At 40.9% G+C, this 72,089-nt stretch overlaps 3 protein-coding genes across 3 annotated transcripts; all 3 read right to left on the reverse strand.

Moving 5' to 3' along the window:
• Positions 1–355: 355 nt before the first annotated feature.
• Positions 356–7,351, reverse strand: hhatlb (hedgehog acyltransferase like, b; the record flags this gene model as incomplete). The annotated part of the gene is made up of 11 exons (XM_080549274.1): positions 356–912; positions 1,070–1,211; positions 1,647–1,848; positions 2,271–2,306; positions 2,431–2,575; positions 2,754–2,925; positions 3,797–4,006; positions 4,720–4,914; positions 5,680–5,793; positions 5,904–5,971; positions 7,246–7,351. The coding sequence occupies 11 exons, from the start codon at positions 7,349–7,351 to the stop codon at positions 677–679; spliced, it is 1,626 nt and encodes a 541-aa protein (XP_080405400.1). The 3' UTR covers positions 356–676.
• A 3,772-nt stretch (positions 7,352–11,123) lies between these two features.
• On the reverse strand, positions 11,124–20,755 carry LOC308173738 (glycine--tRNA ligase-like; the record flags this gene model as incomplete). Its single annotated transcript, XM_080548781.1, has 17 exons — positions 11,124–11,237; positions 11,651–11,841; positions 13,105–13,198; positions 13,578–13,687; positions 13,778–13,863; positions 13,989–14,134; positions 14,761–14,868; positions 15,485–15,649; positions 15,747–15,909; positions 16,080–16,229; positions 16,396–16,541; positions 16,733–16,809; positions 17,425–17,513; positions 18,462–18,603; positions 19,089–19,191; positions 19,635–19,736; positions 20,711–20,755. The coding sequence occupies 17 exons, from the start codon at positions 20,753–20,755 to the stop codon at positions 11,124–11,126; spliced, it is 2,031 nt and encodes a 676-aa protein (XP_080404907.1).
• A 9,707-nt stretch (positions 20,756–30,462) lies between these two features.
• On the reverse strand, positions 30,463–41,867 carry LOC308174086 (glycine--tRNA ligase). Its single transcript, XM_080549140.1, has 17 exons — positions 41,685–41,867; positions 40,756–40,857; positions 40,364–40,466; positions 40,133–40,274; positions 39,109–39,197; positions 37,274–37,350; positions 35,243–35,388; positions 34,503–34,652; positions 34,250–34,412; positions 33,980–34,144; positions 33,097–33,205; positions 32,473–32,617; positions 32,289–32,374; positions 32,070–32,179; positions 31,546–31,639; positions 31,182–31,372; positions 30,463–31,071 (listed from the first exon to the last, which is right to left on the reverse strand). The coding sequence occupies exons 1-17, from the start codon at positions 41,742–41,744 to the stop codon at positions 30,946–30,948; spliced, it is 2,058 nt and encodes a 685-aa protein (XP_080405266.1). The 5' UTR covers positions 41,745–41,867; the 3' UTR covers positions 30,463–30,945.
• Between the last annotated feature and the right edge of the window lie 30,222 nt (positions 41,868–72,089).

Consider the following 72,089-nt stretch of genomic DNA (forward strand, 5'->3'; position numbering starts at 1 on the left):
CAGTAGCCAAATCTGTCAGCTAACAATGCTATATTACTGTCATCCTTTAAAAAAAATACAATATATTTAGAATCTAATATCTAAATACTATGAAAGTGAAATAAAATGACACATTTTGGTATTAGGACAATCCATGAGTAATGACTAAAAAACTCTGATTCACTTATCTATCAATCAATATATTTTAATATTCATATTCATATTTTGGTACAGTACAGTACAGTACATTTTACATTGGGACAGGAGTGCATGTGCTCCATTTTCTCATCTCAACAATTAAAACCATGTCTTCACCCAGCAGCAGTGTGTACAGTATCTCAAGACACCAGAAGAGTTTATTTACAATAAAGGCACTTTTACATGATCAGCACAGAAACAGACCCTGCATTGAAAACATGATATAAAATCTAATATCGATGACAACACTGTTGATCTGTACAGTAAATGTTCTATGCAGTTCTCTGAATACAATTCTTACAATTCTCTCTTGCCTATACACCTTAGTTTACAGTACACATTTCTGATACCTTTCATTGCTATGAAGTACAGTTAAGTTAAGATAAACTGAACCTGTCCATGAATTGTTGCTTTGTCAACCACTTGGTTAACCACATAGCAGAAACAAGGACTCATAAAGACAGTTTCGGACTTGACAAACATGGGGAGCGTCAAATCTCTACTCAGCTTTCTCCTTGCTGGGGTCGACCACAGGCTGGGCAGGCATGGTTGGAGGTGTGGCCGTGGCAGCAGTGGTTGTGGCGGGGGCGACAGCAGGGGCGGGGGGAGGGACGGGAGCAGGAGGGGGAATGGGGTCAGGGTCATCGATCAGTGCCTGTCTCCTCTCTCTCTCTTTTATCACTTGAACCAAGCAGTAGGTCACAAACATCACGGTGATGGTGGTTATAGGGAAGCCTGGAGTAGAGGAGTGGGCACAGGTGAGGCTCCATGGTCAATATGGTTGAAAGTAACAGTTACATTCTTTACAATGGATATATATATATGCCAGAGTTGCACCTATTACAGTGACTTAGATGTTACTGCAGCAGCAATACCAGTCTCAAGTTGTTACCTTTCAGATACAGTCTCTTGGCAACCAGCTTAGCGAAGTCCAGACTGTTCAGGGCCAAGATGTTGTAAAGCACAATTGTCCAGAAGTTGAAAGTGTTAAAGATAGCTCTAATTCGGCGAGACTTGGAATCCGACATAGCCATCTGTGGGGGTAAACATTTACACATAAACCATAAAAAAAAACATTTCGGCGGGCTAAATGTATGTACCGCTATGTAACTGTAACCTACAAAACATTTGATTTCATAAATCCCATAAGGCATCTCTTCTAAATCTGACCGATTTACAACTTTCATCAATCATAATTATTGCGTTTTACATTTGATTGCCTCAAGGCCTTATGGTATCCTCCACACTAGGCATTTGAACATGTCAAATTGCTGATCACCACGTTCATTGAATCTTTAGTGGTTTAAATGAATGGGTGACCGTAGATTATGTTCACCCACCAGATGGAAAACATCCCCATACACACCCACACATCCACAACCAGTCCATTTTCAGTGTCTATTCTTTGTTAATGTAAAAAGCCTTAATGTAAAAGCAGTTAAGACAAACCGGTCAAATTTGACACTCACCTCTAAGGAAGCGAATGGTTCCATGGCGAAGAGCTTGGCGGTCCACAGCTCAAAGTTCAGGCCGAAGCAGTTAAAGAAGGCCCAGATCAGGACCACCTCGCAGGGCCCCAGCCACAGAATGGTGACGCCAAAGGTACACAGTGTTGCAACCAGCTCGTTCACAACGTTGTCATGCCTCCCTCCCAGGTAGTCATATACATATCTGTAGATATATCATATACATATACATATCTGTAGAGTGAGGGTGAAACAGCTCTGAAGTCTAGGATGCTTCATGTGACATGCTGAATTACAAGCATTAGTAAAAGTACTGCACTAGTGTTACATCTGAAGCTCTTGCCCAACAGAATGGGCATACTATTGAATACTTTCAAGATACAAGTTGAGGATTTAGAATGTCTATATGTGGACATGTAGAAGTTTACCACCTGGCAAAAGTCAACCTGGGAGGCCCAAAAACCACCTGACTCAGAGCTGTGACAAAAGAGCTGAAACAGATGAACCTGGGACATGCGTAGCATGCTGCTAAGGACCGAATGCAATGGAGAAGGCTCGTTGAAGCCTTATGTCCCATAAGGAGATGAAGAGGAGGAAGTCAGTAAGAAGTTACTCTGACACACTCACTTGCAGAGCCAGTCGTTGATTCCTCTGTCAAAGTGTCTGTAAAGAAAAACAAGGAATACATTTGCATATGATACCAGTACTGTATATATCCTTACAAAAAAACAGACATCCAGAAAAAGTTCACTTTTCAACTAGCAAAAGGGGGGTTTTGTATACTGACGTTTCAGCAAACACATAGAGCATGGTGATGCATTTTGGGGGTTGGGGCGGGTCTAGATGGTCCAGTCTGGATACTGTGTTTATGACTCCAAACATCACAGCTGCTTTGACCCAGTCATAGACCAGGTTGGAGTACGCCAGTCCGACTGTGAGACACACATATGTACATATTTACATACACGGTGACGGTTACATGAATCATTGAAATCAACCTATTTAGCAAAGACGATTAAAACACAATTAATTATTAAACGCTATCAGCGATGGAAATCTGAAATCGATAACCCCTTTCGAAGACCGATCTTGCAAAGACGCTCCACAGACCTACGGCCCAGTCTGAGAGGTGCCTGAGCAGTTTCAGATCGGTGGGGATGGTGAGGATGTACATGAAGTGGAACATGATGTCCACCACTAAGACGGCCCCCAGGTGCACCAGACCCTGCACACGGATGTTCCACATCTCCCTCTCCTTCCTAGTCAGGTCTGGGTTGTTGACCTGTGGGGGGCGGGCAGATAGATAGAACAAAATAAATAAAAATAAATAAATAGACAACAGACAATCGTGGTAGTCCTGATGGCTATGGGGGAAAAGCTGTTAGTGAAGTGTTTAGTCTTTGTGGACAATGACTTGTAGCGCCTCCGTGAGGGGAGGAGCTCGAAGAGGTGATGAGCAGGAGGTGAGGGGTCAGGGGTGATCTTCAGGAGACACACAAAGGAGAGAAATGTTGACCGTAGCCTTTTCTCAATAGTTACTGTAGGGACACGACTCCTCATGTCCTCTCCTCTGTCCTCCACTCACTTTGTCCTCAAAAGACATAGGAGGAGAACATGTAAGGTGAGGAACCCAGATATTTTCCTCCAATGCATTTGCAGTATTTGTTAGAAACTCCATTCCTCGTATCCTCTCCTCCGGTCTCCTCAAAACACATCGGAGGAGAAGTTCTAGATTCTGTCCCGTGAGATATTCTCCACCAATGTTGTTTAATAAGGAAGCAATTGGAGGACTGAGGAGAGGGTGTGAGGAACAGGGTTTCTAACCAATGAGAAAGGGCTATTGATGATGCAGGCTTCTCAACAGCTCTGTCATTGCTTTCTGTATATTCTATTTTGCCTGTAGGGGGCAGGAGACACACATGGAAGATGTTTGGTTGAGGCAAACTCCTCTCAGTCATTCAATGTATGTTTTCTGTGTTTGTATCTACCATTCATTAGTATGTGTTTGCATCTACCATTCATTAGTATGTGTTTGCATCTACCATTCATTAGCATGTGTTTGTTTCATGAAATATATCAGAGGTTAAAATAAAAATAAAATAAAGAATATTAATAATTGACATGTGTAAGCACCATGTGTAAAAGATATTTACCTGAATATAGAATTTGTCAAAGGTCATGATAGGTCCGAAGTAGAAGAAGGGGAGGTAGAAGTTGTATTTGAGCAGCTCCAGGATGCTGTAGTTGCCTTCTTTCTTCTCACAGTTCTCCAGGGCGAAGCTCACACAGCGCAGGATGGTGAACCCACAGCCTCCGTAGAACAGGACGTGGCGAAGGTCAAACGACCCGGTCACAAAACCACTCTGAGAGGGGGAGTTTAAAATGGAGGTTATGGTTGATGGCTAATCACAAAACAGAAATGTCGTGGGACATGGTAAATGACACATTATTAGATGACGCAAACTGACATTGAATAACATTATGATGTCATTATAATGATACGATACATATTATAACATGTCATTATGATGATACGATACAGAATGGTGTTATACAACCTGCTAAATTGAAGAAAAAAATACATTCCATACACAGTACAAATACCCCAATATTTATGTGGTTATATTTCAAGAACCCAGAGCAGTTACTCCTTACGTTCCAACGACTGTTATCTGCTAAATGTCCCCAAAGTTCGCACTGAATTCGGCAAGCACTCATGCACTTTGCACCCGGAATTCACTACAGAGCTTCTGAACCTGAAGGAACACATTTCTCTTGGAACATTTAAAAACCTTGCGAGTACCGTAACTTGGAATCAGCCTCGTATCGTTCTTGCTCTTGCTTTATATGAAAGTCCCATTATTTCCCTCTATTGCTCTGACCAGATTGTATTTTTTGTTGTTGTTGATCTGGTGTTGTTTTATTGTGTAATTCTGCATTGCCCTGTTTTAACTGTTGAAACGTGATGTTTTAAGCTGCTGTCTTGGCCAGGCTTCCCTCGGAAAAGAGATCATTGTGTCTCGATGGGACCGACCTGGTTAAATAAAGCCAGTGACTGTGTGTTGCTGTGACCCACCTGCCAGGTGACAAAGGGCTCCATCTTAAAGGTGGCCAGGGTGGCGAGGCCGGCCACGTAACAGAGCCACCTGATCTTCACCAGGGAGATGCTGTAGAGCAGCACGCAGTGGGACAGGATGAGGGTGACGTAAGTCCAGCCCATACTGGTCAGCACCGCCACCATCCCATAGCCCATGTACACCAGGGACCTGTACTGTGGGAGAGAAACACAGTGTCCTTACTGGAGAGCCCAGATAGAGATCATGGAGAAAGAATGACCTGGACAGGTGTTACCGCATGGCTGAATACGTCAACAATACCTCTGGAGCTATTGAAGTTTTGGTCTAATTTGAATTGGAATATTTAGGCATATTACATTTTTACATTTTACATTTTGGGCATTTAGCAGACGCCTTATTCCAAAGCGACTTACAATCAATACATCTGACTGAGCAAGTGAATCATCAATCCACCAGTCGTAGCAGGAAGAGTAATCTAGCTCAGGCCAGGGGCCATTGGCAGTCTCAGTGATGGAAGGAAAACGTTATTTTATTTTTTTGGGCATATACTACGTTAGCATGGCATTCTCTCTTGGAGAGGCTCCGCTGACATGGCAGTTGGGAGAAGGATGCTAGCCAAGCCAGACTGTTAGAATCCAGCTATGTCTAAGTATAGCTTTCTCTAACATGCTCTCTTCTCTCAATGTCAACACCTGGACCCTCTCATCACTTACACCAAATGCCATTCAACAGCTACTACATGGGTGTACTATACAACATAGCATGTCTCCAAACAGTGACAGCAATGCCTTCAAATAAGAATACAGTCCATGTTTTTAACACATCATCACATAATGTTTTGCAGAGAAAGCAAGTTGTGATGGTATCTATAGTCTATGAATCCACACGGTGTCCATAACCCATGTGCTCAGTTCCAGAACCTTCTCGTTAGACGTCTGACAGACGTGTGATAAACGCACCTGGGGAGCCAACAAGGAGCAGATCTTGGCGAAGAGCACATGACCAGACAAGGCGAAGAGGATGTGCTCTCGGAACGTGGAGAACCACATCACCCACTCGAAATCAGCCGTATCCTGCAGGGGAGATCATCCAAAGAATTAGATCCAAGAATCATCACATATCAACAAAGTCATTTCGAACAAACGTAGGGAAAAGACCATTAGTCCGTTCTGCTAAATCTCACCATTCTCCGGCCAGAGTAGTACCATCCTGGTGTCACACTGGACTTGAAGGACTTCCTGTTTGAATTAGCTGAAATAAGAGACAGAAATGCATCATCAGACATTTTGGATAAAAGTCATTCTTTTCATAGTATCATCCTGTAACTGCAGCATCTCATTGAGATGAGAACATGAATGCATCTTGTGCTCCACATTTGGCCTGGGTGCAGTGAGTCCAGTGGTGTAGTCTACGTGATACTGGGTTACTTTTGTCACTGGTGACAGGCCCACAGTAATAAATGCAGGGCCACACAACAATCCTATTTCTTCCCTGTCCCTGTGGTATTAATACAGAAACCTGACCTCAACGGCGTGGTCGGCATAGCTCCAACTCCTCTCCTGGCTCTCACCCAGACAAACGCCCCCCTGCCCTTTCCCTGAGACAATACCGTATGGAGGACGTTCCCCTGTGCACTGCCATACAGGACAGAGCTATGGAGACAAACACCGCCGCCTGGATGGATGCATGCTGGTCAACAGACCGTGGCGTTAGAATTATAAGGTTCTATCTCCATTTTTGTCAAAACATTTTTACATAATCTGATCCATTAGGTGTTTATGCCTGTGTGGTGTTATTTTTAAAATGTTGAAATTTTTTAGTTAGTAATTCATAAAATACAAAGGTTCCATCTCACAAAACATAATGGAATGTAAAGACTTTGATGCTCAATATCTCTGAACTACCCTAAATGGAGATAGAACCTTATCATTCTAAACGGAGATAGAACCTTATCATTCTAAACGGAGATAGAACCTTATCATTCTAAACAGAGATAGAACCTTATCATTCTAAGCTCACGAGACGACACTGTATACAGTATGTACACTATATATGTACAGTAAGGCCTACGTGACTCAACTACTGTACTTACTGGCAGACTTCATTCTGTGGTGCATGCGTTTTAACATCACATGAATGAGCACATGCAGGTTTTACTGTCTACTCCACAGCTCGATGTTCCAGAGGAAAGCAAAGTGTGTCCTGGTCTGAACTCTGGTTACTTCCAAAACAAACCAGCGTTGTAGCAGAGGCCCCAGCTGTGAATGGCCGGGGGGAAGTTGGGTTCATATTTGTTTAATTCCTCCCCGTCCTGTGTGTGTGTGTGTGTGTGTGTGTGTGTGTGTGTGTGTCTGTGTGTGTGTGTGTGTGTGTGTGCATGCATGTGTGTGTCACTACCTGTGTGCATGCGTCATTGTGTGTGTGTGTGTGTGTGTGTGTGTGTGTGCGTGTGTGTGCATGCATGTGTGTGTCACTACCTGTGTGCATGCGTCATTGTGTGTGTGTGTGTATGCCTGCATACTCACAGCTAGACACCTCAAAGATCCAGCTGGCGGCCCAGAACATGGACAGGTAGAGGACGGAGTTGTAGAAGTAGAGCTCATACCTGGGCAGGGCAGCCTTGACCCCCATGGTGGAACAGAACAGACACCCACAGCTAAGGACGGACCGGGAGAGATGCAACAAGGATCAGTTAACAGCCCATACACTTAGTGTTGTCAATTCACTGCACCACTTAGTAAAGAAGGAGAGACAATCAAAATGTACAGTAATGCATCAAACATCTCTGGTTGTTACTAGTCCTTCTACAACAAGATGTAGACCTACCACACACAAACCTCTGCGCTCCTGTGATTCCTAAACAAATCCCTCCTCTTCACTGCTTCAGAGATTGAATACACATGCCATAGATACGCATAGACGTTACTCTCACCTTATCTAATCCTTTACTCTGACTTTATTGGTCCCACCCAAACTGCAGAGCTGGCACATGATGGCTATCTTTAAAGCTTGTTCCAGTTTCAAAGTAGGTTAGTGTAACGTGTGTACACTACTGTATTCACAGTAACACAGATAAGAGCCATTAAGATATTAAAATATTGTTATCAGCCGCTTTGTACCAGGATGCAGACACCTACAGCTCTTTTCATATCGACTTCGAAGTTTGGTCCAAGTTATTAGGCATGTCTATGTGTCAATTCAAAGCAAAGATCTAATTGAAACGTTAGGTGGGTTAAGCCAGCTATCATATTACTTCTGTATGCAGTTTTTCTACAGTATAAACACAAGAGATATGTATCTCCATAACATGTAGAGGATATCGACTACTTGACTACTTGTCAGTGGGTGTTGAAACCTAATAGGTAAAGTGACTGACAACTTTATCTGGCTAGACCGCCAATGATGTCCTTAAAATGTTTATCTGTGAGATAAGATATCTCTGAGGAGGAGGGAAGGTTTCCACTGATCAGGATTTGAGTTGAAGCTGCTTGCTATTTTTAACTTTCTATTGACTTTCTAACTTCTCTACTGAATTGATCTATTCAATAGGCGACATCAAATCATCCCATCAGATAGGCTATAACATTATGCAAATTCACAGTGTAAATCTCACTCTCACTGCACAATTGACTGTAAAAGCGCTATTTCATTCAAAATTCATATTTGCATAACCATATCATTCTAATAACGTGTATATTGTTTTCTTTGCTTTCTGGAAAAATAACTTTGGTCAATGTTTATCAAGTAAACATGGAAATGTAATGTACCACAATAGTGTTAATCTATTCCTACATCCAAAAAGCTTCTCTGAGATGGAAGCTGTTCAAATGCCATACGGTCACGTTCTGTCATGCAGCACCTGTTGAGGGACAGTACTGACCTTGAGCGCAGCAATGCAGCTGGAAACCAAAGTCAACAAACAAGTATTCAGTCCCTCTGAGACAAAAAAAAAAAGAAAAGAAAGAAAGAAAGAAAGAAATAGCTAGAAAATAAAAAGAATAGAAAGAGAGCGGGCTAATGCATCTGTTCTGTTTGGATCTACAAAGCCGATGGGTGGGCGGTGGGAACCACTGACCCCCGTGTGGGGAGCTGGGACAGTGGAAGGTGAGCATGGATATACAGTATGCATGGGTGTTATTATAGACCAGTGGCACAGAGGGGGGCGGACCCGTGCGCGCCTGTCCCAACAATGCAACGAGATGCCGTTATGTATGCCTGCCTGTGCCATCTCCTATCTGACCCACGCATCTCAAGCACAAGTTGGATTTACCTGGTTTGTCTTCTGAGTTTCCAGCGAGGAGGACAGGTCCAGGTCACAGAACGAGAGAGAGCTGTGTTAGTTGTGGAACTCCAAGCGACAACTATTGAAACAAAACGCACAAAGGTGTTTTGGCGCATGAACAAGGGTATCCAGTTTGGAATTTATTTAGGAGCTGTCCTCTGAGGTTTCTTTAGTCTTTTCCAGATCAAATATTGACTCATGTTAAATTCTCTCTCTCTCTCTCTCTCTCTCTCTCTCTCTCTCTCTCTCTCTCTCTCTCTCTCTCTCTCTCTCTCTCTCTCTCTCTCTCTCTCTCTCTCTCTCTCAAAAAAAAAGTACATTTGCATAATTGTGCCTGATAAAAATGACTGATAGAATAGATGAAGGTGGCTAAGTTAAGTAGCTGCTGAATTCGCTGATCTTAACCATCTCTGAAAGTCATTGTGTTTGTTTTGACATGCCTTTGTTTGAATTGATCACTGATTGGCTCTTGATGGGACAATGGTGCCCTGGCCTGCATTCAATTGAAAAGTGATTAACTCAATTAACTAATTCATTAACTTGATTAAGTAAGTCACTTTTTTTTACCCTCTCTCATCTTTGTTATTTTCCATATTCATGCCTGCCAGGTCTGTTCTGGGATGGTCTAAGCCTGAAGTCATTTTGCGATGTGACCAATTCCATGCCACACATTATACATGGCCTACTCAGACAGTGTTACAATACTTAAGTATCCTTGTCAATACAATATAGCCATATCATCACTAAAGCATTATCAATAAGAACAATTAGCATGAGCTAGATTCTGTGCAAAGTGTATTGTACAACAACAATCACCTCTTCAACAAGAGTGAGGCTATTCCAAGACATTTGAAGCGTTGTCTATGTGAAACTACTTGAATAGCAAGGCCAACTGAGGCCTAACAACAGCTGCCTGCCGGTGAGGACATGATAGATGTTCAGCATCAAAACTGAAATGTTGTTACGGATTCATTATGTTTAATGTCAAACTGATTATGTCGAAAGAGAGTAGGACACTTCAGAGTTTACTCATCTTATTGCATTTACCACCTCATTGTATCTTTGGAGTTTTCCAGCCATATTCTGGAATATGTTCATATATATGAAATTGTCTTTTTATTATTACTACTCGATCTTCGATCTTTTCAGTTTGTAAAGCGTCTTTGAGTATCTAGAAAAGCGCTATATACTGTAAGTCTAATGTATTATTATTATTATTATTATTATTATTATTATTATTATTATTATTATTATTATTATTATTATTATTATATTGCTTCAGGCCTCAGCATTCAGCATCCAATAATGATCCCTTGCAGATGTAGACCTTCTCAATAAAGCTCTGAGAAACACAAAGGCGAACCTCAGTATATCAATGTTCTCATGGGTTCTGCTTATACCATTATACCCAGTGTAAATCCATGGGGAGTTCTTGAGAAAGGCCGTTGCTCAGGAGATGTTATTAACCCGTCTGGGACAATTGAAACGGGGCATGAGGGAGTTTCTACCCACCAGTGTTTGTCACCAGTTTAGCTGTTTGTCCATCTTGCTTCACTTGCTCTACTGCTCTGAGACAATTCAAATGTAGTACTGTATAATGTCAACTTCCTACTCAAGATTTGGTGCTTTTGTAATGTATTAATGTTTTCATGTAACATTCATGTAACATGTATTCTAGTTTGATGTATCATCAGATTAGCAAGAGATATCCAGCAAGAGAGAGATATCACAATGTTAAGCGTTTACTGTTTTCAAATTAGGCTACTATTAAATCATGTGGAGAAAACACCAATCTGATACTGAGACAATGAATTTACACAGTAATCATAGTAAGAAGGCACAATTACATGTTTATTATTACTATAAGTTGGCACATTATAATTACAATATAGGTATACTGTATAATATATGAACAGAATTTATGTGAGGATCAATGAGAATGTTGTTATTGTTGCTTTTGTTTGACAGTACTTTATAGGATATGTATTGTTAACGTTACCTTACTTATAATCTTATTGATTGTTGAGCTGATTATGTTATTGTTGACCATGTGTATAAAAAAGTAGATCTGTAATAAACTGTAGAAAATAGCAGTGGGTAGAGCTAGAACTAATAAGAGTTCTACTCCTTCTTGCTAGTCTCCTGTCCATCAAAGATGGGGTACTTGCTCTCCACCTCAGCCCAGGACATGGTGCCGTTGGCCAGGTCACAGATGATCCCTGGCAACTCTCTGACCTGGAGGAGCAACACAGACAATTACAATAATTCACTGTTGACCTCTGTGTGATGAAATTCCATTAACACTACAACAACTGTGCCTATTTTACCTACTAGTAGAGCCGCCTTGGGGGTCAAATAGACCCCCTTTTTAGAATGTAAATCTGCTATTTACACACAGAGATCACTAGAGGGCGCTTCTTTTTTTAGCCTGCCTCCTACACAGAAAAACTGCAAAACAGCTGTCTATATACTGTCTTATCCTGAAGTGATTTTGAAAATGTAAGGATACTGGGTGGTAGAACGCACATATCTAGGAAAAGTCATGAAAGGAGGGTCCTGAAATTTGATCGAATGCAAAGATAGAATTTCTTTTTTACTCACAGGGGTCACCGTGACCCCTCATGGCTCTTCTAGTGTCATTCTCCTACCTCGGCCCTGATCTGTCTCATGGAGTCTCGGTCCCTCAGAGTGGCTGTGTGAGGGGTCTTGTTCACTGTGTCAAAGTCGATGGTGATGCCGAAGGCCACTCCGATCTCGTCTGTCCTGGCGTAGCGTCTCCCGATGGATCCTGAGGAGTCGTCCACCTTGTGGGAGACGCCGTTCTTGGTCATGGCTTCAGCTGCAAGGACAAATAGTGATTTGGCATAAGAATCATATATGTTTCGTAAACCTATTTTTAAACCTATTTTCAAAATATATTTTATATATATGTTTTATAAATATATATATAAAAAAAAAACTAACCAAACTTTGTATTGAAATAATTGTTTAAAAAAAATGATGAATAGACTACAAATGGTTCAAAATGCTGCTGCTCGTGTCCTTACTAGGACCAAACGAAGAGCGCACATCACACCTGTCTTGAGATCACTACACTGGCTCCCTGTCAGTCATAGAATAGACTTTAAGATCCTTTTACTAGTTTATAAATCACTTCACTGTGATGCACCCAATTACATGGTGGACATGCTCATAAGATACACACCAGCTAGACCCCTACGGTCTAGTGGCACGGAACTTTTAATAGTGCCAGAGGCTAGGACAAAGAGATTTGGAGGATCAGCTTTTAGCATATATGCTCCTAGATTGTGGAACACCCTACCTGAGGGCCTGAGGTTGTCTAAAACTCAGGACATTTTTAAGCGTGACCTCAAAACCTACCTATTCAATGTCGCCTTTTGATACTAAGGGAGACATTGGACATTATAGAACTAGGATCACTAGGCCTTTACACCATACTCGTGTTTTGAGATTTGTGTTGACAGGAAAATGGACCCGGGTGCTGATGAGGCACTGTCAGCTCCAAATAGCACCTAGAGCAGTACTGGAACCGGTACAAGGGTGTACCAGGACCACCATCAGGTTGTATTGCTGTCATCTTTATTGTCTTTATTGTGTTGTTGCATCATAACTGTGCTTAAGATTCTCTTTTGGCAGGACCTGTGACCATGCTGGATGCAGAACGATGCAAATATAACACTAAATGTATGGACAGTGTGTACGCCGATAATATGCAAGGAATTTTTCCTGGATACATGGTGTACAGGTTTTTGCCCTTGCTTGCTTGCTTTGTGCCGGTGGTCCTTGGCCTCCCCTTGGGGACCGCTGGGTACTGGTAGGCAAACTGGCTAGTAGTCGCTCTATTGGTAGAGGGCTGCAAGGGAATTTTTCCTGGCTACATAGTATACAGGTTTTTACTTTTGCCTGCTCGGGACATACTCTGTCAGTATTGATTGATTGATTGACTGATTGACTGAACATTTTCATTGTGTGAAGCGCATTGAGTTGCATCTTGTAAGAAATGCGCTATACAAATAAAATTTGATTTGATTTGATTTGATTTGATTTTAAAAGCTATGACATGGTTGAGATGAGTGCTCACATAGTTCCCGAACAAAAGGCGTGAACTCCTGGTTGTGGCTCAAAGGAAGGACGGAGCATTTGTATGGAGCCACAGTAGCAGGGAAGCTGAAATACTGGAGGAGAGAAAAAGAGGGAGAGAAGTATTGAACAGGAAGACTATATATTTAACCGTTATTACATTGTAACAACTGGTGTAACAATAATTTCAATGGTCTAGACCAGTGGTTTTCAACCCTCTCCTCTGGGACCACCAGTCGTTCCACATATTTGATCTGTTCCACCACCAGCACACCTGATTCAACTAATCAAGTGCAAAGCAATTATGATTTGTACTTGATTAGTTGAATCAGGTGTGCTGGTGGTGGAACAGATCAAATGTGGAACGGCTGGTGGTCCCCGAGGAGAGGGTTGAAAACCACTGTTCTACAATAATAGTGTGTGGGTGATTCAGGGGTATTATTGAGATTTGTTACCTCTTCAAAGTGGTCTTACCGTTCTTTGTTCATCGCCCATCCTCACATGGAATGAGTGCTCGAAGATAGAGTACATGATTCTGCCAATGCCAAAGGAGGGCTCGATTACATTCGGGACAATCTCCTCCACTGTGGGAAAACAGAGAGAAACGTTTTCCCACCAAAACAAATACAAATGATTTTTTTGTCTTCAACAAGGAGTGTAGAACCTTCCCTCACCGTGCAAAGTCTTCTGGAACCTCTTGACACTGACCATGTCCTTGGTGATTTGGAAAGATTTGCCATCCATCTCAATGGTGAACAGCCTGAAAAAAGATTAGGGGTGCACAGTATTATTAACAAGCTTGAAACATGAACATTGCTGGCTGCCGGTTAGCATACATCAAATATGGATATGCTAGACTGTATTCACTTTGCTTACAACACTCACCCATCCTGACTGAGTAGCTGCTCCTGGTCTGTGATGTAGCACTCGTCACAGATAGACAGGTACTCCAGGACCAGCTTGGCATCTTTTTTATACGCCTGACCAATGGCTCCCTTGTTGGGCTCAAACTGGACAACATTGACCACCTTGTAGGGCGTAGTTAAGGAGAGAGACCACCGGAAAGGACTTGTGAACAAGGAAAAACAGGTACCAGGGTTCCCACACCTTCTGAAACATCCAATTCAAGCACCTTTCAAGGACTTTCAAGACTCAGTTCCCTCAAATTCAAGGACCCAACATGGCATAGTTTGAGACAGACCTAGATGAGAATGTATATAATAGAAACTATCCGCTCACAGACAACAATTAAAAAGAGAGGCTTGAATGTGTGAACACTAGATGGTCTCTTGCCTTCTCTACCACAGCGCAGCAAAACAATATATTGTGAAATATGTGTAAAGTTAAGCAATACAGAGACTTATTTACTAGTTGAGCTAAGTACAACTTTTTTGAACATATCATTTTTTTAGAGAGAGAGAGAGGGGAATTCAAGCACTTTCAATGACCCATGTCTATTTTCAAAAACGTTTAAGACCTTGATTTTTTTTTTCTCAAATTCACAAACTTTCAAGGATTTCAAGGACCCGTGGGAACACTGAGGTACTTTTATTTTTTCATTTTCAGGCTACTGAAATGACCAACCAGACAATCAGAGCAGAGATATGCAGTAAGACATGGCCTAATGCTCAGCTCTCTAATGGGTAAAGCAGGATATGGGTTCTTTCAGGGGCTTCTCGGCCACTAGAGGGACCTTGGTGGCTCTTGAATGGCATGACAGGTCGTAGCAGGAACGGTCAGCACAGCCCACGATCTCAATCCAGCCCTGTAGGGAATAAACAGTGTTCAGCACAGACAGAGCTGAGGTACAGTGGTTTGGGTCAGTGGTGTAGTCTACATGATACGCAGGACTACGCCGTATACCCACTAGGAAAGGCCAAGGATTTCCATATACCCACTTAAACATGTGTGAGGATACGTAACAGCGTTTTGTGACAGAACATTCACTTTCATTCATAAAACTCACCCCGTCTGTGTTATGAAGCACTTGAATTTTGGACCATTGGGACTAACTATAGCGTCATATACCATCAACGGGGGGAAATGCGACATGAAATATGTCAAAATGCAGCAATATCATGCACAGATCAGCCTTATAACATGTAATGTTAGATATATATATAATGTTAGACAGGGAGCGCAGATGTATTTATATGCTGTTTCGAAATGAACGATATGAGGCTGGGAGGGGAAAATCACAGTATACCCACTAGAAAAAGCTAGACTATACCACTGGTTTGGGTGGACTTACGAAGGAGGTTTAGGAGGTGGACTTACGAAGGAGGTTTAGGAGGTGGACTTACGTAGCAGGTTTAGGAGGTGGACTTACGTAGCAGGTTTAGGAGGTGGACTTACGTAGCAGGTTTAGGAGGTGGACTTACGTAGGAGGTTTTGGTCTCTGCGTCCCAGCAGTCGCAGGCATAGTGGGCCATCTCGTTGTCCATGTGCTGGCGGAAACGCACTTTCTCTTTGGACAGGCCCACTTTGATCAAGTAGAGGTAGATTCTTCCAATGAAATAACCCAGCACAGAGTTATTGATCACTCCCTGCAATAGAGACAAAGACATCAGGCAAAAAACATCAAATATGACTTTTGCTCCGGGGTTGGTTCTACTAATGCTGATAAGAATTGTTCTCTCTCACCTGCTCTACTGCATCCCCCAGCCTCATGAGGTGAGCAGACTGGCCGCTGGTCTGGGCCTTGGAGGAGTACAGCAGGATCTCCAGGTCAGCCACGTTGGGGAACTTGGGGTGGATCTTCTCTGTCGGATCCACAAAGTGCTCAATCTCAGCCATGGTGAACTCTCTAAAAGGAAGAAGGTAAAGGATCATATTTTAAACATATTCTCCTGGCCAGACATGCTAGTTTACATGGATGTTATGGAAAACAAAGCTCAAAAGGAGAGAGTCAATTCCCATAAAATGTCAGTCAATTCAGGGAAATTGACCCCAACTCAGAACACGGGGAGTTCTTACCGAACACGGATGAGGCCAGAACGAGGCGAGATTTCGTTCCTGAAGGAGTTTCCAATCTGGGCAGCAGCGAAGGGAAGCTTTCCCTGGTTGAACTCCAACAAGCGTTTGAAATTGAGGAACATTCCCTGAGCAGTTTCAGGCCTCAAATAGCTGTGTTGGAAAAAAGGATCCAATGATCATAATTCTCTTTTTTTTTTTTTTACATTTTTCAACTTTAATGCAAACAAGTAATACACCATCGACTATATTTACTGTATTTATATTTGGGAACATCAGAGCTCAATACAGATGCTCCACAAGAGCAGTTGGTCTGTACCCTGGCATGTTCCCCCCGGGCCCGATGGATGTCTTGAACATCAGGTTGAAGGAAATGGGGGCTGTGAGGTCATTTCCTGTGGGGGGAGATTTGACGTTGTATTTCACAAAGAGGTCACCTAACTGCTGCTGAGAGTAGTTGTCCATCTGAAAAGGTAAGGTGCACAGACCGTCTGTCAGAAGTCAAGGCAGTTGGATTTGTGTCACTACAGCTTAGTGTGTAGAAAACATCACATTCATTGATGAAAGACCACTTCGTTGAAACTAGACCTGCATTTATTCCAGTAAATAGGTGTTTTAATCATTCCTCATGCTTTGATGTCTCCACATGCTCACACCTGAGTAATGACGTCCTCCATCTCAGCTGCCTTCTCCACTGAACATTTGTTATCAGACATCAGTTTCTTTAGGTGAGCTGAGTTGTTAAGGAGAAAAGAGTCAAAATGAAGTAATACCCTTTAGTTTAAACATAGAATCAGTAGATGTATTGAAGGGTAAACACATGTACAGATAAATGCCATTTACAGACCTTGTTTTTTGTGAATAGCGTTTACCCACTTTTAATGGAAAATCAGTGGGTTTTAACATTAATGTTTACATTAGTCATTTTCTCCGGTGTCCAGCATTTACCCACCTTTTTTTAAAATTACGGCTACATCCCTGAATAGTTTTACTGCATTGTATAACTTACCACGACTCTCTTTGTTTACACATTGACTCACCAGTATATTTAATAGGTGTTACTTTCATTCTACCTAAAAACTAAAGTTTCACTTTCTTTCTAGTATGATAGAAAAAGGGGACTACAAGTTTTCTTCTTATATAACATACTTTGTACACCAGAGGGTCCAGAACAGGTTCTCAACCAAACATTCCAAAGCCCACATCTCCTCAGGGTAGAAAGCTGACACCCAGCATTTTAAAAGCTTACAGGAATGGGGTGGGGAAGGCAGGGTAGTGGTCGCACCTCGACTCTAATGAAATAATTCTATGTTTCTGGATGACCTCATATATGGAGTAGTAGACTCACCTTTGAGGAGGTGGTCGGCCCGGAAGCACTCCCCTGTCTTGACATCTTTCACCATGTAGTCAGCAAACTTATCCACATGCCCAGATGTCCTATAAAATAAATCCACACTGAATGCTCTTCATCAAATGTCCACTTAGTACTCTCAATCTGTGTACATGTACTTTACAATCAGAAGGTATAAGACTAAAAACCCAGCGGCCTCATTTATAAAAATGTACTCGAACGTCATCTTTAACTTGCACGTAAGCACATTTTTCTAAATGGACGTAAGCATTATTTATAAAACGGGCTCAATTATAGCGGCTGAATTAAGCCAAGTGCTATAATATAGGGTAGGCGTTCGTCTGGAAGCGGGAGAGGGCAGAGAAGGATGGCTTCTCTGTAAGTTGCATTTGTGACGTATGATCATGACAACTAACCAGGCAAATGCTTATACTGTAATAATATAATATGGTCTTATTCTTATCAGGTGATATTGAAAACATGGCTGCTCACTCCCTTGGCGAACCCACAGACGGAGGAAATCCAGTATAATTTAGTGCATGGCCGGGCAAGGTCCGTTGTGGAGCGCACTATAGGCATGTTGAAGGGGAGATGGCGTTGCCTTGACAGCTCCGGGGGGATATAAAGGAAGACTGAAATACAATCATAAACATCAGTTCCCCTTTCTCGGCTGATAACAACATTGTTAATTTTATTACGAGCCACTTTCACTTCGCATGAATTACAGTAGGCATTAACGTGTTCGAGTGCGGCTCACATGCCTGTAATAACTTCGCATAACAAGTAGGTATTGTGCGTACGTCAAGTCAAGACCTGACGTAGAGCTACGATCGTTTCCACGGTCAAATTGACTCACGTTGAAATTGTATAAATCACTACTTTGACGTGGTTTTCTACGTACGCCACGGGTAAGATCAAATTTGATCCAAAGTACTTTCTATAAATGAGGCCCCAGCTCTCCATGCCATATCACCATACAGTAGCAGTATATAGATGAAGCGAAATGATGGGGCCTCAAGGCCTGTGCCACCCACTTGAGGACCGTCTCCGGGGTCAGCATGGTGCAGTCGATCTCCAGGATCTGCTCCTCCTGGATGAAGTGCTGCCTCCAGGCCTGCAGGATGTTGTTCTTCAGTGCACAGCCCACAGGGCCAAAGTCATACAGGCCACTCACACCTGAGACACAGGCCACAGGGAGGCAGTCACAGCAGAACATGGAGTTTGACAGGGAGTTGTGGAACACATACATATGTCATAAGAAATAAGAGACATGCCCTGATGTGTGCACATATGGGATATGAGTATTGTACCGTGCCGTGCCCCAGAGCAACTAAACCTTTTATTAGACAGTATCTGTGCTTTCTTTTCCTCCTTGAGAGAGGTATTGACATATGGGGATACTAATCTATCGTTGAGGTAAAGTAAGGAGGCTATAAAACATGGGTGTTCCTGTCCACCTCGTTTTATGGCATGTTGGTCTTGATCAACTTCATATCTAAGCATCAGCTCAAAATATGTTCGAACTGTGTTGGGAGGAGGACAATAAGTTACTGTACTAAAAGCAATTCTAGACTAAATGGGTAAATGCCAAGACTGCAGAATGGAAAGCAATAGTACTGCAGTGACAAGGTCTACTAATAAAGAAACTAAAACTCTTTTACCTCCATATATCGCAAAAGCCTGATCATAAAAGAATCGCCTCTTCAATGTATCTTCCATCTTGGATCTATCAACAATGTCATCCTGGGGCTGCAAAGCCAGTTCCTGCAATGCAAAATCCAAAATGTATTTTTTTATAACAAATACAATATATTGAGTTTTTCTTGAGGGAAAATGTAGGCCTACCTGAAGATTTTTTGAGAGAAACAATGACATTATCATTTCCATAATTTCCGACTGATATCTAATCAACTATGCAGAAAAGGGATTGTGCACTTATGTTTGACCTTAGAGGGGGAAAATAAATAGGGACCTTGAAGCCCCTCACCTTAGCTTCCAGAACTCTCTTTCCTCACCTTAGCTTCCAGAACTCTCTTCCCTCACCTTAGCTTCCAGAACTCTTCCCTCACCTTAGCTTCCAGAACTCTCTTTCCTCACCTTAGCTTCCAGAACTCTCTTCCCTCACCTTAGCTTCCAGAACTCTCTTCCCTCACCTTAGCTTCCAGAACTCTCTTCCTCACCTTAGCTTCCAGAACTCTCTTCCTCACCTTAGCTTCCAGAACTCTCTTCCGTGCTTTCAACTCCGCCACTGCTTTACTCATGTCCAGGTCAGAGGACTTCTCCTCCTTCATCTGGCGCACCAAGTCACCCTGCAAAAGGCTGTCATGTCAACACTCTAGTAATGTTTGTTTTTATTAAGTCGTGACGTTAGAATTATAAGGTTCTATCTCCATTTTTGTCAAAATTGAGTTTTTTACATAATCTGATCCATTAGGTGTTTATTAATGCCTGTGTGGTGTTATTTTTTTTAAATGTTGACATTTTTTGAGTTAGTAATTCATAAAATACAAAGGTTCCATCTCACAGAACATAATGGAAGAATGTAAAAACTGTGACGCTCAATATCTCTGAACGACCCTAAACGGAGATAGAACCTTATCATTCTAAACGGAGATAGAACCTTATCATTCTAAACGGAGATAGAACCTTATCATTCTAAACGGAGATAGAACCTTATCATTCTAAACGGAGATAGAACCTTCTCATTCTAAACGGAGATAGAACCTTCTCATTCTAAACGGAGATAGAACCTTATCATTCTAAACGGAGATAGAACCTTCTCATTCTAAACGGAGATAGAACCTTCTCATTATAAACGGAGATAGAACCTTATCATTCTAAACGGAGATAGAACCTTATCATTCTAAACGGAGATAGAACCTTCTCATTCTAAACGGAGATAGAACCTTCTCATTCTAAACGGAGATAGAACCTTATCATTCTAAACAGAGATATAACCTTATCATTCTAAGCTCACGAAGTGACAGTGGCACACACAGTCATATTTAATGATAATTCAACAAGATGTTTCGCCTAGAAACAGAAACATTTTCGCACAGAAGACGCTCAGTGGACGGCTGCGGAGACGTCGGATGAGGGCGCAAGAAGACTTAGGACATGTCATCCAGAGGTTAAAGGGCTCCGCTTCTGTACGAAAGACGCTTTGGTGAAATGAAACCTTATTCAAATAAATGCATCATCTGTGCGTTCACATCCACGTCGCTAAAGCACATATTTATTCACCGAGGTAGAGCCTTTTGCTCCATCGACACGCAGCTCTCACCTGTTCCTTCACGGATTCCCTCAAAGGAGCCAGCACCTCTTCCATGTTGCGACACCCTTCTCTTCTGACGATAGATAAACAGCCTTATCTCTGAGGATCAACCTTATCTCTGAGGATCAACCAGCAGGAGAACAGGTTTGCACAGGGAAAGTCATGGGAGGCGCCGGGGTTTCCTGGAGCAGGGAGAGTCATGGGAGGCGCCGGGGTGTCCTGGAGCAAGCGCGCAATTGGCCAGATTGGAGACGAGAAACCAGAGCGCACAGTTGCATCAGCTAGAGGAGATTCTGGTAAGTAAGTAAAGCTTTATTTATACAGCACCTTTCATACAATAAATGCAGCTCAAAGTGCTTTACAACAGGAATAAGAACATAAAGTGAATATAAAAACATATATAAAAACATATACAAGCATAGAATGAATATAAAAGCAGGGGAAAACACTAAAAAGAAAAGGTAAAGATCTAACTTTCATATCCCTTTCATCTCCCTATACCTTACACAGTCTTTCTGTACTTCCCACTGGCTTTCCACCAGCACCACTATAAAAAATATTTACTACCACTTGCCTAATGGCAAGACTGGGCTTTATTTTATTTCCACACCAATTTAAGTCTTTCGCCTATGAAAATATTTACTACCACTGGTGGAAAGCTGCTTTCCATTCGAGTAGAGGCCTCTTGCACCGGGCTGCAGGTGTGCATTAAAGTGTTAGTCCATTTCAAAATGACACACACACATACACACATACACACATACACAGTACACACATACACACATACACACATACACACACACGGTACAATGACTCGCAGTACCTCATTTGATATAGCCAGTAACCCTGTGCATACTCTAGCTCAACATGGTATACCTCGAACTACTGTACTTGCCATACTGTACCTATCTCTATCATGTTTTTTATATCATGTCTTATATCACTATTTGCACTTCTGGTTAGATGCTAAACTGCATTTGGTTGTCTGGTACTTGTACTATAAAGTTGAATCTAATCTAATCTGTGTACATACATCTACTGATGCCTCTGGACACATCTTCAGTGATGTTCCTGGAATCATCGGGCGTTTCGGGTCTTTCAACATCATACACCCTCCTCCAGGTGACCCAGCCGGGGCTGATCAGACCCCAGCTTGTGTCCAGATGGCTAACTAGCTACCATGACTCCATGGCTCTCCTCTTTTGAGCCACAGCCATCTAGAGGCTCTCTCTGCCGCATTGGTGGTACTGCGGATGGCTCTCCTCTTTCTCTCTCCATCGATGCCCAAACTGCTGAAGGCTCTGGCCAAGGAACGGGCTGCAAATCCTCTGCAACCAACCTCTACTGGGAAACACCTCGCTCTCCACCCAGCCTGCTGGCAGTCACTGACCAGTCCCGCGTACTTGGAGAGCTTCCTCTCAAAGGCTTCTTCCAAGCGGTCTTCCCACGGGACTGTCAGTTCCAGCAGCACTGCTTGCCTGGTGGACTCAGAAAAGAGAACAATGTCTGGTCGCAGGGTGGTGACTGCAATGTGGCTGGGGAACTTCAGCTGATGTTCAAGGTCAACCAACAGCTGCCAGTCTCTTGCAGAGGTCAAGATGCCTGCAGATGTTTTCCTGGCAGGGGTTGGCTGCTCCCCAGCTCTGACAAAGGCGATGGTTTTCTTGGAGGGTCGGAACTGCTTTGCCCACACAAGTCCTGCACTGATGGCTTCAGCAATGGTCTTCAGGACTTGGTCATGCCTCCACCTGTACCGTCCATCTCCAAGGGCCCTTGTACAGCAGCTGAGGATGTGTTCCAGGGTTCCTCGCTTGGAACACAGTTGGCATGCTGGTGTCTCTGCTATGCCCCATGTGTGCAGATTTGACGGGCTTGGAAGCACATCATAGACTGCCTGGATGAGGAATTTGATGCGGTGAGGCTCGGCTTTCCAAAGCTCAGCCCAGGTCACCTTCCTCTCAATCGCATTCTCCCATCTCGTCCAAGCTCCCTGTTGCTTCATTCCCACTGCCTTGCAGGTTCTTGTCTCCTCCACTGCTGCTCTCACCTCCTCCTGAACAAGGCGGCGCTTTTCCTTCCCCCTGGTGTTCATTTGGGGAGTTGGAAAGGATCCAAGCCCAGCTCGACCTCGTGTGACCACTCCCACCAAGCTCCTGTGACGCAGCCTCGCCTCTGCCTCTTGAACAGCTTCCTCTGCCCTCCACTTCCTGCCAGTCCTCACTTGGATCCCTGCATTAGCCACCTTCGGATCACTTGAGTCCCTGTACTGAACCACTTCTCTGGCTCTTGTCACCTTGAATTCCTCCTCCAAGGATTTGAAGGGCAGTTGCAGTTTGTTGGTGTTCCCATAGAGTGCGGTGCTGCTCAAACTCCTTGGTAATCCAAGCCATCTCCGGAGGTGGTTGCTGACCCTCCTCTCTAAGGTCTCCACTGTTGAGATAGGGACCGCATAGACAAGGAGGGGCCACAGGATCCTGGGAAGAATGCCATGTTGGTAAACCCAGGCTTTAAACTTCCCGGGTAGGCCTGACTTGTCCACGGATTTCAGCCAGCCATCCAACTCAGTGCAGGTCGACTTGATGGATATTGTGTCCCTCAGAGAGTAGTCAAAAACCTTGCCCAAGCTCTTGACTGGCTTCTCTGTGATAGTTGGGATGGCTGTGCCTGTGATGGTAAACCGGAACTTGTCCTCCACTTTCCCTTTCCTCAGCACCATAGATCTTGATTTGGCGGGTTTGAAACGCATCCGGGCCCACCCCACTAGCTTTTCGAGTCCCTTCAGAATCCACCGGCAGCCTGGGACTGATTCTGTCGTGACTGTGAGGTCATCCATGAATGCCCTGATGGGTGGTTGCCGTTGTCCGGAATTCGTTCGGGGCCCTCTGCACTCTGGCTCAGCAGACTTGGTGAGCATGTTCATGGCTAGGGAGAACAGTGTCACAGAGATAGTGCACCCTGTGATGATACCGATCTCCACCTTGTGCCAACTGGATGTTATTGCTCCTGAAGAGACCCTCATCCTGAAATTGCTGTAGTAATCAGCGATGAGGTCTCTGCACCTGCTGGGGACATGATGCTTCGTCAAGGTGAACTGAACCAGCTTGTGTGGAATGGAGCCGAATGCATTTGCCAGGTCAAGCCACAACACTGACAGGTTGCCTTTGTTCTCTCGGGCCTCCCGAATGAGCTGTGTCACCACGCCGGTATGCTCCAGACAACCTGGCATTCCTGACACACCGCCCTTCTGGACGGATGTATCGATGTAGGTGTTCTTTGCCAGGTAGGTACACAGCCGTCTGGAAACAGTGCTGAAGAAAACCTTTGCCTCAACACACAGCAGGGAGATGATGCGGAACTGTTCTAGCTGAGTGGAGTTTTCCTCCTTCGGGATCCAAACCCCTTCAGCCACTCTCCATTGTTCAGGTATCCTCCCCCTTCTCCAGAAGACTCGCAGGATTTTCCACAGACGCAGCAGGAGTTTGGGACAGTTCTTGTACACTTTGTATGAAGTGCCACTCGGTCCTGGAGCAGAGCTTGCCCTTGCTTTGCGGACAACCTCCCTGACTTCCTTCAGCTGCAGCTCCGACATGTCGAATTGCTCTTCCGGTTCAGGGGGGTCTATGAGGATGTTGCACTCTCCCAACTCCTGCTCTCTTGAGGGATCGCTGTACGTCTGCTTCAGATGATGGTCTATCTCTTCCTGCGAGGAGGCCAGTTTGCCACTGCGCTTCTGCCCGAGCAAATCCTTCATGAACTTGAAGGGGTTGGCTATGAATGCAGCACGTTTACGTGCCCTCTCACGCCGCCGCCTCCGATGCCACTCAGCCCGGCGGAGAATCCTGATGTTTTTCCGTAGGATGCACATTAGCTGGGCCAGGCCAGTGCGTTCCTCCTCTCCTGCCACCTTGTACTGGGACTTCAGCGCTTTCATCTCCTGCCTGATGTTATGGATCTTTGCAGCTCTTTGGTTCTTTACGTAAGATGTTCCGGAGCTTTTCTTCTCCTCCACGCCGAACCGTTCAGCTGCAATGCTGACAATGATTGTTGTCATCGCCTGTAGCTTCCTGTCAGCCTCGCCCTTCACCGTTACCTCCAGAATTTGGTCGACATCGTCATCGAACTGCTTCCACAGTGAAGTCATGCTAGCTGCTGGCCATTTGATCCGCCTCCGGTCGGACTTGATGCTCGAGGGGTTAGACTGCAACACTTGGAGGTTCTGGGCACTATGGGGTGACTCCGGGCCTGGCACCTCCTGCGTCTCACCAGGTTGAACACCTGTGCGTTTTGTTGCTTCTACTCCTAACGGGCATTTCATCCTCGCTCGGTGGATCTTTAAGCCATGGATGTTCTTGCAGATTTTACCGCATGTACACTGCTTGCTCATAGTCGTTTGTCCATTGCCTAAGTCTGTTACCGTTGTGTCCGTCCGACTGGGGTGCTCATCCTCCCCCCCTCTCGGGCACCCCTGGGGGTATTTTTCCATTAAGTTCATCGTAGCTTTGTTAGGGTCCTCCTCTCAGAGGACACAGATTGGGTTGCCAGCCCGTTCTGCCCCCGGTCGCCGTCTCTCCGAGCTGTCACCGACTCTCCAGTAGTCACCACACTCTTCATGGTTGTCATCCAGTCTTTCCTGGCTGTCACTGATGACTCAGGGGGTTCGCTGTGTACATACATCTACTGATGCCTCTGGACACATCTTCAGTGATGTTCCTGGAATCATCGGGCGTTTCGGGTCTTTCAACATCATACACCCTCCTCCAGGTGACCCAGCCGGGGCTGATCAGACCCCAGCTTGTGTCCAGATGGCTAACTAGCTACCATGACTCCATGGCTCTCCTCTTTTGAGCCACAGCCATCTAGAGGCTCTCTCTGCCGCATTGGTGGTACTGCGGATGGCTCTCCTCTTTCTCTCTCCATCGATGCCCAAACTGCTGAAGGCTCTGGCCAAGGAACGGGCTGCAAATCCTCTGCAACCAACCTCCTCTCAATCTAATCTAATCTGCACAACCAAGTATAATATCTGATTACAGTTTTTCTTTATCGCTTTAACACAAACATCTGAACCTCAAACACAATGACCAAAACCTGAAACTGGTGTATTTTATCTCACACCAATTCTTCACAATGACAAACACATTTCTTGCTTATTACTCATTTTGCAGCTCTAAACCACACAGTTAACAACACACTAAATACAATTCTCTACATTTGGCACAATCTTCCTTGATAAAATCTCTTGTGTTCACATGGAAAACACTACCATCCAGAACTCAAACCACCAATCACACAATCACACTCCTCATATGGGCAAGCACTTATTGCTTTTCAATTAGCAATCATAGCTACAGTAATAAAAGGGCCAAAGGTGAGCTCTCCTGTGTTGAAATATATCAGAAGTATATCAGGGCTGGATTCGTCATGCCAGGCGATATTTTCCCCTCTGCTTGGCCAGGGAGAACATTGTCTGTGATATCGACGAGGTCTTGTGGCCTTTGTGTAGAGCAGCGGTTCCCAGCCTTTTTGGACTCAAGGCCCACTTAAAAATCTCAAAGGTATTCGCGGCCCACACAGGCATTTTACGCACACGTAATTTTTTTGGGGTGTCTCGTCATTATTCTCTTATTCTTATTGGATATTTCATATGCATCATCATACAATCATCATACATACAGTGCAGTAGGTCTAGTAGTATCACACTGATGATGCATTTTGGTTTTAAAGAAAAAGATACAGTACCATGATCTTTTTATTATTATTAAAACACAGACACACACATATATATTACTTTAAATATGTTTTTAAAATATATATATTTACTGTCTATGTAATTTCATTGTAACTACTACTAATAACTTTATTTTATTTATTTTATTAAATTAATTACTACAATGAATGTAGGAATTAATGTGCAATTACCATCAAACTTCCCTTCTGGGAAAAAATTATGATCCTGTAATAATGACAAGGTGACAAAGTTGAATAGTTCTTATTGATAATAATTTATTATTCAAAGCTTACCATTCTTATCATCTATACTATGTCAATATTATTTACATCAATACTATTTCAAATACTAACACTATTATGACTCCTTCATAGTCTCATCGGCATCTTGGATGAAGGAGGGCCGTGCTCTGAGCTGCTGCTCTCCTCACAGGCCTTCCTCTTCCCCTGGCCCTGGGGCCTCCCAGACCCCCCTGTCTCCTCACCACCCTGGGCCTCCCTGTCCATGGTGGTCTTACACCACACAGACAGCATCCGCTTGCCCTCTGGACTGTAGTCAGACACTCTCCACCTGCCCTCTACCTCCCGTCCTGAAGGGGTCCGTACAGGGGAGATTACCCTCACAAACTCCCCGAACTCATGAAGGGTGCACCTGGGGTCTGCCTGCAGGGCTGCCCAGTCCATCGTCTCAGGGTGGGCCGGAGCCATCAGCGGTGTGAAGGCAGGAAGTCGGGACCTCCCCTGTGCCTCTGCTGCAGCCGCTGCAGGTGGCGTGATCCACTGAGCGGGACGCGCTGCGTTCTCCGCATTGGGATGGTTGGGGGGTTTTAATGGTATGCCAAGCCGTTCCACTTGGAAACAGCCAATGTGACGAGTCCGGTTAAAATCTCCATGGAGACGGGGAATACTCCAAGCTAGGGCCTTGATGTTGCTGACAGTTAGAGGACACCTCGTCAGGTTGGACACCAGCATCTTCACAAGCCTCTGCTCTCTATGGACACCAACTGGATTGACAGGAAAGACAGGATCAGAGCCTTCCTCCAATGGAGTGACTAGTTTGTTTATTTATTGTTTATTTATTGGAAGGATCCCCATTATCTATACCCATAGGCATGAGCTACTTTTAGTGGGGTCCACATTTAAAACATACATTACAAATAACATTTAACATGTAAAACATACATTACAAATAACATTTAACATGTAAAACATACTTAAATTACAAATATCAAACATTAAAAAGTATCATACATCATACAATTTTACATTTGGCATAGTATAAAACACTTATATATCTAATTGGAGTCCACATTTAAAACATACATTACAAGTAACATTTAACATATAAAACATACTTTAAATTACAAATATCAAACATTAAAATATATCATACATTATACAATTTTACATTTGGCATAGCCTAATATAAAACACTTACATCTCTAGTTACATAAAAATGTTATACAGGGTTCGACAGTGTGACTGTTTTGGTCGCATTTGCGAGTGAATATATTTCTGTGCGACTTGGAAATACATTCAATCGCACCAGTGCGAAAAAAAGAAAAAAAAAGCTGAACTACTGTCATGCGCAGTCAATCTTCTGTTCGTTAATAAGATCACAGCGCATCTAAACCAATGCAATCCTTTGAAAACAGACACGTGACCCGCAAGCACAACAAGCGCGCATTTACTTTTTGAAAATGTGAAAATCCTGTCAGAAAAAGACCGCTTTTGTGTGAACACTTAAATCTCTAGTTACATAAAAATGTTATAGTGGTAATAGTTAATCAAGCAAACTCAAAAATACCTGCATTATCCCAGTCAGAATCATCAGAGTAGAAAGCCAAAGTTATGCAATATCTCTCTCGTCTGGATAGATTTGCCATTGTTGTATGAGTGAATCTTTTAGCGCAATCTAAGTTAGATCTGAAATGATTTGTTGTGCTACACTTTTCAATTTCAGAACATGCATTACCTTGGAAACCACCAAACATTCCAAAATGCCAATATCACTATGTGATGACATCATCAGGTGCAGAGTGGCAGAGTTCTAATATATACCTGTGGAGGTCTATCTCAATACAAATGTAGCTATTTCCCACATGTACCGTAACATATATAAATATATAGATAGATATATACAGTATATATAAAATGTATATAATGTAATGCAGTTTCAAGTGTATTTGTCACATGCTAGAACGTTTTTAATTCAAAAAGATAGTCAATATCGACATAATCTGAAAAATGTTCACACGCACGTAACATCCACTTTCTATCCCAGCCAGTATATATGATATATGATATCCCAGCCAGTATATATGATATATGATATCCCAGCCAGTATATATGATATATGATATCCCAGCCAGTATATATGATATATGATATCCCAGCCAGTATATATGATATATGATATCACAGCCAGTATATATTATATATGATATCCCAGCCAGTATATATGATATATGATATCCCAGCCAGTATATATGATATATGATATCCCAGCCAGTATATATGATATATGATATCCCAGCCAGTATATATGATATATGATATCCCAGCCAGTATATATGATATATGATATCCCAGCAGCCAGTATATATGATATCCCAGCCAGTATATATGATATATGATATCCCAGCCAGTATATATGATATCCCAGCCAGTATATATGATATATGATATCCCAGCCAGTATATATGATATATGATATCCCAGCCAGTATATATGATATATGATATCCCAGCCAGTATATATGATATATGATATCCCAGCCAGTATATATGATATATGATATCCCAGCCAGTATATATGATATATGATATCCCAGCCAGTATATATGATATATGATATCCCAGCCAGTATATATGATATATGATATCCCAGCCAGTATATATGATATATGATATCCCAGCCAGTATATATGATATATGATATCCCAGCCAGTATATATGATATATGATATCCCAGCCAGTATATATGATATATGATATCCCAGCCAGTATATATGATATATGATATCAGGGACAGCAGATGGAAACTAGCCTGCTAGGCTAATTCTGGCTCATTTACAGCATGTTAATCAATGTGCATTGTCCCGATTTTAAATCAATAAATCAATATATTCAAATCAGTATAAAACTTAGAATGACTACAAGACAAACCAGTGAACGGCGCAATGTTCATTTCTCCTACATGTTGAAACATTGAATATGTATAGGATTGCATAACGCCAGGTAGGCCTACGTGCTGCTACTGTGCCAGTGACAATAGTCTGTAGAGTATATGCAGAAGGCTGATGTTATGTTTTCTATTGTTTGGTCTGTATGAAGAACACTTTACTGAAGAACACTTACTGTAAATCCCAAAACTCACACACAAAACCCTAAACTCCACAAATCTCTTGCAAATGCAAACACTGCATTCAAAATAATGTTGTCTTCTCAAAATGAAATGTTGTCGTCAAATGACAAACACACACAAAGACCATCAAATGAATAGACACTTGTAACAACCAATAACAGGCTACTGTACGTATGTAGTGTAACACTGAAAATGCAAAAGGCGTACTGATAATCTTATCATAGTACTGTTTTCCTCTGATCATAGTGTTTTCCATTGTGCACATCAGTGTTCAATTGGTTGTTACAAGTGTCTATTCATTTGATGGTCTGTGTGTGTTTGTCATTTGACGACAACATTTCATTTTGAGAAGACATAGCATTATTTTGAATGCAGTGTTTGCTTTTGCAAGAGATTTGTGGAGTTTAGGGTTTTGTGTGTGAGTTTTTGGATTTGTGTTTAGAGTTAAGAGAAAATGAGCTAAGCTTTGACTAAACATGTTAAAGCGATAGAGAAAAACTGTAAGATCGATAACTGGATCACTATATGAATACATTTTAAGATCAGTAAAACATATTACCGAGCATATACAAACGTTCTGGATGTTTATGGACCACGTGGACAAGCAGTAAAATAGTCTTGTTCTTGGAAACAGAACACGAGATTGCAATACGGGAGAGAAATGTCAACCGATGCCCCCTCATGGGCAATAACTTTTAATTTTTCAGACACTTCACACAAATACATAGGCAGTGGCCAGTAAGTGCTGGCTCAGTTTATTGAACCAAATTGCTTTTGCTAGTTTGATCTCAGCCCATAACATGGAATGGTGCAAGCCTCTTCCCACACAAGACAACCTGAAAAACATTTCTCCCTTTTTAACATGTGAGAGGTGAGGGCCTCCCCAAGCTCCTTCCAGCAGGTGGGTGAAGATTTATCAAGGGAACAAGCCATTATTGTGTAACCCTTTTATAACTGTTAGATACAATGGTTAGATAACATTTGTTTTGAAATTCAATTTCAGTGGTTGCAGTGTTGTAGAACACAAAAGGACATCATCTGTGCACATCGATTGCATCTTGAATTACAGTTGCAATAACATTGTTCCTATGGATGCATATGTCAAAATGTCCATGGGGGGTTTCAAAGGAGCGGCTGGCAGACAGGCAAGAGGATTATTCCTCAACCGTGTCCTTCTTGCTAGTCTCCTGTCCTTCAAAGATGGGGTACTTGCTCTCCACCTCAGCCCAGGACATGGTGCCGTTGGCCAGGTCACGGATGATCCCTGGCAACTCACTGACCTGGAGGGAACACAGACAGTGTTAACAGTTACAGAATTACAAAGGGAGACAACAAAAAGAAAATGAGAAAAGGAACAATTCAGACCAAAATAATTATTCAGATCTCCTACCTCGGCCCTGATCTGTCTCATGGAGTCTCGGTCCCTCAGAGTGGCTGTGTGAGGGGTCTTGTTCACTGTGTCAAAGTCGATGGTGATGCCGAAGGCCACTCCGATCTCGTCTGTCCTGGCGTAGCGTCTCCCGATGGATCCTGAGGAGTCGTCCACCTTGTGGGAGACGCCGTTCTTGGTCATGGCTTCAGCTGAGAGAGAGGAAGAGGGAAGAACAAGCAAGTATCAGCAATCGAAACAATGTCTTAGAACATTACCAAAAATGTAACTCTAACTGCCAAATAAATTAATAAATAGTGTATGTACAATACGTGCAGAGCTGACAACAGTAGGACTAGGGATAGTGGTTGGAACGAGTACTCACATAGTTCCCGAACAAAAGGCGTGAACTCCTGGTTTTGGCTCAAAGGAAGGACGGAGCATTTGTATGGAGCCACAGTGGCAGGGAAGCTGAAATACTGGAGCAGAAAGACGTAATTATTAACAAGGAAGAAAATATAATCATTTACATTTACATTTTTGGCATTTAGCAGACGCCTTATTCCAAATCGATACATTTGACTAAGCAAGTGAATCATCAATCCACCAGTCGTAGCAGGAAGAGTAATCGAGCTCAGGCCCGGGGCCATTGATAGAAGGAAAAACCTTCTTCTATCACCTTCTTCTAAACCTAACCTATTTTTATTTATTTTTTTACTTTTTTTAATATAGACACAGGAGAAACAGAGAAAAAGTACAAGGGGGGCAAATCTACATTTTTAGGGGACACCGTAAAAAATGTTTTACATGTAATTATAACGTATGCATATAAAGTATTTGTATCACCCCCCGCCCTTTTATTATACCAGTGAATATTTAATTGATTTCCAATATCAGTAATATTCCTACCGTTCTCTGTTCATCACCCTCTCTGACTTGGAATGTGTGCTCAAAGATGGAGTACATGATTCTGCCGATACCAAAGGAGGGCTCGATTACATTGGGAACAATCTCTTCCACTGTGAATCAGAGAGAAACAAAAAACACCTTCAGGTTGCCTGAACTGTTTCACTGTGACAGATCCTAGTGTCCCTCCGTCCTTCGGAACAGCAAAGAACCTTCTCTCACCGTGCAGGGTCTTCTGGAACTTCTTCACACTGACCATATCCTTGGTGAGTTTGAAAGACTTTCCATCCGTCTGAATGGTGAACTCCCTGTGGAGACAAGAGGGGTTAACCTTGCAGTGAGACTGGTGTCTAACGCACCAAATTGTGTCCAAAATAATCACGTAGACGCCTGCTTACACACTTACCCACTGTCGTTGAGCAGCTTCTCCTGCTCTGTGATAAAGCACTCATCACAGACAGCCAGGTACTCCATTGCTAGCTTAGCATCTTTCTTGTAGGCCTTGCCGATGGCTCCCTTGTTGGGTTCAAACTGGACAACGTTGACAACTTTGTGTGAAGTGGTTAAGGGGAGTAAGAGGAGGAAAGCGGCCACACAGAACAGCGTGCAAACTGAAGATTGAGCTAATCAACAATGATCAATAAATGATGAGGAGTGATATCAATGGCCTTGTTGGTCTCAATGGCTTGAGTATTGAAAATCTTTATGATTTTGAATATTAGTTTATTTAAAATTATACTATGGATATTTGTTTACTTTTCAGTAGATTGTCCTACAAAGACACTTAGATTTAGATTTAGTAATCTAAAAATTATAACCAAGGACTTTCATAAAACCTTGATACAAATTTGAGCTTTTCAAAAAATGCCGGTTGAGAGAGGACGCTGGCTTTGCATGTTCGCCACTTCTTCGCCCGAAATCTAGGTGTAATTGCAGTATACAGAGTAGATTATATAAATCTATATAAATCCAAGGGATTATTATTATTATTACTCTAAAATCCTCTTTGTAAACTATGAATAAAAGGATATGGGTTCTTTTAGAGGCTTCTCAGCCACTAGAGGGACCTTGGTGGCCCGTGCATGGCACTGCAGATCAAAGCACGAGCGGTCAGCACACCCAACGATCTCAATCCAGCCCTGTGTGGAACACAAAGAACAAACCCAACGTTATGGTGAAATCCTCACACAATTACACTTGACTTATGTTTCAGTTCTGGTAGTTCTGGTAGTTGATTGGTCAGAAAAATAGAAAATTGCCCGTTCGTCCCGCTCTTATCCAGATCAACGCGCATGCATTGTTGTTTTCCTATGGACAGCCTCGATGTGTCGTTTCTAACCAGAGAGAAACCACCCTTTTCAAGTGGAGCATGCGTTGGTTCTTTGCTCCGGGAGCGACTTCGAATGCGCGTTCTCACAGCTCCAAACGACGAAGAGCAAAGCGAATTTTATCCTAAACTCCGTTTCAAGTGAAGCAAATGTTCTAGTGAGAACACACCCTTAGACTCCTACCATAGTGACCCTGATTCATTTAACATTTAGTCACATTCAGTAAAAAGCTTGCACACTATTTGACAACAAATATGAAACAAGAAAGTAATAATTTAGAAAAACCTGGGGAATTGAAAAATGTATTGATGCTGTGACATTATCAAAATAAACACAAATGTTCCTGCAACCGGGCTATGGAAGCTACTTGGAGTGGCAGCTCCCATGCTTAAAATCACAGAGTTAATATGTGCCAGTCAATCAAAACCCACAGATCAGCACGGTCTAGCTGTCTCTAGGAACCACAAGGCACTCTACCTCACAAGACCATAGCGAACGCAGTCTCTCTGAAATTAGTGTTGCGTGTATGAGTGTTGAGTGTTGCGTGTATGAGTGTTGAGTGTTGCGTGTATGAGTGTCACCTACATAGGAGGTTTTGGTCTCTGCGTCCCAGCAGTCGGTGGCGTAGTGGGCCATCTCGTTGTCCATGTGCTGGCGGAAACGAAGCTTGTCTTTGGACACACCGACTTTAGTAAGGTAGAGGTAGATCCTCCCAATGAAATATCCAAGGACGGAGTTATTGACCACTCCCTGGAGAAGACAGACAGAGCAGTAGGGTTATGACACCTGACCTGTTTATGTTTTATGAATTGACGGTTATTATGGGTTGCTATTCAGAGGCTCTCCCTCTCTCACCTGCTCTACTGCATCCCCCAGCCTCATGAGGTGAGCAGACTGGCCGCTGGTCTGGGCCTTGGAGGAGTACAGCAGGATCTCCAGGTCAGCCACGTTGGGGAACTTGGGGTGGATCTTCTCTGTCGGGTCCACAAAGTGCTCAATCTCTGCCATGGTGAACTCTCTACGTGGGAGAAAATTGCCAGTTCATCTATAGGTAGGAAAGAAAGTGATCCTGAAAGCTAAAATGAAGCTGTAACCGACAACCACTAACCTGACACGGATGAGGCCAGAACGAGGCGAGATTTCGTTCCTGAAGGAGTTTCCAATCTGGGCAGCAGCGAAGGGAAGCTTTCCCTGGTTGAACTCCAACAAGCGTTTGAAATTGAGGAAGATACCCTGAGCGGTTTCAGGCCTCAAATAGCTGCAAATGGTAGTCAACAAATATGAAACATGAAAGTCATAATTTAGACCTGGGGAATTGGAAAATTACCGTATTTTCCGGACTATAAGTCACACTTTTTTTCATAGTTTGGCTGGTCGTGCAACTTATATATAAAAAAATATATAATTTAACATGTTTTTTTTTATGTTAATTCATACTCATAAATTCATAAATATTACAAAAATACATACATACATAAATAAATGCGAATTATATATGTTTTTTTCCTCTTCATGACGCATTTTTTGACTGGTGCGACTTATAGTTCGGAAAATATGGTAATTGGATGTTATGACATTATCAAAATAAACACAAATGTTCCTGCAACCGGGCTATGGAAGCTACTTGGAGTGGCAGCTCCCATGCTTAAAATCACAGAGTTAATATGTGCAGTCAATCAAAACCCACAGATCAGCACGGTCTAGCTGTCTCTAGGAACCACAAGGCACTCTACCTCACAAGACTTCAAAACAAGCCTAGATTTTCCTTTAGCAACGTTGATGGAATACCCCCCCCCGTATGTGTCAGTATAAGAAGTTCAGAGTAGAAGAAGGAGTGTTATGTCGTACCCTGTCATGTTTCCCGATGGCCCAATGGACGTCTGGAACATCAGGTTGAACAATATGGGGGCTGAGACGTCGTTTCCTGTGGTGGGTGACTTGACATTGTATTTTACAAAGAGATCGGTCAACTCCTGCTGGGTGTAATTGTCCATCTGAAAATGTTATTGAACAAAAACACTGTCAATCACTTGTACTTGTGTTCACTGTCATTCTTTTGGTTGCAGCAAGCGAGCATGAACACAGGGTTCCCACACCTTCTGAAACATCACATTCAAGCACCTTTCAAGGACTTTCAAGACTCCCTCAAATTCAAGGACCCAATACGGCATAGTTTGAGATAGGTCTAGATGACAATGTATATAATAGGAACTATCCGCACAGACAACAATTAAAAAGATAGGCTTGAATGTGTGAACACTAGATGGTCTCTTGCCTTCTCTACCACAGCGCAGCAAAACAATATATTGTGAAATGTGTGTAAAGTTAAGTAAAGTTAAGCAATACAGAGACTTATTTACTAGTTGACGAAGTAAAACATTTTTGAATATATATATTATTTTTTTTAGAGAGAGAGAGGGAGAGAGAGAGAGAGAGAGAGGGAGAGAGAGAGAGAGAGAGAGAGAGAGAGAGAGAGAGAGAGAGGAGAATTCAAGCACTTTCAATGACCCATGTCTATTTTCAAAAACTTCTAAGACCCAGATTTTTTTCTCATTTCAAGGACCCGTGGGAACCCTGTGAACAGGAATCAAACATGCATGAATAATGTCCAAGGTGATGAGGGTACAGTAGTTTCTCTTGTACTATACTTAATGTACAATAGGGTTGGGCGGTTTCACGGTTAAACCGTGAACCAGGGTTCTTGAAAATAGCAACGTTTTTGTCAAAACCGTCATAAATTGCTATATTGTAGCATGTGTATATATATATATATATGTATGTATCATACCAACTATGTTTGTATGGTGGGAGTATGTTTGGGCCAGGGCCCCTTAAAGCTGAGTGGCAGTTGTGACGTATGGGGGTTTCAGGTGACGTATGGGGGTTTCAGAGGTGACGTATGGGGGTTTCACACAGATGTTTTGACTGTTGTTATGCTAGTTTGCAAAAAAAAACAAAAAACATTGATCAAAATTCTGACACTGCAACTGCCTTTGTTCTCTAAGGTCATGTTCTCACATGAAAGTCTGAATCAGGACCCGGAGCAAGTGGATGAGTTTGCAACATTGTTACATAAATAATTTCTCTGATTTGCGTTCTCACAGCCCTTTATGTAAACGAAGTGACATACGCAATCGAAGCAACAGACGTGGTAGTTGATTGGTCAGAAACATTTCAAATTGCCCGTTCGTCCCGCTCTTATCCAGATCAACACGCATGCATTGTTGTTTTCCTATGGACAGCCTCGATGTGTCGTTTCTAACCAGAGCGAAACCACCCTTTTCAAGTGGAGCATGCGTTGGTTCTTTGCTCCGGGAGCGACTTCGAATGCGCGTTCTCACAGCTCCAAACGACGGAGAGCAAAGCGAATTTTATCCTAAACTCCGTTTCAAGTGAAGCAAATGTTCTAGTGAGAACACACCCTTAGACTCCTACCATAGTGACCCTGACTCATTTAAAATGTAGTCACATTCAGTAAAAAGCTTGCACACTGTTTGACAACAAATATGAAACATGAAAGTAATCATTTAGAAAAACCTGGGGAATTGAAAAAATTCATTGATGCTGTGACATTATCAAAATAAACACAAATGTTTCTGCAACCGGGCTATGGAAGCTACTTGGAGTGGCAGCTCCCATGCTTAAAATCACAGAGTTAATATGTGCCAGTCAATCAAAACCCACAGATCAGCACGGTCTAGCTGTCTCTAGGAACCACAAGGCACTCTACCTCACAAGACTCCAACAATGTGATTTTGAATCCCACGGTTTAACTGACAATCATCAATATTTGGGGGCGGTTTCCCAGTATCTAAAAAATGAAAAGCGCCCAAGCCTAATGTACAATAATGTATTTCTCTTAAACACAATTGTACAAACCTGAGTGACAACTTCCTCCATCTCAGCCTTCTTTTCAGCAGCACACTTCTTGTCAGACTGCAGTTTCTGGATATGAGCTTCAGAAAGAAAAATATGATATATTTAGATTTATATATATTAAAAATATATACAGTATATATATAACCAGTTACAAATGACACACAAAAAATATATATTATATAAAATAAATAATAAGGCTTAGATCAAGTACTAAATCAAGAAAAACAACAGACCAACATTCTTCACCAGAACCTTCTTTTTGTTCTACACTGTAACCAGGTTAGTTGTGTAGCCAGGTTAGTTGTGTTAGTTGTGTAGCCAGGTTAGTTGTGTAACCAGGTTAGTTGTGTAGCCAGGTTAGTTGTGTAACCAGGTTAGTTGTGTAGCCAGGTTAGTTGTGTAGCCAGGTTAGTTGTGTAACCAGGTTAGTTGTGTAGCCAGGTTAGTTGTGTAACCAGGTTAGTTGTGTAACCAGGTTAGTTGTGTAGCCAGGTTAGTTGTGTAGCCAGGTTAGTTGTGTAGCCAGGTTAGTTGTGTAGCCAGGTTAGTTGTGTAGCCAGGTTAGTTGTGTAACCAGGTTAGTTGTGTAGCCAGGTTAGTTGTGTAGCCAGGTTAGTTGTGTAACCAGGTTAGTTGTGTAACCAGGTTAGTTGTGTAGCCAGGTTAGTTGTGTAGCCAGGTTAGTTGTGTAGCCAGGTTAGTTGTGTAGCCAGGTTAGTTGTGTAGCCAGGTTAGTTGTGTAGCCAGGTTAGTTGTGTAGCCAGGTTAGTTGTGTAGCCAGGTTAGTTGTGTAGCCAGGTTAGTTGTGTAGCCAGGTTAGTTGTGTAACCAGGTTAGTTGTGTAACCTGGTTAGTTGTGTAACCTGGTTAGTTGTGTAGCCAGGTTAGTTGTGTAGCGTATGACCATTGATTCCAAATGGACATTATTGATCCAGAAGAAGATTGCATTTAACTAAGTGAACCTTGTTAACCAATTTCAAGAGAATCCCATGCCTCTCCAATCGTTGGCCTGGCTCCAGCCCCTGATCCCAGAGCAGCCTGAGAGCCGGCATCCCTGCACCTCTGAGAGCCCTTTGTGATTCCTGCTGATCCAGACGCTTCCCTTCCCCCTGGGGCAGGACACTGATACCCCGGCCCAGCCAACTACCAGGCCTGACCCCCGGGACAGAGGCAGAGCACACTGATACCCCGGCCCAGCCAACTACCAGGCCTGACCCCCGGGACAGAGGCAGAGCACACTGATACCCCGGACCAGCCAACTACCAGGCCTAACCCACGGGACAGAGTTTCAACAAGTCAAATTGAAGACCTTTTTTAGACCTCTTGGAATAGAATTTTAGACCTATTCGTGACACCCTATGGTAGCTTTTTGTCATCCTCGAGGTGATGAAATTAGGGATTTCACTGCCATGCAGACAAAAAAGGAAGCGAATTGGCATTTCTTTGGTTCCAGCTTGATTAATTTCTGCGTAAATAGATGTGGTCGACTGATTTCCTCGCAGGATGTCATTTTTAAGACCTAGCACCTCATTTTTAGACCGACTAATTGAAATTTGAGACCTTTTTAGGCCTTATGAGTTGGATTGCTGGATTCTAGACTTTAAGGCTTTTTAAGACCAGAGCGGGAACCCTGGAGGCAGAGCAGTGCCCACCTCTCCTCACATGGAGGTCTGAGTACTGTACTATCAGAATGACCGACACAGTTGGTCAAGTCTGATCGTCAATATGCTCATTAGAATGAAATCTATATTATGTAAATAAGGCATTTGGCACATCAATATCATGATTGAACTGTTGAATTGACTTGCAGAGGAATCAGCTGAGAATCAGCTTACCTTTGAGGAGGTGGTCGGCCCGGAAGCACTCCCCATTCTTGACATCCTTCACCATGTAGTCAGCAAACTTATCCACATGTCCAGATGTCCTATAAAATATCACTTGCATTAATTAACATAGGAAAAATGTATTAATGCTGTGACATTATCAAAATAAACACAAATGTTCCTGCAACCGGGCTATGGAAGCTACTTGGAGTGGCAGCTCCCATGCTTAAAATCACAGAGTTAATATGTGCCAGTCAATCAAAACCCACAGATCAGCACGGTCTAGCTGTCTCTAGGAACCACAAGGCACTCTACCTCACAAGACTTCAAAATAAGCCTAGATTTTCCTTTAGTGACGTTGATGGAATACCCCCCTGTATATGTCAGTATAAGAAGTTTTAGAGTGTTATATTGGTCCCCCCTAAAGGATATGTGCACTAGATCACCCAAACCACGTACCAGATTAAGATTCCAATAAAAATGTTCCCTCTAGTGCAATATTTGTAAACTTGTGAAATAACTTCAAACCAACTAGTGCAATATCTGTATTCTATGATTAGTAGAATACAATAACCTCCTCTTATTCTCACTACATCTGATGACAATAATGTGGCTTTGTTGTCCTCGGTCCCTAGTAAAGGTTCCTACAAGTTTCAACAAGTCAAATTTAAGACCTTTTTCGACCGCTTTGAATAGAAATGTTGACCTATCGCGACACAATATAATATTAGGGATGAAATTAGGGATTTCACTGCCATACAGACAAAAAAGGAAGCGAATTGGCTTTTTTTTGGTTCCAGCTTGATTCATTTCTGAGTTAATAGATGTGGTCGGACTGATTTCCTTGCAGGATCTAATTTTTAGACCTAGCACCTCATTTTTAGACTGAATAACTGACATTTGGGACCTTTTTAGGCCTTATAGATGGGACTGCTGGATTTTTGACTTTATGGCTTTTTAAGACCAGCACGAGAACCTTGCTAGTAGAATAAAGGGCCCTAAATGTGCTTTGTGGCTTAAGGCCTGTGCCACCCACTTGAGGACCGTCTCCGGGGTCAGCATGGTGCAGTCGATCTCCAGGATCTGCTCCTCCTGGATGAAGTGCTGCCTCCAGGCCTGCAGGATGTTGTTCTTCAGTGCACAGCCCACAGGGCCAAAGTCATACAGGCCACTCACACCTGAAGGGAAGAACCATTGTGTCAGAAAGCTTTTGGTGTCGTGCATCAACCTGATCCTATGCAACTTCTCACTGATTACTGGCGCTTACCCCCGTAAATGGCAAACGCCTGATCGTAGAAGAATCGCCTCTTTAAGGTATCTTCCATCTTGGTTCTGTCTACTATGTCGTCTTTGGGTTGCAAGGCGAGTTCCTGCAAGAGGAATTGTTTTATATGACACAAAAGCACTCGAAAATAACTCAAAAGATGGATGTGTGTCTACCAAAGTTATTGTAGTGGTCAGGAAGCCACATACACTACAATTGTGTAAAACTGTATAAAAAGGTATTAGTGGAAAAACATTTAGGCTACTCCATCACTGTCCAATACATTCACTTAAGAGACATGACTGTATGGCATCAACCTCACATAGGAAACATGCTGTGCAAATTTCAATTCAATCGACTTTGCTGGTCGTGATGGACAGGAGAGCTGAACTCACCTTCGCCTCAAAAGCTCTCTTCCTTGCCTTCAGCTCCGCCACGGCTTTAGTGACGTCCACATCTGGGGCGTTCTCCTGTTTCATTTGGCGCACCAAGTCACCCTGCAAGAAGAGGTATACATGTGGTCAGTCACCCAACACTCAAAGAGGAGAACTTCAGTGTCAAGTTTGGATTTGTGTTTCGGGTGAAGGGCATCTGATCTGCTGACGTTTGACCCGAACTCCATCGTCTCCTAGAGCGCTCGAAGACAAGACCACAATGCAGTACAGTAGTAAACGGACTGACTTATAGAGCACCTTTATCCAAAGCGCTTTACAACGGCCTCTCATTCACACGTTCACACACACATTCACACACCAACGGCGAGGTATGCAAGCTACCATGCAAGGCGCCAGCCGGCCCCGCTCACTGGGAGCAATTTTGGGGTTTACTGTCTTGCTCGAGGACACTTCGACATGTGGCCAGCCGGGGCTCGAACCACTGATCTGCCAACCTTGTGATCATTAGACGGCGACTCTACCTCCTGCGCTACAGCCACCTCCATAGACAGCAGTCTGTCTGTCCCCTGCCCACCCAGACAGACAGATGACACAGTGATCTGGATCATCTGACAGCGTGGATCTGAAACGTGGCACCCCGACAGGGGGACAGGAGGACTTCCCTCACTGACGGAGCACAGCAGAGCAGGCTAACCGGGCTGACGTCATCCAGCCACATCCACATGATCATGACGTCATTGTCCTAAACCGCTTTATACAGCCAACCTGGCAACCCGGACAGATCTCCTTTACAGCCAACCTGGCAACCAGACAGATCTCCTTTTGAGCGGTGGTGAGATCTGAGATTCTAGTGACACGATCCATGAATCGGCTCTGATCAACAGCTTTAGAGGATCGTCAATCCACATGGCAGGGTGCATTTAGCTTACCTGTTCCTTCACTGCGAGCCTGAGTGGGGCCAGCACCTCTTCCATGTTAAAGCCATCCATGCTTTGTCCTCTGGGAAGCTCCAGACACAGGCTTCTCTGGTGATCCTTCTTCTTCCTACGCAGGCAGACAGAGAGAGAGAAGGCTCTGTGTAGGGTTAGGGGTGTCTGCGGGGCTAGTGGGACCCTCCTGGGCAGGGAGATCAGAGAGGAGGTCTGGGCGCTGCAGGTCCTCAGCAGGGCGGTACGAAGCATGGACCTCTGTGTGGAGCAGGATGGATGATGAAATCTCCCGAAACTAAGTAAATGCCGCTCTCATCACCCGAGTGGCACTTTCGCTATTTCCTGGGTTGCCACGTTTTTTTTTCTTTTCTTCAGGACCCACACGTTTAGATTTCTACTGTTTCTATTATAGAGACACAGTGTTATTTCACAGCCACCGCACCACACCCACATATGTATTATTTTTTTCTAACCTGGCAACCCTGCAAGTCTACCATTAATGCACTTGGTTCAGGATCACCAGATTCAACGAATAGATGTTTTGCTCTAATGTCAGTGTTCCACCTTTCACAACCGCCAGGGGGCAGTGTTACTCCATTCCGGCTCACCCAAAAACAACTGGGTGTGTTCGAAATGGCATCCTAACGTATTATTCACGAGTTCAAAGACACTTGTAACAACCAATTGAACACTGATGTGCACAATGGAAAACACTATGATCAGCGGAAAACAGTACTATGATAAGATTATCAGAAGGCCTTTTGCATTTTCAGTGTTACACTAGATACGTACAGTAAAACTGTTATGTTTTCATACGCAAATATAAAACACACAAATACAAAAATAGAATGTTTACTATAATACTGTACACATCTCAGCAATGACCGTTGGATTTGTAAAGTGTTCTTCATACAGACCAAACAATAGAAAACATAAAATCAGCCTTCTGCATATACTCTACAGACTATTGTCACTAGCACAGTAGCAGCACGTAGGCCTACCTGGCGTTATGCAATCCTATTCAATGTTTCAACATGTAGGAGAAATGAACATTGCGCCGTTCACTGGTTTGTCTTGTAGTCATTCTAAGTGTTATACTGATTTGAATATATTGATGTATTGATTTAAAATCGGGACAATGCACATTGATTAACAGACATGCTGTAAATGAGCCAGAATTAGCCTAGCAGGCTAGTTTTCATCTGCTGTCCCTGACATCATATATCATATATACTGGCTGGGATATCATATATCATATATACTGGCTGGGATATCATATATCATATATACTGGCTGGGATATCATATATCATATATACTGGCTGGGATATCATATATCATATATACTGGCTGGGATATCATATATCATATATACTGGCTGGGATATCATATATCATATATACTGGCTGGGATATCATATATCATATATACTGGCTGGGATATCATATATCATATATACTGGCTGGGATATCATATATCATGGCTGGGATATCATATATCATATATACTGGCTGGGATATCATATATCATATATACTGGCTGGGATATCATATATCATATATACTGGCTGGGATATCATATATCATATATACTGGCTGGGATATCATATATCATATATACTGGCTGGGATATCATATATCATATATACTGGCTGGGATATCATATATCATATATACTGGCTGTGATATCATATATCATATATACTGGCTGGGATATCATATATCATATATACTGGCGGGGATATCATATATCATATATACTGGCTGGGATATCATATATCATATATACTGGCTGGGATATCATATATCATATATACTGGCTGGGATATCATATATCATATATACTGGCTGTGATATCATATATACTGGCTGGGATATCATATATCATATATACTGGCTGGGATATCATATATCATATATACTGGCTGGGATATAAAGTGGATGTTACGTGCGTGTGAACATTTTTCTGATTATGTCGATATTGACTATCTTTTTGAATTAAAAACGTTCTAGCATGTGACAAATACACTTGAAACTGCATTACATTATATACATTTTATATATACTGTATATATTTATATATGTTACGGTACATGTGGGAAATCGCTACATTTGTATTGAGATAGACCTCCACAGGTATATATTAGAACTCTGCCACTCTGCACCTGCATGATGTCATCACATAGTGATATTGGAATTTTGGAATGTTTGGTGGTTTCCAAGGCAATGCATGTTCTGAAATTGAAAAGTGTAGCACAACAAATCATTTCAGATCTAACTTAGATTGCGCTAAAAGATTCACTCATACAACAATGGCAAATCTACCCAGACGAGAGAGATATTGCTTAACTTTGGCTTTCAACTCTTATTCTGACTGGGATAATGCAGGTATTTTTGAGTTTGCTTGATTAACTATTACTACTATAACATTTTTATGTAACTAGAGATTTAAGTGTTCACACAAAAGCGGTCTTTTTCTGACAGGATTTTCAAATGTAAATGCGCGCTTGTTGTGCTTGCGGGTCACGTGTCTGTTTTCAAAGGATTGCATTGGTTTAGACGCGCTGTGATCTTATTAACGAACAGAAGATTGACTGCGCATGACAGTAGTTCCGTTTTTTTTTTTTTGTCGCACTGGTGCGATTGAATGTATTTCCAAGTCGCACAGAAATTATATTCACTCACAAATGCGACCAAAACAGTCACACTGTCGAACCCTGTATAACATTTTTATGTAACTAGAGATTTAAGTGTTTTATATTAGGCTATGCCAAATGTAAAATTGTGTAATGTATGATATATTTAAATGTTTGATATTTGTAATTTAAAGTATGTTTTATATGTTAAATGTTACTTGTAATGTGTGTTTTAAATGTGGACTTCAATTAGATATATAAGTGTTTTATACTATGCCAAATGTAAAATTGTATGATGTATGATACTTTTTAATGTTTGATATGTGTAATTTAAGTATGTTTTACATGTTAAATGTTATTTGTAATGTATGTTTTAAATGTGGACCCCACTAAAAGTAGCTCATGCCTATGGGTATAGATAATGGGGATCCTTCCAATAAATAAACAATAAATAAACAATAAATAAACAATAAATAAACAAACTAGTCACTCCATTGGAGGAAGGCTCTGATCCTGTCTTTCCTGTCAATCCAGTTGGTGTCCATGGAGAGCAGAGGCTTGTGAAGATGCTGGTATCCAACCTGACGAGGTGTCCTCTAACTGTCAGCAACATCAAGGCCCTATCTCAGAGTATTCCTCTTCTTCACCCCCGTCTCCATGGAGACCAGTCCCAGTTTAACCGGACTCACACTGGCTGTCTCACAGTGGAACGGCTTGGCATACCAATAAAACCCCCCAACCATCCCAATGCGGAGAACGCAGCGCGTCCCGCTCAGTGGATCACGCCACCTGCAGCGGCTGCAGCAGAGGCACAGGGGAGGTCCCGACTTCCTGCCTTCACACCGCTGATGGCTCCGGCCCACCCTGAGACGATGGACTGGGCAGCCCTGAAGGCAGACCCCAGGTGCACCCTTCATGAGTTCGGGGAGTTTGTGAGGGTCATCTCCCCTGTACGGACCCCTTCAGGACGGGAGGTAGAGGGCAGGTGGAGAGTGTCTGACTACAGTCCAGAGGGCAAGCGGATGCTGTCTGTGTGGTGTAAGACCACCATGGACAGGGAGGCCCAGGGTGGTGAGGAGACAGGGGGGTCTGGGAGGCCCCAGGGCCAGGGGAAGAGGAAGGCCTGTGAGGAGAGCAGCAGCTCAGAGCACGGCCCTCCTTCATCCAAGATGCCGATGAGACTATGAAGGAGTCATAGTGTTAGTATTTGAAATAGTATTGATGTAAATAATATTGACATAGTATAGATGATAAGAATGGTAAGCTTTGAATAATAAATTATTATCAATAAGAACTATTCAACTTTGTCACCGTGTCATTATTACAGGATCATAATTTTTTCCCAGAAGGGAAGTTTGATGGTAATTGCACATTAATTCCTACATTCATTGTAGTAATTAATTTAATAAAATAAATAAAATAAAGTTATTATTAGTAGTTACAATGAAATTACATAGACAGTAAATATATATATTTTTAAAACATATTTAAAGTAATATATATGTGTGTGTGTCTGTGTTTTAATAATAATAAAAAGATCATGGTACTGTATCTTTTTCTTTAAAACCAAAATGCATCATCAGTGTGATACTACTAGACCTACTGCACTGTATGTATGATGATTGTATGATGATGCATATGAAATATCCAATAAGAATAAGAGAATAATGACGAGACACCCCAAAAAATGGACGTGTGCGTAAAATGCCTGTGTGGGCCGCGAATCCCTTTGAGATGTTTAAGTGGCCTTGAGTCCAAAAAGGCTGGGAACCGCTGCTCTACACAAAGGCCACAAGACCTCGTCGACATCACAGACAATGTTCTCCCTGGCCAAGCAGAGGGGAAAGTATCGCCTGGCATGACAAATCCAGCCCTGATATACTTCTGATATGTGTCAACACAGGAGAGCTCACCGTTGGCCCTTTTAGTGCTAAAGCTATGATTGCTAATTGAAAAGCAATAGGTGCTTGCCCATATGAGGAGTGTGATTGTGTGATTGGTGGTTTGAGTTTAGCATTCTGAATGGTAGTGTTTTCCATGTGAACACAAGAGATTTTATCTAGGAAGATTGTGCCAAATGTAGAGAATTGTATTTAGTGTGTTGTTAACTGTGTGGTTTAGAGCTGCAAAATTAGTAATAAGCAAGAAATGTGTTTGTCATTGTGAAGAATTGGTGTGAGATAAAATACACCAGTTTCAGGTTTTGGCCATTGTGTTTGAGGTTCAGATGTGTATCTCTAGTGCCCTTCCATAATGCTACAATATACCCATAGGACTCCTGTGGAACTGGACTATTTCTCCCAGAAGGTAGGATATTTGTCCCAGGGTCTGGAAAGAGAGGAACCAAAATACAGACCAATGTGTCATTCCCACCGCCTGGTTGGCTGACTCTCTTCCTCATGTCAAGGTCCCACAAGGTGGCGACATAGACAAACTAATGAGAAGAGAATGGAGAGGCATTCAGAATCATACAAAGCTTCTCTCAAAAGTTCCCTCAAATCTTGATAACCATAAACAATGCAAAAAATGTTTGGTTATACAGACTTTGTCCCATAATTCAATGTAGTGCTTTGTAGAAAAAGCGTTATTGTGAACAGAACATCATGCTGACCATACACAGTTATTGTCCAGTACGATTATATCTTTGCATTAGGCTACACAAGATGAAATATACCCTCAAAGGAACATTTCCATTACAGAGATCAGATATTTATTGTCTCACTGGCAGTATATATGTTTTGGGAATAGAGAAGTGGGCTGAGGACAAGATTTGACTAGACTAGTAAGTGAATACACGCTAGTGCACTTCAACTTACGAATGTGTCGCTTCTGATGGCACTACCACCTTCTGCACCGTTTTCTGAAAATATTGACCATCAGCCAACCATGACCATGAAACATTATTGTCATCTAACAGCATTCAATAGTTTCACTTCAGTTTATGATCCCAAAGTCATAACTTATGTATTGCAGACAGGACAGTCTCTGATTGGGAAGGACCACGTTTATTTGACAGCTTTAGGATGAAAGGATCAATAAGTCCGATAAAAGTTCAATAAGTCCCACCTTCATAAAATAGTCAATAGTGAGCAGCCTGCCAGCATACCCAAGTACACTCCTGTCCATTTAAGTTCAACAGATATCACAGTAAGTGTCCTATCAGTCTCTGTGAAACACCCACCACATCTTGTCTACTGGAGGATAACACCTCTGTGAAACACCCACCACATCTTGTCTATTGGAGGATAACACCTCTGTGAAACACCCAGCACAGCTTGTCTATTGGAGGATAACACCTCTGTGAAACACCCAGCACAGCTTGTCTATTGGAGGATAACACCTCTGTGAAACACCCACCACAGCTTGTCTATTGGAGGATAACACCTCTGTGAAACACCCACCACAGCTTGTCTATTGGAGGATAACACCTCTGTGAAACACCCACCACATCTTGTCTATTGGAGGATAACACCTCTGTGAAACACCCACCACAGCTTGTCTATTGGAGGATAACACCTCTGTGAAACACCCACCACAGCTTGTCTATTGGAGGATAACACCTCTGTGAAACACCCAGCACAGCTTGTCTATTGGAGGATAACACCTCTGTGAAACACCCAGCACAGCTTGTCTATTGGAGGATAAAACCGCTCAAGATTCCATTCCATTGTGCAATAATGTATGTACCTCAACCATGGCAGATGCCAGATCAGCATTGTCAGGTTCCAATACATTTACTGTCAAAGGAATACAACACTGGGCCTTCTTAATCAATCATTGAATACACAATCAATCTGTGTCTAATTTGTAAGGTAAAGGCCTACTCTAAATGCTCCAATAATAGTCCACAGGTTACACTTTGTATAGATAGTAGTATTTAGATACAGGTTGTTTAAGGTTGGTTTGGTCAGGGGTTACTACAGGGCAACAACATTGCACAGGTGTTGCTGAGGTTATTAGAGGACAAACAGGGTAGGTAGGTTTACAAATAGTTTATCTACACTAGATCTACAGTAAATACATACATGTACCTTCCCCACGAGACAAAGCCCTATCCGTACGAATTAAGGTGTATATTTTATATTATTATCTGATTTTAGCCTTTTCAAGCTGTAAGTCATGATACCATGCTTTTTTATATTGGTACTGCAATAACAGGACCCTTTCAAGGAGGAATTCCAAAAAGTTCTCTTTACCCTGCAGCTGTAATTTTCTAAATATGATTATTTGTGTGCCTGAGTGAGTCGATTAAAATAGTGCTGTGCTCAGTACCACAGTCTCGTCAATTACTTCTGTTTACTAACCGGTGCTTACAGCTTTGGGATCTCACTGACTCTCTGCCTCAACATCCTTTCCTCCACACACACTTGATATTAAGTCTTTTGAGTGAAAATGAATGGTCTCTTTTGTTTCCAGTCAGTTGTACTCTAAAGCATTTTTCCTAACTCCTCCAAAATATTGCTCCTATTTTGCCATGGAGGAAGAGAAAGCATCACAACGACATAAAAGTTACATTATGGGACAGACACTTTGCCATGCCCTGCATTTTATGTACTGACTTTACCATGACTGCAGAAAACTCAATAAAAATATTGAAAAGAAAGGTACATTATGGGGAACATGATGGAAACTAATGTGACAGGTACAAAAATCCAATAAAACGCCTCTGTCTTAAAATAAACAACTAGCACTTTGCACTCTTCTCTCTCTAATCTCTTTGAATAAAAAAGGAGCAATGATCCATCTTCTTCTCTTCTCTTCTCATTGTATTAGGCAACCACCTCTTTAACCTTTAACCTTTAACCACCTCTTTAACCTTTAACCTTTAACCACCTCTTTAACCTTTAACCACCTCTTTAACCTTTAACCACCTCTTTAACCTTTAACCACCTCTTTAACCTTTAACCTTTAACCACCTCTTTAACCTTTAACCACCTCTTTAACCTTTAACCTTTAACCACCTCTTTAACCTTTAACCTTTAACCACCTCTTTAACCTTTAACCACCTCTTTAACCTTTAACCACCTCTTTAACCTTTAACCACCTCTTTAACCTTTAACCTTTAACCACCTCTTTAACCTAAACAAACGTCCATAATGAAATACTCATATTTGATGAATCACCCTCATACTAATAAACTCTAATTGAAGCATAATACACTGTAATAATATTTGTCTTGTTACTAGTTTAGTGGCTTATAATTGAAATCAAGGTTTTATTCTGATGTCTCATTTGAATATGATTGCTTATAGACAATTCATTTTTTACTGGCTCTCATAACACTAGTGATTTATTGGACTGTGTGTTTTACCTTTGTACTGTAACACAACTACACTATGGTCGCACACAATATTTGTGTGTAGTCGGATTTCAAGAGGTCAGTCGTGACATTGTAACTTGAACTTGATTGTCCAGTGGGGAAAAGAGATGGCGAAGTGGCTCTGAAACATGATCGTCTGTGTTCTAGAGCAGAACTCCATGCCACCCTTGTCACATCCACACACATTAATCCACATCTGTGACTGAAAACACCTTGTTGATTCAAAGCTATAACCTGTGGATCCAGACTTATGAAAGTCAACACAATATTCATCAATATTTGAAAAACATGCATTAGGTAATATTATGTGTTCAAAGTGACTATCGATAGTTGATCTAACTTGTTCTCATCATGGCAGCCATAAACAGATTGTTATCAATGGTTTACCATAAATGTAAGGCAAATCTTTCAATAGAGATACCCCCCCCCCCCTCTCTCTCTCTCTCTCTCTCTCTCTCTCTCTCTCTCTCTCTCTCTCTCTCTCTCTCTCTATATATATATATATATATATATATATATATATATATATATATATATATAATGCACTTAAAACCTACCAGCATACATAATGTTCATATTTCTTTGTTCATACATATTTCTTGTCTGCAGGTCAAGTCAGCCCATTTTGACTGCCATCCTATGAGAAGAATCAGGGGGTCCCCTAAGCAGGTTCAAGTTGTTTTCTTCTTCTTCTTTCTATATAATGTATAACAGGCTCAAATGTAACTTTGCTGTGTTTTAATGGTTAATTGACCACATTGAATTGAGTCCTTGAAATGAATCAGCACCCAAAAATGGGAAATGTATTGAAAAGAAAGTGAAACACACAATGAAACACACAATTTGCCATATAGGCTTTTTTAATAAAGCACATTTAAGTTTTTGGATTTGTGTTACAGTTTTTCTCTATCGCTTTAACGAGCTTTAAGTTTTCTCAAAGCATAGCTCATTTTCTCTTAACTCTTAACACAAATCCAAAAACTCACACACAAAACCCTAAACTCCTCAAATGTCTTGCAAAAGCAAACACTGCATTCAAAATAATGTTGTCTTCTCTAAATGAAATGTTGTCGTCAAATGACACACACACAAAGACCATCAAATGAATAGACACTTGTAACAACCAATTGAACCCTGATGTGCACAATGGAAAACACTATGATCAGCGGAAAACAGTACTATGATAAGATTATCAGTAGGCCTTTTGCATTTTCAGTGTTACACTACATACGTACAGTAGCCCGTTATAAACTGTTATGTTTTCATACGCAAATATAAAACACACAAATACAAGAATATAATGTTTTTTTTTATTCTGAAATACTGTACACATCTCAGCAATGACCGTTGGATTTGTAAAGTGTTCTTCATACAGACCAAACAATAGAAAACATAAAATCAGCCTTCTGCATATACTCTATAGACTATTGTCACTGGCACAGCAGCAGCACGTAGGCCTACCTGGCGTTATGCAATCCTATACCTATTCAATGTTTCAACATGTAGGAGAAATGAACATTGCGCCGTTCACTGGTTTGTCTTGTAGTCATTCTAAGTTTTATACTGATTTGAATATATTGATTTATTGATTTAAAATCGGGACAATGCACATTGATTAACATGCTGTAAATGAGCCAGAATTAGCCTAGCAGGCTAGTTTTCATCTGCTGTCCCTGATATCATATATCATATATACTGGCTGGGATATCATATATCATATATACTGGCTGGGATATCATATATCATATATACTGGCTGTGATATCATATATCATATATACTGGCTGGGATATCATATATCATATATACTGGCCCTGATATCATATATCATATATACTGGCTGGGATATCATATATCATATATACTGGCTGGGATATCATATATCATATATACTGGCTGGGATATCATATATCATATATACTGGCTGGGATATCATATATCATATATACTGGCTGGGATATCATATATCATATATACTGGCTGGGATATCATATATCATATATACTGGCTGGGATATCATATATCATATATACTGGCTGTGATATCATATATCATATATACTGGCTGGGATATCATATATCATATATACTGGCGGGGATATCATATATCATATATACTGGCTGGGATATCATATATCATATATACTGGCTGGGATATCATATATCATATATACTGGCTGGGATATCATATATCATATATACTGGCTGTGATATCATATATACTGGCTGGGATATCATATATCATATATACTGGCTGGGATATCATATATCATATATACTGGCTGGGATATCATATATCATATATACTGGCTGTGATATCATATATACTGGCTGGGATATCATATATCATATATACTGGCTGGGATATCATATATCATATATACTGGCTGGGATATAAAGTGGATGTTACGTGCGTGTGAAAATTTTTCTGATTATGTCGATATTGACTATCTTTTTGAATTAAAAACGTTCTAGCATGTGACAAATACACTTGAAACTGCATTACATTATATACATTTTATATATACTGTATATATTTATATATGTTACGGTACATGTGGGAAATCGCTACATTTGTATTGAGATAGACCTCCACAGGTATATATTAGAACTCTGCCACTCTGCACCTGCATGATGTCATCACATAGTGATATTGGAATTTTGGAATGTTTGGTGGTTTCCAAGGCAATGCATGTTCTGAAATTGAAAAGTGTAGCACAACAAATCATTTCAGATCTAACTTAGATTGCGCTAAAAGATTCACTCATACAACAATGGCAAATCTACCCAGACGAGAGAGATATTGCTTAACTTTGGCTTTCAACTCTGATTCTGACTGGGATAATGCAGGTATTTTTGAGTTTGCTTGATTAACTATTACTACTATAACATTTTTATGTAACTAGAGATTTAAGTGTTCACACAAAAGCGGTCTTTTTCTGACAGGATTTTCAAATGTAAATGCGCGCTTGTTGTGCTTGCGGGTCACGTGTCTGTTTTCAAAGGATTGCATTGGTTTAGACGCGCTGTGATCTTATTAACGAACAGAAGATTGACTGCGCATGACAGTAGTTCCGTTTTTTTTTTTTTGTCGCACTGGTGCGATTGAATGTATTTCCAAGTCGCACAGAAATTATATTCACTCACAAATGCGACCAAAACAGTCACACTGTCGAACCCTGTATAACATTTTTATGTAACTAGAGATTTAAGTGTTTTATATTAGGCTATGCCAAATGTAAAATTGTATAATGTATGATATATTTAAATGTTTGATATTTGTAATTTAAAGTATGTTTTATATGTTAAATGTTACTTGTAATGTGTGTTTTAAATGTGGACTTCAATTAGATATATAAGTGTTTTATACTATGCCAAATGTAAAATTGTATGATGTATGATACTTTTTAATGTTTGATATGTGTAATTTAAGTATGTTTTACATGTTAAATGTTATTTGTAATGTATGTTTTAAATGTGGACCCCACTAAAAGTAGCTCATGCCTATGGGTATAGATAATGGGGATCCTTCCAATAAATAAACAATAAATAAACAATAAATAAACAATAAATAAACAAACTAGTCACTCCATTGGAGGAAGGCTCTGATCCTGTCTTTCCTGTCAATCCAGTTGGTGTCCATGGAGAGCAGAGGCTTGTGAAGATGCTGGTATCCAACCTGACGAGGTGTCCTCTAACTGTCAGCAACATCAAGGCCCTATCTCAGAGTATTCCTCTTCTTCACCCCCGTCTCCATGGAGACCAGTCCCAGTTTAACCGGACTCACACTGGCTGTCTCACAGTGGAACGGCTTGGCATACCAATAAAACCCCCCAACCATCCCAATGCGGAGAACGCAGCGCGTCCCGCTCAGTGGATCACGCCACCTGCAGCGGCTGCAGCAGAGGCACAGGGGAGGTCCCGACTTCCTGCCTTCACACCGCTGATGGCTCCGGCCCACCCTGAGACGATGGACTGGGCAGCCCTGAAGGTAGACCCCAGGTGCACCCTTCATGAGTTCGGGGAGTTTGTGAGGGTCATCTCCCCTGTACGGACCCCTTCAGGACGGGAGGTAGAGGGCAGGTGGAGAGTGTCTGACTACAGTCCAGAGGGCAAGCGGATGCTGTCTGTGTGGTGTAAGACCACCATGGACAGGGAGGCCCAGGGTGGTGAGGAGACAGGGGGGTCTGGGAGGCCCCAGGGCCAGGGGAAGAGGAAGGCCTGTGAGGAGAGCAGCAGCTCAGAGCACGGCCCTCCTTCATCCAAGATGCCGATGAGACTATGAAGGAGTCATAGTGTTAGTATTTGAAATAGTATTGATGTAAATAATATTGACATAGTATAGATGATAAGAATGGTAAGCTTTGAATAATAAATTATTATCAATAAGAACTATTCAACTTTGTCACCGTGTCATTATTACAGGATCATTATTTTTTCCCAGAAGGGAAGTTTGATGGTAATTGCACATTAATTCCTACATTCATTGTAGTAATTAATTTAATAAAATAAATAAAATAAAGTTATTATTAGTAGTTACAATGAAATTACATAGACAGTAAATATATATATTTTTAAAACATATTTAAAGTAATATATATGTGTGTGTGTCTGTGTTTTAATAATAATAAAAAGATCATGGTACTGTATCTTTTTCTTTAAAACCAAAATGCATCATCAGTGTGATACTACTAGACCTACTGCACTGTATGTATGATGATTGTATGATGATGCATATGAAATATCCAATAAGAATAAGAGAATAATGACGAGACACCCCAAAAAATGGACGTGTGCGTAAAATGCCTGTGTGGGCCGCGAATCCCTTTGAGATGTTTAAGTGGCCTTGAGTCCAAAAAGGCTGGGAACCGCTGCTCTACACAAAGGCCACAAGACCTCGTCGACATCACAGACAATGTTCTCTCTGGCCAAGCAGAGGGGAAAGTATCGCCTGGCATGACAAATCCAGCCCTGATATACTTCTGATATGTGTCAACACAGGAGAGCTCACCGTTGGCCCTTTTAGTGCTAAAGCTATGATTGCTAATTGAAAAGCAATAGGTGCTTGCCCATATGAGGAGTGTGATTGTGTGATTGGTGGTTTGAGTTTAGCATTCTGAATGGTAGTGTTTTCCATGTGAACACAAGAGATTTTATCTAGGAAGATTGTGCCAAATGTAGAGAATTGTATTTAGTGTGTTGTTAACTGTGTGGTTTAGAGCTGCAAAATTAGTAATAAGCAAGAAATGTGTTTGTCATTGTGAAGAATTGGTGTGAGATAAAATACACCAGTTTCAGGTTTTGGCCATTGTGTTTGAGGTTCAGATGTGTATCTCTAGTGCCCTTCCATAATGCTACAATATACCCATAGGACTCCTGTGGAACTGGACTATTTCTCCCAGAAGGTAGGATATTTGTCCCAGGGTCTGGAAAGAGAGGAACCAAAATACAGACCAATGTGTCATTCCCACCGCCTGGTTGGCTGACTCTCTTCCTCATGTCAAGGTCCCACAAGGTGGCGACATAGACAAACTAATGAGAAGAGAATGGAGAGGCATTCAGAATCATACAAAGCTTCTCTCAAAAGTTCCCTCAAATCTTGATAACCATAAACAATGCAAAAAATGTTTGGTTATACAGACTTTGTCCCATAATTCAATGTAGTGCTTTGTAGAAAAAGCGTTATTGTGAACAGAACATCATGCTGACCATACACAGTTATTGTCCAGTACGATTATATCTTTGCATTAGGCTACACAAGATGAAATATACCCTCAAAGGAACATTTCCATTACAGAGATCAGATATTTATTGTCTCACTGGCAGTATATATGTTTTGGGAATAGAGAAGTGGGCTGAGGACAAGATTTGACTAGACTAGTAAGTGAATACACGCTAGTGCACTTCAACTTACGAATGTGTCGCTTCTGATGGCACTACCACCTTCTGCACCGTTTTCTGAAAATATTGACCATCAGCCAACCATGACCATGAAACATTATTGTCATCTAACAGCATTCAATAGTTTCACTTCAGTTTATGATCCCAAAGTCATAACTTATGTATTGCAGACAGGACAGTCTCTGATTGGGAAGGACCACGTTTATTTGACAGCTTTAGGATGAAAGGATCAATAAGTCCGATAAAAGTTCAATAAGTCCCACCTTCATAAAATAGTCAATAGTGAGCAGCCTGCCAGCATACCCAAGTACACTCCTGTCCATTTAAGTTCAACAGATATCACAGTAAGTGTCCTATCAGTCTCTGTGAAACACCCACCACATCTTGTCTACTGGAGGATAACACCTCTGTGAAACACCCACCACATCTTGTCTATTGGAGGATAACACCTCTGTGAAACACCCAGCACAGCTTGTCTATTGGAGGATAACACCTCTGTGAAACACCCAGCACAGCTTGTCTATTGGAGGATAACACCTCTGTGAAACACCCACCACAGCTTGTCTATTGGAGGATAACACCTCTGTGAAACACCCACCACAGCTTGTCTATTGGAGGATAACACCTCTGTGAAACACCCACCACAGCTTGTCTATTGGAGGATAACACCTCTGTGAAACACCCACCACAGCTTGTCTATTGGAGGATAACACCTCTGTGAAACACCCAGCACAGCTTGTCTATTGGAGGATAACACCTCTGTGAAACACCCAGCACAGCTTGTCTATTGGAGGATAAAACCGCTCAAGATTCCATTCCATTGTGCAATAATGTATGTACCTCAACCATGGCAGATGCCAGATCAGCATTGTCAGGTTCCAATACATTTACTGTCAAAGGAATACAACACTGGGCCTTCTTAATCAATCATTGAATACACAATCAATCTGTGTCTAATTTGTAAGGTAAAGGCCTACTCTAAATGCTCCAATAATAGTCCACAGGTTACACTTTGTATAGATAGTAGTATTTAGATACAGGTTGTTTAAGGTTGGTTTGGTCAGGGGTTACTACAGGGCAACAACATTGCACAGGTGTTGCTGAGGTTATTAGAGGACAAACAGGGTAGGTAGGTTTACAAATAGTTTATCTACACTAGATCTACAGTAAATACATACATGTACCTTCCCCACGAGACAAAGCCCTATCCGTACGAATTAAGGTGTATATTTTATATTATTATCTGATTTTAGCCTTTTCAAGCTGTAAGTCATGATACCATGCTTTTTTATATTGGTACTGCAATAACAGGACCCTTTCAAGGAGGAATTCCAAAAAGTTCTCTTTACCCTGCAGCTGTAATTTTCTAAATATGATTATTTGTGTGCCTGAGTGAGTCGATTAAAATAGTGCTGTGCTCAGTACCACAGTCTCGTCAATTACTTCTGTTTACTAACCGGTGCTTACAGCTTTGGGATCTCACTGACTCTCTGCCTCAACATCCTTTCCTCCACACACACTTGATATTAAGTCTTTTGAGTGAAAATGAATGGTCTCTTTTGTTTCCAGTCAGTTGTACTCTAAAGCATTTTTCCTAACTCCTCCAAAATATTGCTCCTATTTTGCCATGGAGGAAGAGAAAGCATCACAACGACATAAAAGTTACATTATGGGACAGACACTTTGCCATGCCCTGCATTTTATGTACTGACTTTACCATGACTGCAGAAAACTCAATAAAAATATTGAAAAGAAAGGTACATTATGGGGAACATGATGGAAACTAATGTGACAGGTACAAAAATCCAATAAAACGCCTCTGTCTTAAAATAAACAACTAGCACTTTGCACTCTTCTCTCTCTAATCTCTTTGAATAAAAAAGGAGCAATGATCCATCTTCTTCTCTTCTCTTCTCATTGTATTAGGCAACCACCTCTTTAACCTTTAACCTTTAACCACCTCTTTAACCTTTAACCTTTAACCACCTCTTTAACCTTTAACCACCTCTTTAACCTTTAACCACCTCTTTAACCTTTAACCACCTCTTTAACCTTTAACCTTTAACCACCTCTTTAACCTTTAACCACCTCTTTAACCTTTAACCTTTAACCACCTCTTTAACCTTTAACCTTTAACCACCTCTTTAACCTTTAACCACCTCTTTAACCTTTAACCACCTCTTTAACCTTTAACCACCTCTTTAACCTTTAACCTTTAACCACCTCTTTAACCTAAACAAACGTCCATAATGAAATACTCATATTTGATGAATCACCCTCATACTAATAAACTCTAATTGAAGCATAATACACTGTAATAATATTTGTCTTGTTACTAGTTTAGTGGCTTATAATTGAAATCAAGGTTTTATTCTGATGTCTCATTTGAATATGATTGCTTATAGACAATTCATTTTTTACTGGCTCTCATAACACTAGTGATTTATTGGACTGTGTGTTTTACCTTTGTACTGTAACACAACTACACTATGGTCGCACACAATATTTGTGTGTAGTCGGATTTCAAGAGGTCAGTCGTGACATTGTAACTTGAACTTGATTGTCCAGTGGGGAAAAGAGATGGCAAAGTGGCTCTGAAACATGATCGTCTGTGTTCTAGAGCAGAACTCCATGCCACCCTTGTCACATCCACACACATTAATCCACATCTGTGACTGAAAACACCTTGTTGATTCAAAGCTATAACCTGTGGATCCAGACTTATGAAAGTCAACACAATATTCATCAATATTTGAAAAACATGCATTAGGTAATATTATGTGTTCAAAGTGACTATCGATAGTTGATCTAACTTGTTCTCATCATGGCAGCCATAAACAGATTGTTATCAATGGTTTACCATAAATGTAAGGCAAATCTTTCAATAGAGATACCCCCCCCCCCTCTCTCTCTCTCTCTCTCTCTCTCTCTCTCTCTCTCTCTCTCTCTCTCTCTCTCTCTCTCTCTCTCTCTCTCTCTCTCTCTCTCTCTCTATATATATATATATATATATATATATATATATATATATATATATATATAATGCACTTAAAACCTACCAGCATACATAATGTTCATATTTCTTTGTTCATACATATTTCTTGTCTGCAGGTCAAGTCAGCCCATTTTGACTGCCATCCTATGAGAAGAATCAGGGGGTCCCCTAAGCAGGTTCAAGTTGTTTTCTTCTTCTTCTTTCTATATAATGTATAACAGGCTCAAATGTAACTTTGCTGTGTTTTAATGGTTAATTGACCACATTGAATTGAGTCCTTGAAATGAATCAGCACCCAAAAATGGGAAATGTATTGAAAAGAAAGTGAAACACACAATGAAACACACAATTTGCCATATAGGCTTTTTTAATAAAGCACATTTAAGTTTTTGGATTTGTGTTACAGTTTTTCTCTATCGCTTTAACGAGCTTTAAGTTTTCTCAAAGCATAGCTCATTTTCTCTTAACTCTTAACACAAATCCAAAAACTCACACACAAAACCCTAAACTCCTCAAATGTCTTGCAAAAGCAAACACTGCATTCAAAATAATGTTGTCTTCTCTAAATGAAATGTTGTCGTCAAATGACACACACACAAAGACCATCAAATGAATAGACACTTGTAACAACCAATTGAACCCTGATGTGCACAATGGAAAACACTATGATCAGCGGAAAACAGTACTATGATAAGATTATCAGTAGGCCTTTTGCATTTTCAGTGTTACACTACATACGTACAGTAGCCCGTTATAAACTGTTATGTTTTCATACGCAAATATAAAACACACAAATACAAGAATATAATGTTTTTTTTTATTCTGAAATACTGTACACATCTCAGCAATGACCGTTGGATTTGTAAAGTGTTCTTCATACAGACCAAACAATAGAAAACATAAAATCAGCCTTCTGCATATACTCTATAGACTATTGTCACTGGCACAGCAGCAGCACGTAGGCCTACCTGGCGTTATGCAATCCTATACCTATTCAATGTTTCAACATGTAGGAGAAATGAACATTGCGCCGTTCACTGGTTTGTCTTGTAGTCATTCTAAGTTTTATACTGATTTGAATATATTGATTTATTGATTTAAAATCGGGACAATGCACATTGATTAACATGCTGTAAATGAGCCAGAATTAGCCTAGCAGGCTAGTTTTCATCTGCTGTCCCTGATATCATATATCATATATACTGGCTGGGATATCATATATCATATATACTGGCTGGGATATCATATATCATATATACTGGCTGTGATATCATATATCATATATACTGGCTGGGATATCATATATCATATATACTGGCCCTGATATCATATATCATATATACTGGCTGGGATATCATATATCATATATACTGGCTGGGATATCATATATCATATATACTGGCTGGGATATCATATATCATATATACTGGCTGGGATATCATATATCATATATACTGGCTGGGATATCATATATCATATATACTGGCTGGGATATCATATATCATATATACTGGCTGGGATATCATATATCATATATACTGGCTGGGATATCATATATCATATATACTGGCTGTGATATCATATATCATATATACTGGCTGGGATATCATATATCATATATACTGGCGGGGATATCATATATCATATATACTGGCTGGGATATCATATATCATATATACTGGCTGGGATATCATATATCATATATACTGGCTGGGATATCATATATCATATATACTGGCTGTGATATCATATATACTGGCTGGGATATCATATATCATATATACTGGCTGGGATATCATATATCATATATACTGGCTGGGATATCATATATCATATATACTGGCTGTGATATCATATATACTGGCTGGGATATCATATATCATATATACTGGCTGGGATATCATATATCATATATACTGGCTGGGATATAAAGTGGATGTTACGTGCGTGTGAAAATTTTTCTGATTATGTCGATATTGACTATCTTTTTGAATTAAAAACGTTCTAGCATGTGACAAATACACAAACTGCATTACATTATATACATTTTATATATACTGTATATATTTATATATGTTACGGTACATGTGGGAAATCGCTACATTTGTATTGAGATAGACCTCCACAGGTATATATTAGAACTCTGCCACTCTGCACCTGCATGATGTCATCACATAGTGATATTGGAATTTTGGAATGTTTGGTGGTTTCCAAGGCAATGCATGTTCTGAAATTGAAAAGTGTAGCACAACAAATCATTTCAGATCTAACTTAGATTGCGCTAAAAGATTCACTCATACAACAATGGCAAATCTACCCAGACGAGAGAGATATTGCTTAACTTTGGCTTTCAACTCTGATTCTGACTGGGATAATGCAGGTATTTTTGAGTTTGCTTGATTAACTATTACTACTATAACATTTTTATGTAACTAGAGATTTAAGTGTTCACACAAAAGCGGTCTTTTTCTGACAGGATTTTCAAATGTAAATGCGCGCTTGTTGTGCTTGCGGGTCACGTGTCTGTTTTCAAAGGATTGCATTGGTTTAGACGCGCTGTGATCTTATTAACGAACAGAAGATTGACTGCGCATGACAGTAGTTCCGTTTTTTTTTTTTTTGTCGCACTGGTGCGATTGAATGTATTTCCAAGTCGCACAGAAATTATATTCACTCACAAATGCGACCAAAACAGTCACACTGTCGAACCCTGTATAACATTTTTATGTAACTAGAGATTTAAGTGTTTTATATTAGGCTATGCCAAATGTAAAATTGTGTAATGTATGATATATTTAAATGTTTGATATTTGTAATTTAAAGTATGTTTTATATGTTAAATGTTACTTGTAATGTGTGTTTTAAATGTGGACTTCAATTAGATATATAAGTGTTTTATACTATGCCAAATGTAAAATTGTATGATGTATGATACTTTTTAATGTTTGATATGTGTAATTTAAGTATGTTTTACATGTTAAATGTTATTTGTAATGTATGTTTTAAATGTGGACCCCACTAAAAGTAGCTCATGCCTATGGGTATAGATAATGGGGATCCTTCCAATAAATAAACAATAAATAAACAATAAATAAACAATAAATAAACAAACTAGTCACTCCATTGGAGGAAGGCTCTGATCCTGTCTTTCCTGTCAATCCAGTTGGTGTCCATGGAGAGCAGAGGCTTGTGAAGATGCTGGTATCCAACCTGACGAGGTGTCCTCTAACTGTCAGCAACATCAAGGCCCTATCTCAGAGTATTCCTCTTCTTCACCCCCGTCTCCATGGAGACCAGTCCCAGTTTAACCGGACTCACACTGGCTGTCTCACAGTGGAACGGCTTGGCATACCAATAAAACCCCCCAACCATCCCAATGCGGAGAACGCAGCGCGTCCCGCTCAGTGGATCACGCCACCTGCAGCGGCTGCAGCAGAGGCACAGGGGAGGTCCCGACTTCCTGCCTTCACACCGCTGATGGCTCCGGCCCACCCTGAGACGATGGACTGGGCAGCCCTGAAGGTAGACCCCAGGTGCACCCTTCATGAGTTCGGGGAGTTTGTGAGGGTCATCTCCCCTGTACGGACCCCTTCAGGACGGGAGGTAGAGGGCAGGTGGAGAGTGTCTGACTACAGTCCAGAGGGCAAGCGGATGCTGTCTGTGTGGTGTAAGACCACCATGGACAGGGAGGCCCAGGGTGGTGAGGAGACAGGGGGGTCTGGGAGGCCCCAGGGCCAGGGGAAGAGGAAGGCCTGTGAGGAGAGCAGCAGCTCAGAGCACGGCCCTCCTTCATCCAAGATGCCGATGAGACTATGAAGGAGTCATAGTGTTAGTATTTGAAATAGTATTGATGTAAATAATATTGACATAGTATAGATGATAAGAATGGTAAGCTTTGAATAATAAATTATTATCAATAAGAACTATTCAACTTTGTCACCGTGTCATTATTACAGGATCATTATTTTTTCCCAGAAGGGAAGTTTGATGGTAATTGCACATTAATTCCTACATTCATTGTAGTAATTAATTTAATAAAATAAATAAAATAAAGTTATTATTAGTAGTTACAATGAAATTACATAGACAGTAAATATATATATTTTTAAAACATATTTAAAGTAATATATATGTGTGTGTGTCTGTGTTTTAATAATAATAAAAAGATCATGGTACTGTATCTTTTTCTTTAAAACCAAAATGCATCATCAGTGTGATACTACTAGACCTACTGCACTGTATGTATGATGATTGTATGATGATGCATATGAAATATCCAATAAGAATAAGAGAATAATGACGAGACACCCCAAAAAATGGACGTGTGCGTAAAATGCCTGTGTGGGCCGCGAATCCCTTTGAGATGTTTAAGTGGCCTTGAGTCCAAAAAGGCTGGGAACCGCTGCTCTACACAAAGGCCACAAGACCTCGTCGACATCACAGACAATGTTCTCCCTGGCCAAGCAGAGGGGAAAGTATCGCCTGGCATGACAAATCCAGCCCTGATATACTTCTGATATGTGTCAACACAGGAGAGCTCACCGTTGGCCCTTTTAGTGCTAAAGCTATGATTGCTAATTGAAAAGCAATAGGTGCTTGCCCATATGAGGAGTGTGATTGTGTGATTGGTGGTTTGAGTTTAGCATTCTGAATGGTAGTGTTTTCCATGTGAACACAAGAGATTTTATCTAGGAAGATTGTGCCAAATGTAGAGAATTGTATTTAGTGTGTTGTTAACTGTGTGGTTTAGAGCTGCAAAATTAGTAATAAGCAAGAAATGTGTTTGTCATTGTGAAGAATTGGTGTGAGATAAAATACACCAGTTTCAGGTTTTGGCCATTGTGTTTGAGGTTCAGATGTGTATCTCTAGTGCCCTTCCATAATGCTACAATATACCCATAGGACTCCTGTGGAACTGGACTATTTCTCCCAGAAGGTAGGATATTTGTCCCAGGGTCTGGAAAGAGAGGAACCAAAATACAGACCAATGTGTCATTCCCACCGCCTGGTTGGCTGACTCTCTTCCTCATGTCAAGGTCCCACAAGGTGGCGACATAGACAAACTAATGAGAAGAGAATGGAGAGGCATTCAGAATCATACAAAGCTTCTCTCAAAAGTTCCCTCAAATCTTGATAACCATAAACAATGCAAAAAATGTTTGGTTATACAGACTTTGTCCCATAATTCAATGTAGTGCTTTGTAGAAAAAGCGTTATTGTGAACAGAACATCATGCTGACCATACACAGTTATTGTCCAGTACGATTATATCTTTGCATTAGGCTACACAAGATGAAATATACCCTCAAAGGAACATTTCCATTACAGAGATCAGATATTTATTGTCTCACTGGCAGTATATATGTTTTGGGAATAGAGAAGTGGGCTGAGGACAAGATTTGACTAGACTAGTAAGTGAATACACGCTAGTGCACTTCAACTTACGAATGTGTCGCTTCTGATGGCACTACCACCTTCTGCACCGTTTTCTGAAAATATTGACCATCAGCCAACCATGACCATGAAACATTATTGTCATCTAACAGCATTCAATAGTTTCACTTCAGTTTATGATCCCAAAGTCATAACTTATGTATTGCAGACAGGACAGTCTCTGATTGGGAAGGACCACGTTTATTTGACAGCTTTAGGATGAAAGGATCAATAAGTCCGATAAAAGTTCAATAAGTCCCACCTTCATAAAATAGTCAATAGTGAGCAGCCTGCCAGCATACCCAAGTACACTCCTGTCCATTTAAGTTCAACAGATATCACAGTAAGTGTCCTATCAGTCTCTGTGAAACACCCACCACATCTTGTCTACTGGAGGATAACACCTCTGTGAAACACCCACCACATCTTGTCTATTGGAGGATAACACCTCTGTGAAACACCCAGCACAGCTTGTCTATTGGAGGATAACACCTCTGTGAAACACCCAGCACAGCTTGTCTATTGGAGGATAACACCTCTGTGAAACACCCACCACATCTTGTCTATTGGAGGATAACACCTCTGTGAAACACCCAGCACAGCTTGTCTATTGGAGGATAACACCTCTGTGAAACACCCACCACAGCTTGTCTATTGGAGGATAACACCTCTGTGAAACACCCACCACAGCTTGTCTATTGGAGGATAACACCTCTGTGAAACACCCACCACAGCTTGTCTATTGGAGGATAACACCTCTGTGAAACACCCACCACAGCTTGTCTATTGGAGGATAACACCTCTGTGAAACACCCAGCACAGCTTGTCTATTGGAGGATAACACCTCTGTGAAACACCCAGCACAGCTTGTCTATTGGAGGATAAAACCGCTCAAGATTCCATTCCATTGTGCAATAATGTATGTACCTCAACCATGGCAGATGCCAGATCAGCATTGTCAGGTTCCAATACATTTACTGTCAAAGGAATACAACACTGGGCCTTCTTAATCAATCATTGAATACACAATCAATCTGTGTCTAATTTGTAAGGTAAAGGCCTACTCTAAATGCTCCAATAATAGTCCACAGGTTACACTTTGTATAGATAGTAGTATTTAGATACAGGTTGTTTAAGGTTGGTTTGGTCAGGGGTTACTACAGGGCAACAACATTGCACAGGTGTTGCTGAGGTTATTAGAGGACAAACAGGGTAGGTAGGTTTACAAATAGTTTATCTACACTAGATCTACAGTAAATACATACATGTACCTTCCCCACGAGACAAAGCCCTATCCGTACGAATTAAGGTGTATATTTTATATTATTATCTGATTTTAGCCTTTTCAAGCTGTAAGTCATGATACCATGCTTTTTTATATTGGTACTGCAATAACAGGACCCTTTCAAGGAGGAATTCCAAAAAGTTCTCTTTACCCTGCAGCTGTAATTTTCTAAATATGATTATTTGTGTGCCTGAGTGAGTCGATTAAAATAGTGCTGTGCTCAGTACCACAGTCTCGTCAATTACTTCTGTTTACTAACCGGTGCTTACAGCTTTGGGATCTCACTGACTCTCTGCCTCAACATCCTTTCCTCCACACACACTTGATATTAAGTCTTTTGAGTGAAAATGAATGGTCTCTTTTGTTTCCAGTCAGTTGTACTCTAAAGCATTTTTCCTAACTCCTCCAAAATATTGCTCCTATTTTGCCATGGAGGAAGAGAAAGCATCACAACGACATAAAAGTTACATTATGGGACAGACACTTTGCCATGCCCTGCATTTTATGTACTGACTTTACCATGACTGCAGAAAACTCAATAAAAATATTGAAAAGAAAGGTACATTATGGGGAACATGATGGAAACTAATGTGACAGGTACAAAAATCCAATAAAACGCCTCTGTCTTAAAATAAACAACTAGCACTTTGCACTCTTCTCTCTCTAATCTCTTTGAATAAAAAAGGAGCAATGATCCATCTTCTTCTCTTCTCTTCTCATTGTATTAGGCAACCACCTCTTTAACCTTTAACCTTTAACCACCTCTTTAACCTTTAACCTTTAACCACCTCTTTAACCTTTAACCACCTCTTTAACCTTTAACCACCTCTTTAACCTTTAACCACCTCTTTAACCTTTAACCTTTAACCACCTCTTTAACCTTTAACCACCTCTTTAACCTTTAACCTTTAACCACCTCTTTAACCTTTAACCTTTAACCACCTCTTTAACCTTTAACCACCTCTTTAACCTTTAACCACCTCTTTAACCTTTAACCACCTCTTTAACCTTTAACCTTTAACCACCTCTTTAACCTAAACAAACGTCCATAATGAAATACTCATATTTGATGAATCACCCTCATACTAATAAACTCTAATTGAAGCATAATACACTGTAATAATATTTGTCTTGTTACTAGTTTAGTGGCTTATAATTGAAATCAAGGTTTTATTCTGATGTCTCATTTGAATATGATTGCTTATAGACAATTCATTTTTTACTGGCTCTCATAACACTAGTGATTTATTGGACTGTGTGTTTTACCTTTGTACTGTAACACAACTACACTATGGTCGCACACAATATTTGTGTGTAGTCGGATTTCAAGAGGTCAGTCGTGACATTGTAACTTGAACTTGATTGTCCAGTGGGGAAAAGAGATGGCGAAGTGGCTCTGAAACATGATCGTCTGTGTTCTAGAGCAGAACTCCATGCCACCCTTGTCACATCCACACACATTAATCCACATCTGTGACTGAAAACACCTTGTTGATTCAAAGCTATAACCTGTGGATCCAGACTTATGAAAGTCAACACAATATTCATCAATATTTGAAAAACATGCATTAGGTAATATTATGTGTTCAAAGTGACTATCGATAGTTGATCTAACTTGTTCTCATCATGGCAGCCATAAACAGATTGTTATCAATGGTTTACCATAAATGTAAGGCAAATCTTTCAATAGAGATACCCCCCCCCCCTCTCTCTCTCTCTCTCTCTCTCTCTCTCTCTCTCTCTCTCTCTCTCTCTCTCTCTCTCTCTCTCTCTATATATATATATATATATATATATATATATATATATATATATATATATATATAATGCACTTAAAACCTACCAGCATACATAATGTTCATATTTCTTTGTTCATACATATTTCTTGTCTGCAGGTCAAGTCAGCCCATTTTGACTGCCATCCTATGAGAAGAATCAGGGGGTCCCCTAAGCAGGTTCAAGTTGTTTTCTTCTTCTTCTTTCTATATAATGTATAACAGGCTCAAATGTAACTTTGCTGTGTTTTAATGGTTAATTGACCACATTGAATTGAGTCCTTGAAATGAATCAGCACCCAAAAATGGGAAATGTATTGAAAAGAAAGTGAAACACACAATGAAACACACAATTTGCCATATAGGCTTTTTTAATAAAGCACATTTAAGTTTTTGGATTTGTGTTACAGTTTTTCTCTATCGCTTTAACGAGCTTTAAGTTTTCTCAAAGCATAGCTCATTTTCTCTTAACTCTTAACACAAATCCAAAAACTCACACACAAAACCCTAAACTCCTCAAATGTCTTGCAAAAGCAAACACTGCATTCAAAATAATGTTGTCTTCTCTAAATGAAATGTTGTCGTCAAATGACACACACACAAAGACCATCAAATGAATAGACACTTGTAACAACCAATTGAACCCTGATGTGCACAATGGAAAACACTATGATCAGCGGAAAACAGTACTATGATAAGATTATCAGTAGGCCTTTTGCATTTTCAGTGTTACACTACATACGTACAGTAGCCCGTTATAAACTGTTATGTTTTCATACGCAAATATAAAACACACAAATACAAGAATATAATGTTTTTTTTTATTCTGAAATACTGTACACATCTCAGCAATGACCGTTGGATTTGTAAAGTGTTCTTCATACAGACCAAACAATAGAAAACATAAAATCAGCCTTCTGCATATACTCTATAGACTATTGTCACTGGCACAGCAGCAGCACGTAGGCCTACCTGGCGTTATGCAATCCTATACCTATTCAATGTTTCAACATGTAGGAGAAATGAACATTGCGCCGTTCACTGGTTTGTCTTGTAGTCATTCTAAGTTTTATACTGATTTGAATATATTGATTTATTGATTTAAAATCGGGACAATGCACATTGATTAACATGCTGTAAATGAGCCAGAATTAGCCTAGCAGGCTAGTTTTCATCTGCTGTCCCTGATATCATATATCATATATACTGGCTGGGATATCATATATCATATATACTGGCTGGGATATCATATATCATATATACTGGCTGTGATATCATATATCATATATACTGGCTGGGATATCATATATCATATATACTGGCCCTGATATCATATATCATATATACTGGCTGGGATATCATATATCATATATACTGGCTGGGATATCATATATCATATATACTGGCTGGGATATCATATATCATATATACTGGCTGGGATATCATATATCATATATACTGGCTGGGATATCATATATCATATATACTGGCTGGGATATCATATATCATATATACTGGCTGGGATATCATATATCATATATACTGGCTGGGATATCATATATCATATATACTGGCTGTGATATCATATATCATATATACTGGCTGGGATATCATATATCATATATACTGGCGGGGATATCATATATCATATATACTGGCTGGGATATCATATATCATATATACTGGCTGGGATATCATATATCATATATACTGGCTGGGATATCATATATCATATATACTGGCTGTGATATCATATATACTGGCTGGGATATCATATATCATATATACTGGCTGGGATATCATATATCATATATACTGGCTGGGATATCATATATCATATATACTGGCTGTGATATCATATATACTGGCTGGGATATCATATATCATATATACTGGCTGGGATATCATATATCATATATACTGGCTGGGATATAAAGTGGATGTTACGTGCGTGTGAAAATTTTTCTGATTATGTCGATATTGACTATCTTTTTGAATTAAAAACGTTCTAGCATGTGACAAATACACAAACTGCATTACATTATATACATTTTATATATACTGTATATATTTATATATGTTACGGTACATGTGGGAAATCGCTACATTTGTATTGAGATAGACCTCCACAGGTATATATTAGAACTCTGCCACTCTGCACCTGCATGATGTCATCACATAGTGATATTGGAATTTTGGAATGTTTGGTGGTTTCCAAGGCAATGCATGTTCTGAAATTGAAAAGTGTAGCACAACAAATCATTTCAGATCTAACTTAGATTGCGCTAAAAGATTCACTCATACAACAATGGCAAATCTACCCAGACGAGAGAGATATTGCTTAACTTTGGCTTTCAACTCTGATTCTGACTGGGATAATGCAGGTATTTTTGAGTTTGCTTGATTAACTATTACTACTATAACATTTTTATGTAACTAGAGATTTAAGTGTTCACACAAAAGCGGTCTTTTTCTGACAGGATTTTCAAATGTAAATGCGCGCTTGTTGTGCTTGCGGGTCACGTGTCTGTTTTCAAAGGATTGCATTGGTTTAGACGCGCTGTGATCTTATTAACGAACAGAAGATTGACTGCGCATGACAGTAGTTCCGTTTTTTTTTTTTTTGTCGCACTGGTGCGATTGAATGTATTTCCAAGTCGCACAGAAATTATATTCACTCACAAATGCGATCAAAACAGTCACACTGTCGAACCCTGTATAACATTTTTATGTAACTAGAGATTTAAGTGTTTTATATTAGGCTATGCCAAATGTAAAATTGTGTAATGTATGATATATTTAAATGTTTGATATTTGTAATTTAAAGTATGTTTTATATGTTAAATGTTACTTGTAATGTGTGTTTTAAATGTGGACTTCAATTAGATATATAAGTGTTTTATACTATGCCAAATGTAAAATTGTATGATGTATGATACTTTTTAATGTTTGATATGTGTAATTTAAGTATGTTTTACATGTTAAATGTTATTTGTAATGTATGTTTTAAATGTGGACCCCACTAAAAGTAGCTCATGCCTATGGGTATAGATAATGGGGATCCTTCCAATAAATAAACAATAAATAAACAATAAATAAACAATAAATAAACAAACTAGTCACTCCATTGGAGGAAGGCTCTGATCCTGTCTTTCCTGTCAATCCAGTTGGTGTCCATGGAGAGCAGAGGCTTGTGAAGATGCTGGTATCCAACCTGACGAGGTGTCCTCTAACTGTCAGCAACATCAAGGCCCTATCTCAGAGTATTCCTCTTCTTCACCCCCGTCTCCATGGAGACCAGTCCCAGTTTAACCGGACTCACACTGGCTGTCTCACAGTGGAACGGCTTGGCATACCAATAAAACCCCCCAACCATCCCAATGCGGAGAACGCAGCGCGTCCCGCTCAGTGGATCACGCCACCTGCAGCGGCTGCAGCAGAGGCACAGGGGAGGTCCCGACTTCCTGCCTTCACACCGCTGATGGCTCCGGCCCACCCTGAGACGATGGACTGGGCAGCCCTGAAGGTAGACCCCAGGTGCACCCTTCATGAGTTCGGGGAGTTTGTGAGGGTCATCTCCCCTGTACGGACCCCTTCAGGACGGGAGGTAGAGGGCAGGTGGAGAGTGTCTGACTACAGTCCAGAGGGCAAGCGGATGCTGTCTGTGTGGTGTAAGACCACCATGGACAGGGAGGCCCAGGGTGGTGAGGAGACAGGGGGGTCTGGGAGGCCCCAGGGCCAGGGGAAGAGGAAGGCCTGTGAGGAGAGCAGCAGCTCAGAGCACGGCCCTCCTTCATCCAAGATGCCGATGAGACTATGAAGGAGTCATAGTGTTAGTATTTGAAATAGTATTGATGTAAATAATATTGACATAGTATAGATGATAAGAATGGTAAGCTTTGAATAATAAATTATTATCAATAAGAACTATTCAACTTTGTCACCGTGTCATTATTACAGGATCATTATTTTTTCCCAGAAGGGAAGTTTGATGGTAATTGCACATTAATTCCTACATTCATTGTAGTAATTAATTTAATAAAATAAATAAAATAAAGTTATTATTAGTAGTTACAATGAAATTACATAGACAGTAAATATATATATTTTTAAAACATATTTAAAGTAATATATATGTGTGTGTGTCTGTGTTTTAATAATAATAAAAAGATCATGGTACTGTATCTTTTTCTTTAAAACCAAAATGCATCATCAGTGTGATACTACTAGACCTACTGCACTGTATGTATGATGATTGTATGATGATGCATATGAAATATCCAATAAGAATAAGAGAATAATGACGAGACACCCCAAAAAATGGACGTGTGCGTAAAATGCCTGTGTGGGCCGCGAATCCCTTTGAGATGTTTAAGTGGCCTTGAGTCCAAAAAGGCTGGGAACCGCTGCTCTACACAAAGGCCACAAGACCTCGTCGACATCACAGACAATGTTCTCCCTGGCCAAGCAGAGGGGAAAGTATCGCCTGGCATGACAAATCCAGCCCTGATATACTTCTGATATGTGTCAACACAGGAGAGCTCACCGTTGGCCCTTTTAGTGCTAAAGCTATGATTGCTAATTGAAAAGCAATAGGTGCTTGCCCATATGAGGAGTGTGATTGTGTGATTGGTGGTTTGAGTTTAGCATTCTGAATGGTAGTGTTTTCCATGTGAACACAAGAGATTTTATCTAGGAAGATTGTGCCAAATGTAGAGAATTGTATTTAGTGTGTTGTTAACTGTGTGGTTTAGAGCTGCAAAATTAGTAATAAGCAAGAAATGTGTTTGTCATTGTGAAGAATTGGTGTGAGATAAAATACACCAGTTTCAGGTTTTGGCCATTGTGTTTGAGGTTCAGATGTGTATCTCTAGTGCCCTTCCATAATGCTACAATATACCCATAGGACTCCTGTGGAACTGGACTATTTCTCCCAGAAGGTAGGATATTTGTCCCAGGGTCTGGAAAGAGAGGAACCAAAATACAGACCAATGTGTCATTCCCACCGCCTGGTTGGCTGACTCTCTTCCTCATGTCAAGGTCCCACAAGGTGGCGACATAGAC

Source organism: Nansenia antarctica (genome assembly GCF_963989245.1).
Source record: "Nansenia antarctica genome assembly, chromosome: 19".
Lineage (NCBI taxonomy): Eukaryota > Metazoa > Chordata > Actinopteri > Argentiniformes > Microstomatidae > Nansenia > Nansenia antarctica.

What these genes read in the sequence shown, in the direction of transcription:
- LOC308174086 (XM_080549140.1), bottom strand. Translation starts at nt 41,744, where the DNA reads ATGGATGGCTTTAACATGGAAGAGGTGCTGGCCCCACTCAGGCTCGCA. An exon ending in GGCTCGCAGTGAAGGAACAG is followed by an intron (nt 40,858 to 41,684) that starts GTAAGCTAAATG and finishes CTCTTCTTGCAG; the next exon opens with GGTGACTTGGTGCGCCAAAT. An exon ending in TGGAGGAAGTTGTCACTCAG is followed by an intron (nt 35,389 to 37,273) that starts GTTTGTACAATT and finishes TAACATTTTCAG; the next exon opens with ATGGACAATTACACCCAGCA.